This window comes from Vulpes vulpes, chromosome 9 (genome assembly GCF_048418805.1).
Source record: "Vulpes vulpes isolate BD-2025 chromosome 9, VulVul3, whole genome shotgun sequence".
Classification (NCBI taxonomy): domain Eukaryota; kingdom Metazoa; phylum Chordata; class Mammalia; order Carnivora; family Canidae; genus Vulpes; species Vulpes vulpes.
In genome coordinates this window covers 8,801,871-8,869,660 of record NC_132788.1, presented here as the reverse complement: position 1 = coordinate 8,869,660, position 67,790 = coordinate 8,801,871, and the positions used below count along the sequence as shown (strand labels likewise).

At 51.0% G+C, this 67,790-nt stretch overlaps 1 protein-coding gene across 3 annotated transcripts; it reads right to left on the bottom strand.

Moving 5' to 3' along the window:
* Positions 1 to 21,981: 21,981 nt before the first annotated feature.
* On the bottom strand, positions 21,982 to 64,536 carry GPR55 (G protein-coupled receptor 55). Of its 3 annotated transcripts, none has more exons than XM_072719191.1 (2): positions 64,461 to 64,536; positions 21,982 to 25,156 (listed from the first exon to the last, which is right to left on the bottom strand). In XM_072719191.1, exon 2 carries the CDS (start codon positions 25,146 to 25,148, stop codon positions 24,183 to 24,185), a length of 966 nt encoding a protein of 321 aa, XP_072575292.1. In that variant the 5' UTR covers positions 25,149 to 25,156; positions 64,461 to 64,536; the 3' UTR covers positions 21,982 to 24,182. The 3 variants fall into 3 exon arrangements, with proteins under 3 accessions (XP_072575292.1, XP_072575291.1, XP_072575293.1); XM_072719190.1 differs by lacking the exon at positions 64,461 to 64,536 and adding an exon at positions 61,554 to 63,424; XM_072719192.1 differs by lacking the exon at positions 64,461 to 64,536 and adding an exon at positions 37,813 to 37,893.
* Positions 64,537 to 67,790: the final 3,254 nt, after the last annotated feature.

Sequence of the window (67,790 nt, the reverse complement as noted above, 5' to 3'; positions counted from 1 at the left end):
GCCTCCAGTCAATACCCAGGCCTTCCTTAGAGCTTGGCAGCTGAGCTCCAAGCGAGAGGAAGCCAGAGGCCTCTAAAGGCCTGGAATCCAAAGTTCCAGATCATTCCTTCATTGCATTGTTGGTCAAAGCAAGTCACAAAACCAGCCCCAACTTGAATGGAGTCCATTTAAATGGCCCTAGATGGCAGGGAGAAGCATTCACGGTCAGGGATGCAGGCAAGGTTGGCTCACATGTTCAGACACACACACACACACACACACACACACACACACACACACACACCCATCACCCAGCCCCTACTCTGTAATGTCCCTCACCTTCGTATCCTGTGAGGGACATTAAAGACCCCTCCATTCTTAGGTCTAAAGACAACTATGAAAATCTGTCAACTTTTCATATATGAGCCATTCTCTTTATATCGATTAGCCATTCCAGGCTAATCAATAACACCGATCCTGAGTTTCTCTGCTTTGCTTTATAATTCTATCATGTACCTATGAACTTCTAGTATAGTTTTGCTTGGATTTGAACATTATAAAAATCGTCCTAAAATACATGTTTTATTCTCTGACTTGTTTTCTCCCACAACCTTTCAGTTCTAAAACTCATCCATATTAATGCATACATTATTTAATTCATTTTAAAGGCCGTATATCAGTCTATTGTGTGATTATGCAATTTAATTACCTACCCATCCTCCTAACAATGAGTATCTGGATCCTTTCCAACTTTTCACCATTACAACAATGCTTTAACAAACATCTTTCTTACAAGGCGTGTTGTGCACCTGTGCAAGCGTTCCTCTGCTATAGACCCCTGAAAGTGGAATTATTAGGCCACAGGGAAGCAAATGTTCTACTCACAAAATTCTGCCGAGTGAACCAATTTACATTCCCACCTGTGCTGCATAGGCGTGCTCCACGTTCCACATCCTTGCCAACACTTAGTATTAACAAGCTGCGGCTGGGGCACCTGTGTGGTTCAGTGGGTTAAGCATCTGCCTTCAGCTCAAGTCATGGCCCCAGGATCCTGGGATGGGGCCCTATCTCTATCTCTGTTTCCCTCTTAAATAAAACCTAAAGGGGAAAAAAAGACCTTTGGAATTTTTTTTCTTTGCCAATGGACTGAGGGTTAAATGGTATTTCGCGATGGTTTTCATTTTCACTCTCCTGATTACTGGGAAAGTGGGACAAGTTTCATTATGTGTATTGTACCCTCAAGTTTCCTTTTCTATTAAATGCCTGTTTGTGTTCTTGGGGCACCTGAGTAGCTCAGTCAGTAAGCATCTGACTCTTGATTTTGGTTCAGGTCATGATCTCAGGGTCCTGGGATGGAGCCTCTGGCTCAGCAGGGAGTCTGTTTGAGGATCCTCTCCCTCTGTCTCCCCCAACCCATACACTTACTTTCTCTCTCCCTCTCAAATAAATAAATAAATCTTTTAAAAGAAAATAAAATGCTTTTATGTCTTCTTTGGCCTGTTTTTTATTGGATGTTTTGTTTTCTTTTTATTGACTTGCAGGAGTTCTTTATATATTTGTATAATCTTTATGTATTTTGCCATTGGTGGCTGGCAAATATCTTATTCAAGTTTTTGACTTGTCTTTCTCACTTTCTTTGTTATGTCTTTGATGAACAGAAACTATGGGTTTTAATGTCATCACAGTCATCCATGTTTTTCTTCATGATTATGGCTTTTTGCATCTTTTTTTTTAAAGATTTTATTTATTTATTCATGAGAGACACAGAGAGAGAGAGAGAGAGGCAGAGACACAGGCAGAGAGAGAAGCAGGCTCCATGCAGGGAGCCTGACGTGGGACTCAATCCCAGGACTCCAGGATCATGCCCTGGGCTGAAGTCAGTGCTAAACCGCTGAGCCACCCAGGCTGCCCTTATATTTTTCTTCCAATCCTCAAGGATTATTTTTACAATCCTTCTCATGTGTTGTATGTTACATTCAAACATGCCCTGGAAGTTATAAGTTATTCCCTGGTATGGTGTGAGGTAGGGACAACCATATGTTCTTGGGGGTTTTTTTTTGTTTTTGTTTTTTGTTTTTTATTTTTTTGCTTTTCCCACTGAGCAGCAGTGTGGGTCTACAATAATCAAGTTTCCATACATGTAAGGTCTATTCTGGGCTTTCCATTCTGTCCTATTAGGTCTATCCTTTGGATCATAATTTCACTTGTAAAAAGCCCAGATATCTGGTAGTGCAAGTCTCCTACCTTTCCTCCTGCAGTGGTGCCTGCCAATGCCTATTCCTAGCCCTTTGTTTTCATATGCATTTTAGGAACAATGTATCAAGTTCTATGAAATGTTCTGTTGAGGTTTGTTTTTATTTTTAAGATTTTATTTATTTATTCATAGAGACACAGAGAGAGAGAGGCAGAGACACAGGCAGAGGGAGAAGCAGACTCCATGCAGGGAACCCGACGTGGGACTCAATCCAGGGTCTCCAGCATCACACCCCAAGCTGCAAGTGGCACTAAACTGCTACACCACCAGGGCTGCCCTTCTGTTGAGGTTTTAATGGACTTGTGTTGAATCTATATATCCACTGGAGGAGAAGTAAGATAGTTATACTGAGTGTCTTACTCTATGAATATGGTATTTCAAAAACTTATTTGGATCTTCAATCTCTTCCATACAACACAATTTTATACTTTTCTCAGAAGTCTCACAAATCTTTCATTAGGTTGATTCCTGGGTCTCTTATATTTGTTGTTATAGTAATTATACCTCTTTGTCACTTATGTACAGAAATGTAATTTGTGTTTCAGTATTGATTCAGTGAACTTGCCAAGATGTCTTCCTTATTAAGACATTATCTGAGGATTCTTTTGTATTTTCTACCTGGGCCAGTGTATTGATTATGGACAGATTTTGTTTCTTCCATTCAGAGAATTGAAACATTTCTTTTTTTTTTAATATTTTATTTATTTATTCATCAGAGACACACAGAGAGAAGCAGAGACACGGGCAGAGGGAGAAGCAGGCTCCCCACAGGGAGTCCAATGCAGGACTCAAACCCTGGACTCCAGGATCACGCCCTGAGCCAAAGGCAGGCACTAAACCGCTGAGCCATCCAGGGGTCCCTTGTCCTTGTCCTTGATTCTTAAAGGGAATTCACCTTGAATACCATTTTTGCTATCGATATTGGGAGAATACTCTTTTTGAAGTTAATTGAAGAAGTGGTCCTCAATTCCTACTTCGCATTTTTAATCAAGATACATGTTAAATTCTTTTATCAAATGTTTTTTTCCTGTGCTTACCAATATGATCATATATTTTTCCTCTTCTGTTCATGTGCCGTATAACATTAATAACTGATTTAGTCATGATGTACTATCCTCTTTCTACACTATTGGATTCTGTTTGCTAATATTTCATTTAGGAGGTATTGATATATGTTTATCAGTAAGGCTGACGTATAATTTTCCTTTCTCATGCTCTTCTTGTCAGGCTCTAGCGTTGATCATTCACTGGTCTCATAGAATGAGTTTGGTTTTATGGGGAGATTGGTTTTATGATTTTGTGTTGTTTCAGTTTAATAATACCCCATCTTTTTAAGTGTGAACAAGCCCTCTTGTATCAATAATGGAAGTAGAATTTGATAAGAATCAAATTTTAAAATTCCAGAAACTTCACTGCTAGGAATCTACCATATGGATATACTCAAAAAAGTATACAGAAAAAATACATGTGCAGGACACTTATTGCTGTAATAGCAAGAAACTGAAAACAAAAGTCCCTCGATTAGGGACTTATTTTTTTTTTAATGCAGTATTTTTTTTTTTTTTTTTTGCCATTATAAAGAGTGAGGTAGATCTATTTGTGCTGATGTGTAAAGTTCTCCAAGATCTATAATTAGGGTAAAGCAGATGGCAGAGTGAGAATATATATCCCATTAGTGAATTTTCTAAAAGATGGCTCTATGGATGTGCATATCCTATTTCCGGAAGGATATTCAAAGCCAAGTAACACCAGTTACCTCTGGACAGCAGGGAGGTGTAGGACTTTATATCCTTCCATGTCAGGAAGATGTATTCTTTTTATAATTTAAGCATGTGTGAGTGTGTATATATATACACACACCCTACAGCTGGGATGGGGATGGGGATGGGCCCGCTGGTTGAGGAGAGACCCTCATGGTCGGCCAACTGCACACAGTTTCACCCGTCTCCCCTCTGGCTCTCAAGGCCTGTCACCCCTCCTAGAAAGCAATCCCTGTATTAGGCCCAGGTTTGGCCTGAAGAACAGAGTGGCTGGAAATGTTAAGTTGACACATATAGGAAGCTCTGTAACCTCGTGCAAGTGTTACTATGGAAACAGAGCCTGGGCGGTCTCCATGGAAACCCTTCTCAGCCTTCTGCCTGAAGAAGTTACCACCCACTGGTGTTGAAGTCTTACTTAGCAGGGACCTCAGAGCTTCAGCAAATGCTTAGGGAGGAACCGATGGACAGGTCCCTGCCCAGCCCAGGGATGTCTGGTGGGCTCTGGGTACCACTAAGCTGCCTGCCCAAGAAAGACACCGAGGCCATCGCCCAGGGGAGTGCTCTTATGTGGAGGCATAGCACATATGGCACCCCAGGCAGTGTATGCTGTGTCCCCAGATGGAAATGGGGTCTGTGTCTGGAGGGCCAGGGCATCTGGACTCCTCTAGTGGCCACTGGTGGGGCTGGACAGAGGTGGTGGGCTAATACTATCTTGGGGCTCCAACCTACCCCTCTGTAGAATGCAGAGTTTGAACTAAGTCATTCCGAAGGTCTTTTCCAGCTTACAGAACATGCTTTGCATGTGGCCTGGCAGCATGGGTCTCAGAGGACGGCAACCAAGCAATGACCAGTCAGCCTTCCTGGGGATTCCTCTGAGCTTTGAACAGTGAGGAGGGATGGCCAGGTGAGGGAAAAGGCAGCAGGGAAGGGAAGTCCACCCTCCATGGGCCAGAAGACTCAGTGTAGTGGGATACAGCTTTTGGCCCTTCTGGGGCCGGGGGAGGACTGTGACTTTAACCAGCACCCTCGTCCAACACATACTGAGTAAGGGCCCCCTATGTTCAAGGGTACGCATAGGGCTTATTGATTTACTTGGCTCATTTCCTGCATTATCTCTGGGTGAGTATGAATTCCATAGCTCAAAACTCAGGCCTGCAAAAAGGTATTTCTATTTTTCTATAAAAATCTATTTTGTTTTTTAAAAATATTTTATTTGAGGGGATAACTGGGTGGCGCATCGGTTTGGCGCCTGCCTTTGGCCCAGGGTGCGATCCTGGAGACCCGGGATCGAATCCCCACGTCAGGCTCCCGGTGCATGGAGTCTGCTTCTCCCTCTGCCTGTGTCTCTGCCTCTCTCTCTCTCTCTGTATGACTATCATAAATAAAAAAAAAAAAAAAATTAAAAAAAAATAAAATAAAAATATTTTATTTGAGACAGAGACAGCTCCAGTGGTGGGGAGGGGCAGAGGGAGAAGGAGAAGCAGACACCCCGCTGAGCAGGGAGCCCGACGTGGGGCTCATCCCAGGACCCTGAGATCATAAACCAAGCTGAAGGCAGTTGCTTAACTGACTGAGCCACCCAGGCACCCCATAATAAGCTACTTTGTACAACAATCTAGTTTTCAAATCCCCATTCGTCCTGGTGGCAGAAGATGTAATCTTGTAACTTTGGGGGTAAGCTCAGCCATTATTAGTTCACTTTCAATTAAGAGTTCACTCTCTTTGTAAAATATTAATTTTGGCCCCACACCCTACCCGCCCCCCAGGGCCCAGCAATAGAACCATGTTCCTGTATTTGAGGTCTTCCCACCAACACGGTCAGCTGGAGACAGCAGCTCTCTCCTTGTCTAATTGCTAGAGTGGCAACTGTGTGAGATGGGGACAGCGAAGATCATGTCACCCAGCATCGGGGGGCAGAAAGGTGATGGTATCCTCCGCAAGGCCCCGTAGCCTATCTTCGACCCCGGACACCGTGTCACCTCCCAATCACTAATGACTGCAGCAGTTTCTCCAGCCCCCTAGGCATTCTCCGGGCCACCCAGGGCCCTGTCGATAAATCCCTTTCTGGCTCAGTTAGCTAGAGCCCTTCCTGCTGCTTGTGAGCCAGGGTGGTTGAGCTAGAGAGCCTTGTGGGTTATTGTCAGAGAATGACTTCAGGGCGCCTGGGTGGCTCAGGTGGTTAAGTCTGCCTTCATCCTGGGATCCTGGGATCGAGCCCCACCTTGGGGTCCCTGCTCAGGCTGGAGCCTGCTTCTCCCTCTCCCTCTGCTGCTCCCCCTGCTTGTGGTCTCTGGGTCATTCTCTTTCTGCCAAATAAATAAAAATTTTTTTAAAGATTTTGTTTATTTATTCGTGAGAGACACATTGAGAGAGAGAGAGAGGCAGAGACACAGGCAGAGGAAGAAGCAGGCTCCATGCAAGGAGCCTGACATGGGACTCGATCTCTGGACCCCAGGATCACACCCTGGGCCAAAGGCATGTGCTAAACCGCTGAGCCACCCAGGGATCCCCTAAATAAAATCTTTTTTAAAAAGGAAAGAAAACAATTTCATTCTTTCCTCCCCACTTCCTTCTCAAACCTGCTCAGTGGGGTTGGCTCTCCCCCAAACTTGGGTGACATCTAAGGAAGATTTCATGGTTTTTTTGGGTCAATCCAAGATAAGAAAAATTCCTTGGGTCATTTTTACGACAAAAATCCGATTCCGGTAATTACGGTGTCTAGTTCTGAAAAAGAACCCAGATTCCAAAGTTCATTTGAAGCTGAAGCTGCTCCCTCCGCCATCTGGGCAGCCTGCAGCCGGGGAGGAGAGCTTGGCCAGCTCCGGCTCCACCGGCTGCCTGGTGCTCCTACGCTGCCCCTCCCTCGCAGGCCGCCCAGGGGTGAGGGCTTGGGGCAGGGGCACCTGTGGGAGTCTTCGGCCCCACCCCCATCTCACGTCTCACTGCAACTCAGTGCAGGTGAACGCACCGCCAGCTCAGGTCTCCTCAGGCTGGAGCTAAGCAACCCCGACCAGCTACCAGAACTTTCCCACATCCTTTGATGCCACCGGCTCCCACAGTGTGGGCCTTTCCTGGCAGAGCATCCCTGCTGGCTCTGTGCTCCGAGCCCTCAGCTCCAGCCACAGCCTGTCACCGGAGCTCCCTCAGGAGCCTGTCACACACTGGGTCCTCAGGGCAAGCCCCTCCCCCTCCGGCCACCTGCGAATAGCGGGGCACACCTATCAAGCTCTCCAGGAATCTTGTGGAAGCCCTCCCCCGCCCCCACCCAGGCAAAAGACAGAGGCCTAGCTCCAGGACTCTGACCATTCTCTCTCTAGAAGTGTTCTGCTCAATTAGCAAAGCCAGAGTGGGGGACAGGCACAAGGTTTGGGGTCACCTCCTCTGCAAGTCCTTTCTTTTCAGTATGTGTGCCAGTGGGCACAATCCCTCTCTGCTCAGGTCCCCAAGGGCTGCTAACAGGTCTCCGTGGAGCTAACCTCCCATGATGGGGGGGAGGGGGGCCAGAGGACCCAGACCCCCGTGGATGACCTTCCGTTAAGGTTATGTTAACATCCCTCTGACTGTTTCTCCTGCCTTGGCTTATGGGATCTTCGTCTACACTTGGATGGCAGGCGTGGGAGGGGGGAGCTGATAAAACCTCCTTTGTTTACTTAGCCCTCAGACCTTGCAGGCTCCCCTGTGGGCACCCCAGGCAGTGGGCTCTCTAGCTGAGGAGGGCTGGGACAATGGATCTGACCCGAGGCCAGTTCCTTGCACCTCCTGGCTGGGCTGGGGGTTCCGGGAGCAAGTGAGGAGGAACATTCTGATGCCCTGGGCTCCTGCCAACTGAGAACCAAATTGCATCCCAGGTGCGAAAGGAGGTCTGAGCAGCCCCGTCTGAGCCTCAAGCTCAGAGCCCCAGATGACGTCAACATGGGCAGTAATGCAGCCCTGGGGGCTGGCCGTAAGAGAGAGGAGCCTGGGCTACCAGAGCTGGGTTTGAATCCCACTGCTGCCACTTACTGGCTGTGTGATTGCTTTGGTTCTCTGTTGCTGCATAATAAATGCTCCAAAGCCTGTGGCTGAAAATAGCAAGCATTTGCTCAAGTTTTTGCAGTTAGGGCAGGGCTCAGTGGGGACAGCTTGTTTTCGCTTTATGTGTCATCAGCTGAGTGGTCTTTAGGGAGGCAAGAAGATCCACCGCTAAGAGAGCTTCATATCAGTTCAGAGCACGGCAGGGCCAGTCCATTTCCTCCAGATGGGCCTCTCCCCTTGACTGCTTGGGCTTCCCCACATCACAGGGGCTGGGCTCCAACGAGCAGAGGAAGCAAAAGCTGCCAGGCCCTCTTCATGCCTGGGCTTGGAGGCCCCGGCACACCATTTATTCATTCTATTGGTCAAAGTGGTTATGGGCTTAACCCAGATTCAGAAAGAGAGGGCACGAGCTCCACCTCTCGAGGCGAGGGATGGCAAGCACGGACAGGGAGGGGCACAATTGTTTGGGGCCATCTTCAGATACCAGCTACTGTGGTAACAGGGAACTTGAGCAAGTTACTTCATCTCTCCTCGTCTCAGTTTCCCCTTCTGGAAACTGGGGATAATATCTATCCGCACTTGGCTGTCGAAGTTCTAGGCTTAAGAAGTTCTCAGTTGAGCTCATAACGGTTGGAGGAATGTATCAGAAGAGCTGAGAGCTCAAGGGAATTCGGTGTCAGTATGAGACAGTCGGGAGGAGAGAAAGAAGTGGTGACACGTGGCTCTGAGGGGAGAGACCAGCCCCCTCCGCCTGGGCGGCTGAGCAAAGGGAGAAGCTCTTTAGCACAGCCAGGGCAGGTGTGCAGGAGTCCTGGCTGGGGACTTCCTGTGGGAAGCAGCGGGTGCCGCAGTGACCCATCCTGGGGGACCCTCTGGCCTGTCTGGATTGAGGGCATTGGAAGCAGTGGGCAGCAATGGGATGGAAACCGGGGAATTGTAATTTGGAAGCGGGCAGCCGTAACCAGTTACCAGTTCGGGAAGCAAGAGTCCTTTCTTCCCATTTCACAAGAGATGGAAAAAACCTGATTCTCTGGGTGTTCAGAAATGTCCAGGTCATGGGGGGACAGGGCAGGCCTGGGCTGTGGAGACTGGTGGGGTGGGGGGGCCTGTCGTCTGGGGGTTGAGGGGGTGAGATGCAGCCCGTTTCAGGGGCACCCCCTTCTCCCAGGTGTCACAGGGCGTCCTGGCCCCCGGCCCCCCGGGTGCACCCACCTTCCAGGACTGCCATGTGGATGGAGCCCGGTGCCCACCCAGGTCGTTTCTACCCCACGCGAACCCTTCACAAAAGAGCTGCCCCACACAGCCTGCCCAGCTGGCTCCAGAGACCCCCCCCCCCCCCCCCCCGCAGGGCCCGAGCTCCCCATTCTGACCCATGGTTACCCGGGAGACTGCTGTCACCGAGGATCCCCGGGCCAGGCTTTGCTGAACAGAGACTCTGCGCCTCTGAGACCAGGAAAGATTCCAGCTGGATCTTCTCCGACGCTCTAGCCTGTTGCCATTGCTGGTAATAAAACTTGCATTTACCAGAACTGGGCCAAACGAGGTGGAAAGAACAGTATTTGGGTGACTTGCCCCAAGTCCCAGGGCTTCGGTGGCCCCCCTGGGACAGCCCAGAGCCCGAGGGCACTCAGGAGAGCTGTTTTCCACCAGTTTCACAGGGCAGCCACATGGCCACCCCACCTGGGGATGAGGGGGGACAAGGGGACCGCAAGTGAGAACACTCCTGGCTGGCTGTCCTGGAAAGGCCAGAGCCCCGAGGAGCCCCCCGCCCCCGGCCACCTCCACCCCCAGCTCAGCACAGACAGGGTCATCACAGTGTTCCTAGCTGTTAAGAGAAGTTTCTTTGCACGGCATTCAGCTTTCCCCGGCTACAGGCTGGGATGGAACCGAAAAGGAGATGTGAGGAGGTGAGGTCAGGAGGTGAGGTCAGTCCTTCACGCAACAAATGGCTTGGAGGCCAGCTGCGTGCTGGGCCCCGTCCAGGGGATGGGGAGAGACGAGCGGGACCCCGGCCCTGCCCTCTGGGAGCACGCACACCTGACAGCCGGCCTCCGGGCCCGGGAAACGGGGGTGGGAGGCCGTGAACAAGAGCAGGCCTCGCCTCCCAGAGTGCACGTCTAGCGGGAGAGAACAATCGAGAAGTGATGGGACAGTGTGCCGAGCCGTGAGGGGGAAGCCCGGGGTGCCGCGGGGGAGCTATGTGTTGGGCTTATATTCAAAGTCACAGAGCGCCACCAAGGCTCAATGTCTCATTGTGTCGTGACCACCCCTCCCCCCAGTGTCCCTCTTTTCACCTCTCTTTTTCACCTTGGCCAACTTCCCATCAGACTACAGAAGCCTTGACCATCCTGCACAGGGAGATGGTGACCAAGGCCCACAAACAGCCACCAAGAGTCACCCTCTCCTCACCCGGCCTTGAGGCCAAAGGGATGGAACCCAGTACTTGGGCATCACGACTTCTGGCCCCGGCACGGAGAGGAAGGCTGGGGTTTGAGCAGGATGCGGTGGGATGAGCAGAGCACCGGTGAGAACAGTCCTCCCTCCTCCCTCCAGCTGTGGGCTGGGCCTGGGCAGATCCTGGGTCTCTCCAGATGTCCTGGCATCCATCTGCTTCCCAACCCGCAGATCCTTTGGCAAAATTTCAAACCTAGCTGTTTAATCGTCGGACCCCCACCGCCACACCTAAGTGCTCTGTTTTAGGATTTATCTGCTCCAGGCAAGAAAATAAGCATCTGAGATTTCATGCCTTCTTTTAGCTTAACTCCGCATTTGCTGCGCGACCTTCTAAGACCACTCTGGGTTCCACGGAGAGGAGCTCATTCTGCCCTGTGCTTTTGTGGGAGCTAAGGACTTGGTTCTCACTTGTCACAGTGGACCTTCCTCAACCCAGTGACCGCCCCAGCCCCGGTCATCGCTTTGTGCAAATGGTGGTCAGCCCTGGCCTCTGCTTCAGTTGGAGGCTGGAGCCTTGCTGGCCTGGAGAAGGACCCTGGTGGCTCTAGTTGATCCAACCCCACACTCAAGTCCCCTCTGCATCAGACCCATCCGTGTGCCACTTTGGACCTCGCTCACTTATCTTCGGGCCATTGGCCACCAGCTGCAGCCACTGCTGAGACCACACCTGTGTGTGCACTCGGGTGGCCTCACCCACGCACAATTCAGCAGCCTCTGGCTCAGGCCGTGCACCTCCTGCTTCTGGAGTTTCCCTGGACATTAGGGAAGGAGACGTTGCATCCACCCATCTCCTCCGGGAAGTCCAGGCAGTTAACTGCCAGGGAACCAACGTGAGATGGAGGCTGTGAACAAATTCTTCTCCTTTTCTCCTCTGAAGGACTATGCTGAGAATCAGTGATTTGTATGGCTTCTCAGGATGGCCCCATGAGACTGAGCAACCCCTCAGGTTTGTTACCAAGCCACGGCCAGCTCCATGCCGCTCTCTGGAACTGGCTTGTCCTCCTCCCCCACAGCACCCCCTTTCCCTCTCTCCTGCTCCAAGGGGCCACCCTCCCTAACAAAGGAGTGTCACTTGAGCCTTTGTTCCTGCTCTGCTTTCCAAGGCGCCCAAATCAAGTCATCTTGATTTCCTGTCCAGAGTTCCTCTTCCACTCCACAGGCTGCTTGGTGCCACGATGGGCTCCCCACGTGCCCCGTCTGAGGTGGGCACAGGCCCCAGGCTGGCTGATCACCCCTCATCCCCCGCCACCGAAACTGGCTCAGGAATAGCTTTGTGACCGCCTCTGAGTTTTCACCGGTATTGACATTTGGACCCTAGGGACCTCGTACATCAATAAAATCACTGCCTTCCTTCTTCTGTACCGGCGATCGGTTCCTTCTCTATCAGGGCAGACCAGCTGGACTCCGGCTCCCAGGAAGCCTTTCTTCATCAGCCCGAAGAGATCTCCACTGCTCCATTCGATAACATCCAGCAGCCCTACCGCACTGGCCTCTCCAGCCCCCTGGCTACCATCATCGGGCACTGCCTTGCTCTTGTACCCGGTCATCTGAATCTGTCGCTGCTACGTAGGCACTTACACGTGTGAGTGTTTCTGTTGGGTGTGCAGCTCCTCACAGCCACCCATGGTGGATTAATTGGCCAAAATGCAGCAGGCAGTGCTTCTCCTTAGAAAAAGCTGGTCAACATAACGTGAAAGAATTGTCCACCTTTGCCCAAGACTTTCCAGCTTCTGCACTGAGCGTCCCAGGCCCTGGGAAACCACAGGCCTGAGCCTGGCACAGCTGGGCACCCTGCCCAATGGGCAGGACTCTAAGAAGGGTGCTCCTTCTAAAGTGAGGGGCTCCGAGTGTACAGATTCAGCAAAGAGCCATTCATTTATTCATGTAACACTATTTACTGAGCTCCTACTATATGTGGGCACTCGGCTAAGTTTTGGGAATCCAAGTGGGAATGAGACCAAGGTTCTGTTTTCAAGGTTCATAGCTCTGTGCAGAGGTCAGGAAATGTTTTCGGCAAAGGGCCAAATTGGAAATATTGTGGCTTCACAGACCCTACAGGCTCTGTCGTAACTACTCGACTCTGTGGCTGTAGCTCGAAAGCAGCCACAGAGTACAGACAGGAGTGACTGTTCCAATAAGACAGTCAGGCCCCCGCTGGAGGGAGCGGCTCCATAGGGGGCCGTGTCATGCGCTGGGTGGCCCCATGGCACCCCTGCCCTGGTTGACCCTATCAGTGGGGAGTGCCTGAGCCCCAGGCGGCCCATCCTCAGGATGCCAGCCATCAACACACGTGGACTGGCCAGCAGAGACAGTGGCCATTGGGAGGGGCGGTGGTAGCAGGAGACAGAGCTGAAGGTCTGGAAGGAGAGATCAGAGTCAGTAAACTTTCTAGAAACTTCCAACCCTTTCAAGCACTGAGCCCTGTTCCAGGCCCTGTGAGGCCCACCCAGGGAGGCCTTGTGGTACATCTGTCCAGGGCTCTCGGTGGCCTTGCAATGGAGCTGAGAGTCCTGTTGCCTTTATTTCCACACACATCCAGACATGCTTTGCTTTCCTTCCCTCTCACCCTCCTTCCCTCCTTCCTTATTCAACAATGCAATAATTTTTAGTCAATTTATAAAATTGTGTACTTAGCATCATTACCTGCTTTTCTCGAAGGAATCCAAGTGAGTTCCCTGCAGCCAAAGACCCTCATAGGCCTCAGTTCCACGTGAGAAGCTAGAAATTCATGGGGACACATAGGAAGGGGCCTCACAGGAGCTGGGAGGTCAGGTCTGGGTCAGGCACCCAGAGAAATGTGTGTCTAAGCCGAGACCTGAGGACAGTGAGAATCCCTGGGAGACGTGGGGAAGGGGGAGATTCCTGTCACTTCTTTGACCTTCAGGGGGCAGCTGCCAGGTGCCAAATGCGGACCTAGGCCCCCTATGGGGTCATAGCGAAGCCAGAACGCTGCCGATGCTGCTGGCAAGCACCCGGTGAACTCAGCAGCTTCCCTGTTCCTACACTTCTTCCTGTGGAGACCACCCTGGTCTCTGGGGACCGGGCTGTTGGAGGTCTCCTCACCCCCACATCAGGCCTCTGCTTCCCGGACTCCAGAAAGGGAAGAATCTGTGCCTGTCCCTCCGGGGCAATCCATGGCCACTGTGCGGTTTCCACCACTCCAGAGGGTTTTTTGCCCCCCCCCCCAAAAAAAAAAAAAAAGATCCTGATCCAGTGTTTCCCAAGGAAATGGGAATGAAGGTGAGATTATCCCAAAGGGCTCACCCTTGTAGCCCTGAGGCTTATGGGAGGGGTGTGTCCAAAGATACCTCTTTCCCATCCCGCATCAGAGAGGGAACCTCCTAGTCCCACTTGCACCCAGAGCACCCCCATTCCCACTCCCCACCACCAGCCTTTCTTCTTCTGGAGCAGGAAAGCTCATTCCCCTAACAGGAGGGTTCTTCGTTGCCTGCAAGAGAAACCAACGTGAGTTACCCAAGTAAATAGGTGCAGCTGCAAGCTGCAGATGAGTTGCTGAGAGCACCCCTGTGGGTGGCTGTACCCACATGAGGCCTCCCTCTAGCCTCCCTCCAGGGTAGAGAGCTGATGGCAGCTGGGGATGATCCCTAGCAGTGTGACACCGGGCAGTGTGATGCTGGGGATGATCCCTAGCAAGGGATGGGCCCTTGGGGCACTCAGCTGTGGCAGGGAAGCAGGCATTAGCCCAGACATCTGCTTCCACATTCCATTTGCTTCCATATCCCATCAGAAGAATCTGGATTTGCTCCATCTACCCAGACCTGGGTTTCTCCAGGAATTGCAGGCTCACGCCATCTGTGCCCAAACCCAAGGCAACCCTGAGTATGAGGCATCTCCCACTTGGCCATTAAGAAGATGCACATGGGTTGCCTGGGTGATTCATTCAGTTAAGCATCTGGTTTTGGCTCAGGTCTTGATCTTGGGGTCCTGGAGTGAGCCCCGCATCTTTGGGCTCCCCACGCAGCAGAGAGTCTGCTTGCCCTTCTCTCTCTGCTCCTCCTACTGCTCGTGCTCTCTCTCAGATAAATAAATAAAATATTTTTTAAAAATGCACAATAAAAATAAATCATTCTTCCAAATGAGAAGATTCCCTTGAATATCCCAACTCTGAGGGTATGCAGGCAACTATTCAAATGTCTCTTGTAGTGGTTCATGTGTGTTCGTTTTTAAATATCTATTTGGATTCCATGGGAGGAGGTAAGTAATACATTAATTTGGAAATGTTGCTCATTTCTGCTTTCACCTTTTATGGAACTTTTTTTTTAAAGATTTTCTTTATTTATTCATGATAGACACAGAGAGAGAGAGAGGCAGAGACACAGGCAGAGGGAGAAGCAGGCTCCATGCAGGGAGCCCGACGTAGGACTCGATCCCAGGACTCCAGGATCAGGCCCTGGGCTGAAGCCGGCGCTAAGCCACTGAGCCACCCGGGCTGCCCTATGGAACATTTTTATCTCAACTTCTCACCAAGACATCAGGTGTCTTTGTCTTCCTCATCCCGTGGGCCACAGTTTAGGTCACCAGGGATTTCCAGGGCACATGACCTACCCTCAAGTCTCAGTTACTCAAGTTCAGCACTTTTTGAATCCCCGTGTGATGCTCTCACCAGAAATTTTATCCCAAGCCACAAGCGCCCTTTCCCATCGCGTTGGGGGTTTAGAGTTGTTATCTGAACTTTAGGAGAAATGGGACCTTATTTGTCAGTGGTGATATGAGACATACCAGTTGCCCCAGCATTACTATCACCTCCAGCAAGGGCGGCCGAGGCTCCCTCATCCAGCTGGGGAGGAGGGGCTTGGGCAGGACTCCAGCTTTCTGTTGTCTCCAGCAGGTGGCTGCTATAGGGCCCCGGATGCAGGGGGAGCCAAGCTTCCAATTGCCTCTGGGTTGAAGCATGGGCTGGGGCCCTGGTGGTGTCTGCAGCTGTCAATCGCCAGGCATTTACAGGCTCTGCTGTGTGCCCAGCCTGTGCCAGGCACACGAGAGTGGAAAGATGACGTGAGCCCTCGCTGTGAGCCCCGATTAGGAAGGACCTGTTCTATTTAGAGCTCCCCGCCTGGTGCAGAGTGGCCTGGAGGGACCAATGAGGCAGAGGCGGGCAGGTGGGCTTGCGCTAACCTCTGCTGGGGAGAGAGGGGTCACGCTCTGAGGGCACAGGGTCTGTGGAGAGCCCTGGGGGGGCCTCCAGAGGACAGGTTAGGGCACAGAGACCCAGAGCGCTGCTGTGGAAAGAGCACTCACCTGGGAATCAGGAAGCAGGTGCCCCTCAGACCTCGTACCTCTGTTTTACATGTTTCCACACTGTGAGGCAGCTCCCTTTGCAGGCAGGTCCTGGACATACCTATCACTAGTCCCAGGTCCTCAGCATTATGGGGGTGACGTCGCCCTCCCTTTGGTCTCCAAACAGAAGGGCTTGTGACCCTGGCACTCCCCACCACACTCCTAGAAGTCTCCAGGGAAACTGCATGATTCTCCCTCTTAGCCCTGGTCTTACAAGTTCAGTGGGGCTGAGCCCACATGGGAAATTTCCCCGCTTCCTTCCTCCCACAAAGGACGACTGTCACAAGGCTACTGAGTGTGCAGAACTTTATGGGAAGCCAAGGGTAAAGGACACAGATCACAATACACGGAAATTTATTATTTTTTTAAAGATTTAATTTATTTATTCACAAGAGACACACAGAGAGGCAGAGACACAGGCAGAGGGAGGAGCAAGCTTCCTGCAGGGAGCCTGATGTGGGACTCGATCCCAGGACCCCGGGATCATGACCTGAGCCAAAGGCAGATGCTCAACCACTGAGCCACCCAGGCACCCCAATACGCAGAAATTTAAAATGCACCCAAGCCTCGTCCTCTGCCAAGGGATCGCTCATTTGTCCTGTGCAGCCTCCTCTCCAGGTTTGCTGACTCCAGATGCCCCAGAGCCTTGGGAGTCAGCACAGCACCTCACCTGTGTAGGTTCTTGGTTGCAACTTTAGATGCTTGGGGGGTGGGTGGGTGGCTATCTCCAAAAGTGTCTCCCCCCACCCCTGTTTTCTTGTTTGAATTACAGCTTTCTCCCAGTGTCATTGTAAATGTTCCAAGACAGAAAAACCATATGGCCAAGCACTTATACCAGGAGTAATGACTCCCGAGGGCAGATGATGAAGAGCAGAATGAGGACGGATGGCCTGGGTTGGGTGGAGAGTGGAGGGGGGGGGCGGGGCGCTGGAGGGGGGAGTGAGAGGTAGGGAAACAATTCACAATCGTGCCAAAGACTAGATCCGCTGGCGTGATGGGACCTTGGAGGCGCTTTATGGCAGGACAGTAATGTGCCCTCGAGAACTTTTACAGAAGCTTAGGCAAAGTCATTCCCTGAGAGTGGGACTCATTATGTCAACACATTGGAGGAAGGTAATCGTAACAAAATGTCATATACAACAGGAGGACAATGATGTAACTGGTATGACTCGCTTCACCAACTTAGATTACAAATGTGTTTACCTTTCTTTTTTCACCCAAATTCACTGGGCGGGGTAAGGAGGGTCGCCCCGAGTTTCCCAAACCCAAGGGTCCTTCTTAGCCCAAAGAGGAGGTCAGCTTGGCCTCCTGACCCCGGGAGAAGCGGGGTCCCAGGAGTCCACGGCTGCTGTTGCTCCCTGCTGTCACCAGGGGTCACTGTTGAAGCTTGAGGCACAGAGGACGCTGCTGCCCCAAGGCTGGGATGCCCTTCGGGATCTAGGTTCAGGTTTATGGCCCTTTATAGTCCACTTCCCCACATCCTGCCTTCAGTTCCTAAAGCATCACGGTGGGGGGAGGGGGGGGGATTGGCAGCGGGGGCAGGGTGGCAGGATGGGAAGAGACCAAGCATCAGCCACATTCCCTGCCGGCCTCAGCCCTCCCCCTTTGAAATGAGAACAGCCTGTCAGGCTCCCCGCTTTACTCAGGGTGACTCACTTTGAGGGCCTCACCATAGCACACCTGAGCAAGCCAGCCCGACTCTGCATCTCAGAGATCAGGAGTGGGGATGTGGGTGTCTCTGCTTTCAGAACACCCCAGAGAGCCTCACCCTAGAGTGCCGCACCCCAGCCGGGGGCACACCAGCTTCTGCTGAGCCCCGCCACCACCCACAACCCCAAGAGGAAAAGGATGGCACTCTGGTGGCTCCCAGTTTGCAGAACCAAGAGGGCACGCAGATGCTCCTTCTCCAGAGGAAGATCACCTGTTTCCAGGTATCCTTAGGTCTGCCCAAACCTGGGTTCCTAACCTGGAGGTCAGGAGTGGAACTCAGAGGAGTCGTGAACTGGCTGGGGAAAACCATTGCCTATTTATTTTCACTGATCGTTAGTCGAAACTAGCATTTCCTTCTATTGCGTGAGTGGGTATCACACCACAGCAGTGGAGACGGTCCCTGGGACCTGGCCATCAGCAGAAGTCACAGCAAATTTCACATCACACCACAGCTGCTGCAGAAATTTCCAAATATTGTTTCAGCTCAGCTCATCACTAATTCGAAATTATGATAGTTGTTAAGCAAGTAACAGAACCTCTCATGCGAGGCCTGAATACAGAAGCACGCTTGCTGCCGTATCACAATTTTTAAATTTCAGTAACTGTATTTCAATATTTTAGGTTTCCTTTATGATCCTACGTGTTTTACTTTGTGCATTTAAAATTGCTATGTTGGGCAGCCCGGGTGGCTCAGTGGTTTAATGCCGCCTTCAGCCCAGGGCGTGATCCTGGGGTCCCGGGATCGAGTCCCACATCGGGCTCCCTGCATGGAGCCTGCTTCTCCCTCTGCCTGTGTCTCTGCCTCTCTCTCTCTGTCTCTCATGAATAAATAAATAAAATCTTTAAATAAAATAAAATAAAACTGCTATGGTGTGGGGGCTCCTGGGTGGCTCAGTTGGTTGGGTATCAGAGTCTTGATTTTTGCTCCAGTCCTAACCTCAGGCTCCTGGGATCCAGCCCCACATGGGGGGCTCTGAGCTCAGCAGGGAGTTGGCTTGAGATTCTTTCTCACGCCTTGTGCTCCTCCCCCTGTTGGCGTTCTCTCTCTCTCTCTAAAATAAATAAATAAATCTTTGAAAGACAACAAAAAACAAAAAACCCACAAATCTGTTATCCTGGGGGAAGCCCACAAACCTCTCCAGACTGCAGGAGGAACCCATGGCACAAAGTTGATCAGAGACCTATGACCTACATAGACAGCAACTAGCCACGACTTCTTTTTCTTTCTTTCCTTTTTTTCTTTTTTAAAGGAACTCACCACAATTCTAATTTCATTCTAATTCGAAGTAATTTCAATTCTAATTCTAAATTGATTCTACTTATGGAGTCCTTGCCAGTGCCGGACATTTCCCATGGGTTTTTGGGTCCTAGGCACAGCAGGAGCATGGCACACTGTGCGCGGTGACTGGGCCATGGGCCTACAGGGTCAGGGTTGAAGCAAGCAGTCAGCCTTGACCTTTCGACCCAGCTCCTGAGCTTTCCTCCTTCGCCCAGCCTTGGGAGCCTGGGGTTGAGTGTGGCTCAGGGCTGTGGCCAGTTTCAGCCACGGGAAGGAGGTAGTGCTGGGGAGTCCAGCCTTCAGCCCATCGGGGTGGCTGTGGCCTGCTCTGATCCCACAGGCACCAAGCCACCTTCAACCCCCACAGGGTGACCCCTTGGATAAGCCTGACTGGGACCCCAGTGTCACAGCCTTGCAGGGGGAACAGAGCACCCCGCCCCTCCCCGCCGTGATGACCACACGCTCCATGGCTGACAACCTTCTGCCTCTTTCCCAGGTGCTGCTCCAGGCTGCCGGCTGCCAAGCCTCCCGTCCCCCTGTTTGCACATCTGCTCATGCTGGGCCCTGCACGACTCCCCATCACTTCCAGGAAGATTTTCCAGGTCACACATGCCCTCTGCCATCCTTCTAGGTCTTTCCTGCTCCCTGACCCTCTCTGGTCTCCCTTCCTCCTTCCTCCCTTTCTGAAGTAATCGATTCTTTCTTGGAACAGCTTCTCCCACTTTGAGCCCCAGGGACTTTCCCAAATACTTTCCTTTTTGAAGGGGGATTTTGGTAAATAACATTTCCTCAATTTCTCAAACAACTCATTGCTAAATTGGGTCCCGTCTTAGTTCGGGCTGCTATTACATAACACCATAGACAGGGGATTCAACCACAAGCACTTATTTCTCCACAGTTCTGGAGGCTGGAGGTCCGAGATCAGGGTGCCCGCACGGTCGGGTTCTGGGGAGAGCCCTCACTCTGTTCACAGACTGTGATTCCTCGCTGCGTCGTCACGTGGCAGGACGTGCAAGGAGCTCTCTGGGGTGTCTTTATACAAGCCCTGATCCCACTCCCGAGAGCTCCACCTTCATGACCTAATCACCCCCAAAAGGCCCCACTTCCTAATACCATCCTACTGGAGGTGAGGATCTCAACACGTAAATTTGGGGAGGATGCGAACATTGATGGAGTCCATAACAGGCCCCAAGTCCCCTACCTGAGGGAGGTGGGAGCCTGGGAGGCCCTGCGTGCACTCCTTCTTGGAATCAATGTCGCTCATTCACACGTCACTGGCACTGTGGCTTTTTGGCTGGTCCCCTGTACCGTCCAGCTCCCCGAAGCTGTGGACCATGAGTTGAGCGCTGAGAAAGCCCACCACCCAAGCCCACCCCCATCGGCCTGCCCCCTTGAGGTGGGGCTCTGCCCTGAGCACACTCCATGCGCTTGGACGTCTCCAAGACACTTTGAGGCAAAGACACTGGGTCTGGCTTCTCGAGAGGCCCCACACTTAGGGACCACCGTCCCCAGCTGCCTCTGCTCCCAGGGACTTTCTCTACCTGCCCGTTTTGCATTCCTTCCCAGAACAAGGCAACGCCCTCTGCCCTCTGGCTCGCCGCCCTGCCACAGGCTTGGCCTCTCCTTGGGGCCAGCCACATACGCATCCCCAACCTCTCCTCCCAGAGCAGATCCAGCCGAGTGGCTGGTGTGAGCCGCTGACCCAGCGTTATGGCCACTGTCCTCTGGGTGGGCCTCTGGGTGAGGTGCACCCAAGCTCTCTCCGATGGGGACCTACTGCCCGGTGGTTCTGAGGCCCTCAGCGCAGGCCTGGATTCTCCTCCTTCTAGGTTCTCCTCCCCAGGTGTTCCCTGGTCTCCTCCTGCCGAGTTCCCCGCATGCCCCCCATCCTGCCCTCGTGCCACGCTCTGCTCTGCTGCACACACTCCCATCAGGGAGAGCGGAGCTCCAGCTGCCACTTCAAGTCCATGCCTGAGACTTACAAACCCGGGGGGGGGGGGGGGGTGAAGCACAGCAAGGGGGCTCGAACCCGCCTCTGGAGGGGGCCGTTCCCAGAGCCCAGAGCCCAGCACGCCTGGGAGAGGGCGAGGTCTCCCCACTGATCTGGTGCCGCCCTGTAGTTCACAGGGCCTCTCTCTGCTCTCGGGGAAGCCCCACCATCCCCTGATGGGGCTGTGGTTTGACCCTGGACCTCCCACACGATCACGGGGTTCCTGGACACGGTCTGTTCCCCAAAGCAGAGTCATTCCGTCTCAGACTCCCCATCCATGGGAATCGGCTTGGGCCCCGCATCTCTGATCCCTGGACCACCAGCATTCAGCCCAAGCCGAGTCCCGGGTCCCTGTCCTCAGTTCTGCAGGCCGCCAGCCGGCACACACTTATCTGTGCGCCATCACCTGCACGGTTGCCTCGCCCCCAGTGAAGAGGTCTCTTGCAGGGGAACAGGAGACGCACTTTGCAGGGTTTGCGTGACAATAGGCGCCCCCCACCCCCCCCCAACCTCACAGTGGGGTGTCTGGTTGCTGGCTCCAGTGATGGCCCCCAGAACAAAGGCTGGCGGAGGCTCTGGGTGAGCTCAGGGTCCCTCCACCAAGCAGAACCAATGTCAGGCTCTGAAGTGACAGTGCTTCACATCTCACCAGGCTGCAAGGGGCAGCGGGCCACCTGTGCTCCCCAGTAACGTGCCACATGGCCCTCCTGCAGTGGCCTTGTGAGGAGGACACATCTTGCAGGCTCCTGGCCAGGACGGGATGCTCAGGCCCATGCTGGGCAGAGGGGCGTCTGTTTGTCTTCTGCTTCAAGCGCCACAGGTCCTCCTTGCCCTGCCACCCACGTCCCCTCAAACGCCTCTTCGTGGTTGTGCATCCCAGGGAGACAAACAGGGGAGGCCGGCTGCGGGTGGAGAAAAGCGAGAGGGGGCCGCGATGGTAGTTGCAGGGGGTGCTTCCCCCCCAATGTGCCACTCTTATGGGCCTTGAGGTCCCCTGCCCGCCCTCAGCAGCGGGGCTCTCACGGTGGCCTCAGCTGCCTTCCCTTGGCCCTGGGGGCACTGTCCACATCACTAGGGTAGGCGGAGGGCGGCTCCGTGGGGGGTCTCCACCATCTCCACGCCGCCTGCCTGTCCTTACCTGGAGACCGCCCCGCATAGCAGGCTCTCCCCAGGGATCGATTAGCTAAATCCCCTTTAGCCTCTGGTCTCCACAGTTACCTGCCAGCCCTCAGCCACTTCAAGCATCTTTGCAATTAGTGTTTATTTGTGGCAACTTGCGACAAGGCTGTTGTCTTCCTATTGCAAATGTCATCAGAACCCATAGCCAATGTAAAGCATGAATATACTGACTTTCAGCCTCACAGGGTCCCCAGAGAGGGATTCAAGAGAAAGGCGCAGCTCGTGCACTAGTGTTGTCCCCGGGGTTGGGGGTGGGGAGGCGCTGTCCCAAAGTAAGGTCAGTCCTGCCCCTCCGAGGACACAGCTCAGATGGGAGGTGGCTCTTGGGTCAGCAGGAGATGGCTGTCATATTGGTCTTCGTGGGCTGTCGTGACAAATACCATAGACTTTAACAACAGGACTTTCTCACTGTTCTAGGGGCCAGAAGGCTGCTGGCTCCTTGGAGGCCCAGTCTGTGGGGTGGGAGCCTCTGATCCTGGTTGGGATCACTCCTCTGCACCTATTTCCACCCCTGCATCGACACTTGCTTCCTCACCCTCACCTCCACCCGACCGCTGAGTTGGCTGTGACAGAAACAGAGGTAGGGGGGCTCCTGCCCTTGGATGGCTCTGGGTGGAGCTGGGGATTCTCAAGCAGGAAGCAGCTCTGCCCTCCATCCTTCCTCCCCATCCGCCCACCGCTTCACAGGGCCCTGTGGCTGCAAGCCTGGGGTAATCGCCCAATCTCCTCCTCCTCCTCCGTCAGGGTTTTATCTAAACCACCCCGTTCCCCACCATGCAGCCACCCTACCTTCTGTCCATGACATGGGGGTGGAAGCCTCCCTCCCTACAGGTGGACAGTGGTTCTTTTCTTCCCAAAGACCCTCCCCACCCCCCGCTTCTTTTCACATGAAGTCTTATCTCTTACATGTCATCCCACTCACTCCGTCTTGCAAAACCACCCCACAATTGATCCTTGTAATCATTTTACTCTCGGGAGCAGCTTGAGTCATCAGAAGGCTTTTCAGCTGTCACCACAGCTCCTCCTCAAGATCAGCAGAGAAGCCCAGACCAAACCGTGATTCAATTGTTTACAGTCTCCAACCAGGAACTGCCAGGAGCTCTGTGTCATCGAGATGGTTCCTCCAAACCCTGGCTGGCTCATTCTCTCCCTCCCGGCCCCTGGAGAGGGACAGTTCTGTGGCCAGTGTCACCGGGCCAGCGCTCAGACAGGACTCAGGCGGGCAAGACAAGCACATGGTCTTTATCCTCCTCTGGCTGAACCAAATCAAGCCTGATTCTTTCTCATCGTTCTCAGTGAAACAGTCTAATGGACCATCTCCCAGTCTATTCAAGATAGCAAGCTGGTCACGTTCAGGAATTTCCCCCTCTCCTGGCCTTGTCTCCACGGCCTCTCTTCCCCCAAGGCCAGTGCTAGAGCTCCATGTAGTGGACACCACGATGGCAGCGGGGGGTGGCTGTCCACTTCCAGCCCTTGGCCTGTTTCTTTCCTTCCCCAGGTGTGTCCTAGTCCCTCGTGGCCTCAGGTGTCACCAATGCCCTTCCACTCTGTCCCCACTGCTTCCATGAAGCATCTATACCTTTGCCACGGCCTGACTCACACCAGCTTCCCTCATCCTTCTGCAGCCTTCTCGTGGACACAAGAAGGTTTGGCTGGCCTCTGGGCCTTTCTTTCCCATAGGAAACTTGGGGCTCTCTGTATAATCTTGCTCGGCTCCAATCACCCCCACTAGCTATGAGGTTAATGGCCACCAGAGCCAGAGAAGGGACTGGGAGGTGCCAGTCTGCTCTACCCTGGGATTCCCAAACTAAAATAGGAGCTTGATACATCCCTACTGCTCCATCTCTGCCCAAACCTCCACGCACCATGACCAACCCTCTTGGTTCTCTCTCCTCATTCCTCTTTCTTCCTTTCCAGAATCTTTTAGTCTAACTAGAAGGATGAGGGGAGCTGGGAAACAATCTTGCTCAGATGGCCTCACTCTTTTCTTCAATTCTTTTGCCTCATGCTTTTTGAACCTAGTAATAAAGAATTTACCTGGTTCTTGGGTCCTTCAGAGATTCCCAAATACCAAGTGATTTATGTCCAGTTGCCTGGGTGCCGGGGAATGGTCTTGGGAGCAAGATGGTGTTCTGTGAGCACCAAAAGGAAAAGCACACCAGTAGATGTGCCACGTTCATCCACTACATCAGAAACCTCGGAACAGGATATCTGCTACTAGGATTTGGGGCTGGGGTTTCCTTCCTCTGGAGGGTCTTTCTCTCCTTAGGCCCTGCTAGTCATGGTGTCCTGGTGCACCAGCTGGACCCTGGAGGGCCGGTGGGCCATGATGTCCATGCGGAATTCTTTGATGACAAAGTAATAGCAGAAGACATCTAGGCAGCAGTTGACGTTGGAGAAACACATGGACAATTGCAAAAACAAGCTAATGTTCTGCTTAGCTCTGCACTCCACGATGAAGCCATTCCGTACCAGGAACTGCAAGAAGAAACCCAGGTGGACTGGAAGAAAGGAGACCACAAAGACAGCCAGACTGGCCGCAATTGTCCAGATGCAGGCCTTCTGCTGGACCCAGTCCTGGGTGAGGCCCCGGCGACCTACCAGAATGTGAATGCTCCTGGAGGAACAGAAACCCATGACAACCATGGGAAGGAGGAAGCCAAATACCTCAAGGGGAAAGAAGACCTGGGCACTCCAGGTGCCGTCGGACATGTTGTGGAAGCACGTGTATTTTTCCATCTTCCCATGGAAGCTGTAGATAGGGATGCTCCCGGCCCACACCAGGACCCAGATGGTGCAACAGATGCCGAAGATCTTCCTGGGCGACCGGAGGTGGCTGACCAGGAACGGGAACCGGATGGCCAAGAATCTATCCAGACTAATGAAGCAGATGGTGAAGACGCTCCCGTACATGCTGATGAAGTAGAAGCACTCCACCAAGGTACAGAGGGAAGGAAGGGGGGCCCGCACGTTGGCCAGAGCCATCTTGAACGGAAGGGACAGCACCAGGAGCAGGTCAAAGATGGCCAGGTTGATCATGTAGATGGCGGTGGCGGCGTAATCCGGCCACCTCCTCTTCCTCAGGAAGGTGCTGAAGCCTCGGATGGCCAGCAGGTTGAGGAGGAGGCCCAGGAGGAAGGTGGGGATGTGGACAGCCAACTGCACCGTCTTCATCAGCTCGTCCACGTCACTGAAGGAGCAGTTCTGGCTTCTGTTTAGCTGCTGGCTCATGTTGTCTCCTACAACACCAACGACAAGATTAGATAGGCTTCCTCTTGCTCTCTGCAAGTGACAGGCCCAGCTGACTTTATCATACAGTCATTCGTGCCCACTAAGTAACAATTAGAAAATGCAAGAAAGACGATTGCCTCCAATCCTGCTGCCCAGATAGAACCGCTGTGACCTTTTTATGGATATCATTCCAGACTCTCTCTCTCTGACACACGTACTCTTGCACACATGCGCTTGCACGTGCCTTTTTCTTTTACAAAAATGGAATTGTGTGTGAACATCTGTCCCTCTTCTTACAATCAGAACTCCTGTTGAGAGTAGTAACAATGACAAAAGCCCTGACCCAAAATGGCTTAAGCAAAGGACAGAATTTTACACAACTAAAAACACAACTAGGGCAAGGTTGACCCAAGCTACAGCTTGATCAGGAATTCAAATGCTGTTTTGGGGACCCAGACCCTCCTTGCACACTGTCCCTCTGCTCTCCACCACCCACATCCAGGAAGGTGGGTTAGAGTTGCCTCCACCCCTGCCCAAAGGGCTGGTCGCAGTCAGCATGTCACATTCCCTTGGATGCGGTGACTAGTTGTTCATTGATTCAGAGATGGACATCTGACCCAGCTGGAGGCATTGAAGAGTGGTAACTCTTACTTGGGTTTCTAGAAAGGGGACTGGGGCTGTCTCAATGGCATCTGAAGCTGGAAAATCAAAAGGTCTGGAGATGCTGCAGCCTCTTTCTACCCTGGGGAGAAAACCAGACAGAAAATGGAGAAAAGCAAAAGAAAGGACATTCCCAGAGGGAATGAAATGAGGGCTGGAGGCCTCCACAGGGCAGAGAAAGGCCTTGGGGCAGGTAGACAATTAGAACTCATCTCAAGGATAAGAGGGCCGGGGCTGCAGGTGTGGCTGCACAGGGAAGCCGGTTGCAAGCGGACAAGGCGGGGATCATAGGGGATCATAGGTCAGGGCTTTCCATCAGGGTCCAAGGCGGGCCCTGACCAGGTCTCACTTAAGTGCTAGCCAGTCTGGGGGTGTGCAGGGTAGTTGCATGCCCCTCGAGATCTCTATTCTGTCGTGGGTAGCTGTCTTGAGTCAGGCTGCCGTAACAGAATATGTTGGACTGTGTAACTCATAAACAACAGAAATTTGTTTCTCACAGCCCTGGAGGCTGGAGGTCTGAGAGCAGGGTGCCAGCACGGTTGGGGGAGGGCCCTCATCCAGGGTGCAGACTGCCAACTTCTCTTTGCATCCTCACGTGGCAGAAAGAGAACCAGGGGGCTTTCCCATTCACAAGGACTCCCTGCTCATGACTGAATCACCTCCCAAAGGCCTCATCTCATATGGATTTGGATTTCTGCATATTAATTTGGGAAGGTGGATGGGACACAAATATTCAGTTTATAACAGCAGCCCTGGAGCAGATCAAACCCAGAAGACCTTTGACTCAGGCCTCCAGAACCAGTGCTGCTAAACAGAGAATTCAAATGTGACCCAAAATCCATGCCCTCACCCTCCACCACTCACGATGCAGATCTGCTGACTTGGTTGGTCTGCAGCACTGGGTGTGCCGGGTCCATGAGCACGCAGGGTTGCTGCAGAGGAGAGGCCAGTCACGCTGGCCCACGGCCTGCTGGGTGCGCCTCTCCCACCCTCAGTGACTTCCTGCCAGCAGGCACTGGGGCCCAAAACATAGACGTGGCAGGGAGAAGGTGGCAACTTAATAGTCTTTTCCCCCTGAGAATCCTGCACTAGTGACCAACACACTTATCTGCTGAGCTCTGTTATTCTGCTGGTTTATTTGTTTTTAAGATTTTATTTATTTATTCATGAGAGACACAGAAAGAGGCAGATTACATAGGCAGAGGGAGAAGCAGGCTCCCTGCAGGGAACCCCATGTGAGACTCGATCCCAGGACCCCATGGTTCACAACCTGAGCCAACGGCAGATGCTCAACCACTGAGCCACCCAGGTGTCCCTCTGCTAGTTATTGTTATTTTTAATTGAAACAGCATTCAATAGGATATATAGACAGTACAAAAAAAAAAGAAAGAAAGAAAGAAGAAAGAAAGAAAGAAAGAAAGAAAGAAAGAAAGAAAGAAAGAAAGAAAGAAAAGAAAAAGAAAGAAAGAAAGAAAGAAAGAAAGAAAGAAAGAAAGAAAGAAAGAAAGAAAGAAAAGAAAAAGAAGGGGAAAAAAAAAAAAGGACAGAGGCTTCCATTGTACCTCAGGGCCTGGGTTGTCCTTCCCAGAGACAACCACGGTTAACAGTTTTGTGCATACTTTTTCCAGAAATTTCCCAAGGATATGCATATATAGACACATATACATACATACATATATATGTATGATGCCTCTTTAAATTTGGAAAAGATGACACCCACAGCTCTGTCCCTTGCTTTTTCACTTTGTAATATTTCTTGAAAATTGTTCCACATCAGCATCTCTGAATTGGCTTTTTCTTCTTAATGGCACCCTTGCATCCTGTTGTGTGGAGATGCCACAACCCATTTAGCCAACAGCCCTATTGACGAACATTCAGGTTTCGTGGGGTTTTACCAGGGAACACGGCTTCCACAGTGAACACCCTGGTGACTGAGTTCTTTGCTACGCAGATGTCATTAAGAGAATCCCCATTCTGCTTTTGTTTCTCATCAGTAGGCTGGCTCCCTTGAAAGCCTTTGCGGAGGAAAGATTTGGGCATTTCCAAGACCCTATATTTGAGTATTTTTAAGACCCTATAATGCCATTCCCAGCCCTCCCTAACAGCTAGGCAACAACAACAAAAAAGGAATGTATTTTTCTATCCTCCATGGAGAGCTATGTGTTAAACATTCAGCGCACATTACTTGATGTGATGGCTTTCCTCTGTGTTAACTGTTCTCAGTGGTGTGTGTCACAAAAGATCTAGGAAAGTGTATGTCCTCACACTCAAAGCTTTCATCCCCGAGGCTGGGTTTTAAACTCATCATTATTGAAATTTCTCTTGCTGGCTCTGAGTTATTCTAGGTTTTTTTTTTTTTTTTTTTTTTTTTTTTTTTTTTTTTTTTAAGGAGGCCCATCTATAGGATCTTCTGGCATCTTTAGCAGGGAAGACAAAAGCAGCCAAAAACTCCATCCAGTTCTCCCCAGAAAGTCCCGCAACGCCAAACAAGAAGGTTCAGTGGGTTCAGAGAAGCCTGCTTCAGCAGCAGAAACAGCAGTAAACCAGGGGCCACAAACCATCGCTTTGTGTTTAAAAGATTCAACGTGACTGCGATAAAAAGGAGCGCATACTTTTTCCAGAAATAGTATGGACCGATCTACCACATTTCTGGTGGCTCAGAGACTAGAACTAACGTGGCCAACAATTAAAAAAAAAAAAATCAGTGATGCTCAAAACCAAGCCCAGCCCCAACACACAGCTGAGCTGAGCAAACCAAGGGAAAAGGAAGAGAGAAAATGGTCTGACGGATGCTGGGGCTTGTCTGACTCGATGGCACCAGGTGTGTGTGCAGGAAGCACACCTCAGCTCTACCGGCTGTTCTCCAGCAGGACAATCCCAAAGGTCACATTTGAATTACTGACAGACTTCAAACGGGAGCTTTTCAGACAGTGGTCTTTGAAGTGAGAGAAAGCGCTCTATGGGCCGGCAAAAAGAAATTAGCTTGAAGAAAAAAACTACTTCCAGCTAATGGCAGACTGAGCAGAGAATCTGAAAAATTAATCGTCCGAATTCCCTCTGAAAGTTCAAGGAAGGCATCTTTTTGAAAAATCTTCTTTTAAAAAAAGATCAGGAACTTCTCTGGAATAAGATAAAAAGGCTCCAGGCCACAGCAAGAGATAAAACAGTCATTTTTCTCTCAAAGGTGGGCTGCCAGGAAAAGCCAGCCCCCCTGTGGGGGAGCCAGCAACCTCCCCACACCCGACCCGTGGCCGGGGGGACCACCCAGAGCTCCTGTTGCAGCAGACAGGTGGGGGGTCCGCACCCAGCCACCTGTGGCCCGGCAGGTGGGTGGTGGGAGGCTGGGAAGCAGGTGCCAAGCCAGGAGCAGACCCTGGAGAGATTTCTTAGGGCCAATGCCTGTGTAGGAGAGAGGGGAGAGCGGGTCTGACATCTGTGAAGGAGACAGGGAAGGAAAGTTTCAGTGGGGAGAGGGCAGTGCAGCTCTGAGAAGGTGCAGGCCAGGCCTCTGGGGAGGCCCCGAGCACAGGCTGCCGGTAGAGAGACCCAGGTCAAGCAGGAGGCACCCAGGACAAGTACCTCTGCCAGGCTCAGGGGTTGGCTGGAAGCAGCCCAAGGACGGTGTGGCCACAGCGTCCACGTGGCTGCGGAGCCGAAGGGGCAGAGCTGGGCCGTGGGGCAGCAGTGCTCCCAGGAGGCAGCCGGTTCACCTGAAAGGAGGCTGTCCTCATGCTTCCATTTACATCAGAAGCTGCTCATTATGTGACAGGTAGGAGTGGGGACAGTCCCAATTACCATTCCCCACAGGACCATCGATATGTGTTTTCTTTCTTCAGAGGATGGTGAGTCCTATTGCATCACAAGGAGTGTTGGGTTTTTTTGTTTTGTTTTTTTAAAGATTTTATTTATTTATTCATGAGAGACACACACAGAGAGAGAGAGAGAGAGAGAGAGGCAGAGACACAGGCAGAGGGAGAAGCAGGCTCCACGCAGGGAGCCTGACGTTGGACTTGATCCCGGGTCTCCAGGATCACACCCTGGGCCAAAGGCAGGCGCTAAACCACTGAGCTACCCGGGCTGCCTTTTTGTTTTGTTTTTTTAAAGATTTTATGTATTGGGCACCTGGGTGGCTCAGTGGTTGAGCGTCTGCCTAAGGCCCAGGTCGTGATCCTGGGGTCCTGGGATCGAGTCCCACATCGGGCTCCCCGCAGGGAGCCTGCTTCTCCCTCTGCCTGTGTCTCTGCCTCTCTCTGTGTGTCCCTCATGAATAAATGAATAATATCTTTTAAAAAAAAGATGAATATAGTTGCAAATGTGAAATTAAAAGAAAAACACCCCAAAAGAGATCACTTAAAAAAGACAAGAATTAGTACCTTAGATCGATTCTCAAAGAAGGAAGAATATCCTGGGGGTGTAGGGGGTAGGAGTGGTGGTGAGTAATAGGACACAGGCAAAATAAGATATTCCATAAAAGGAAATTAAAGTTCTTCTTCTGGGTTTTTTTTTTTTTCACTTTGATAATTACAGAGAGTGTAAGAATTTTTTTTTAGACCTTGAGTAACTCACCACTGCCTATTAAAAACAGGATGCCTATCTTCAAAATCACCAAAGAAGATTAAAAACAAACAAATCGGACTCTATAGCAAAGGAGTAAATAGATAGGAAAAAAGAACGGGAGCACAGAAATTATAATACACACGAAAAAGTTACACTTTCCTTTATTCACTAACGTTTTTAGTTCAATTATGAAACACAACTCTTTGTTACTTATGTTGAAGGACATAGAGAACGATGGAGAAATGTTCAAAGCAAAAGTCCATGGTAATATATGGCAGATAAGATGAAAAGACAGAGTGACAATATTCATACCCAGGATTATAGAATTTAATAACAAAGCCACACATCAGAGCTAAGGTATTTTACATTAATAAGGAAAAATTATGAAGGCCAATGCAGTTATCTTGTGCACTGAATGACATCCTGTAAAAACACATGAAATATAATTGCTAGAATTTGAGAAGCCGTTGGCAAAGACATCCCTGTAGCAGCCGACTTTCAAATACTGTAAATTTGAATAGATCAAGCAGGCAAATTAGAAATTAAGATGTAGAGTTATTGGAACAATAGAATGAATACAATATTATTAATAGCTCTTGAAGTTGGTTCTTTGGTTTTTTTAAAGATTTTATTTATTTATTCATGAGAGACACACACAGAGAGAGAGAGGGGCAGAGACAGAAGCAGGCTCCATGCAGGGAGCCCGATGCAGGACCCGATCCCAGAACTCCAGGATCACACCCTGGGCCAAAGGCAGGTGCTAAACCACTGAGCCACCCAGGGGTCCCCTTGAAGTTGGTTTTAAACAGAGAGGTAATCCACTTTTTTCTCAAGTATCTAATAAATAGTTACCAAAATGAATGGTCTGCCTACAAAGAACAAAGTCTTCCATTAAAAACAAACAAACAAAAAACAGAAATGATGTTGGTTATATTCCGACCACAATATTTAGAAACCTAGGAAAATGTCTTTGTGTTAAAAAAAATTTTTAATATCAAATAATAGACCACGGAAAGAAAATAAGCAGATACCTCAGATGAATGATGGTCTTTCTTTATGAAGCGTATACAAAATATATAACATCAGGACCCTCAGTAGACAAACAGGCAAAGAACGAGCAGTTCCCAGAAGAGGATTTACAAAGAGATAAAATTTTTGCTCATCATTTCAACAAAGAAGCCGGTAAGTGTTCTGTGAAACAGTCATCGATATGCTTGTGAGTGTATGCAGCTTCTAGATTTGATAACCTAGAGTACAAGTCATAGAAAGCTTTAGCCATCTTTCATCCAGTGATCAAAAAATTTACCTTAAGTAAATCATGAAAAAGAAGGTGAAGTTGTGTACAGAAAATGTGTTTAACATTTTTTTCTGATAGCAAAAAACACACATGCATTTAAATGCCAAGCAGAGCTTAATTTCACGATGGTAAATCTCAATGGAAAATTTTTCTGTCTGATTATGTTATGTTTATGCTGACTATGTTAAGTCAAAAACCCACAAACTACAGATACATTCAGAATGACTTTAATTATGATTTTAAAAAACCCCACGCCTGGGGGAAAAAAAAACCTAGAAAAAAATTTCCATATGCCAAACACTGGTTACGTTCTAACAGTTAGATAATGAGTGCTTATCCAATCTTTTAACTCTCTCTCTCTCTCTCTGTATTTATTTTTCTGCTTAATTAATGATGATATGAAAGCAATTTAAGTTTTTTAAGTTGTAGTAAGTAAATGCTGGGAGAAAAGGAGAAAAATAAGAACAGCTTTTGACTTTCTCTTAAAATAAAAAAATAAAAAGGTCTGGGTGTTGTGTTTGAGGCACAGTGGGGGCAGGAGTGAGGTTCACACAGAATTTAAAGGAATGCATTGAACTAAGCCCTGCTCAGCTGATGAAGCATCAGTCTTGCCGGGTCAAAGATGAACATTTCAACATGCAGCATCCGAGGGGCATGGGGACGATGCATCTGAGAATGGGAAGTGACAGATGAGACAGCAGGTGAGAGAGTTCCTCCTCAGGGAGGAACAATGGGAGCAAGAACCTGATCTGTGACTTAAAAAAAAGAAAAGTTTCATCTGTCCACAGGCCAGCCATCACCTCATAAAAATTGTTTATATCATAAGGTGTGAAGACTGACACAAAAGACCCTCAAAATGCACATTAAATTCTCCCAAAGCATGGACAACTGTTAATAGAAGCAAATGTCAGAGTTAAAGCTTAAATATGTTCTAAATTGGATATTTGGGGTAAATTATCTTGTCTACTGTAAAGGGACACAAGGAAGAGAAAATTGACAATAGGAACTAAACGTGAAAAACCTGCCACGTCTCCATGTAGACAGCAGAGGGGTAACCCCGCAGAGGTTTGCACAAATGTAACAATTATAATAGAATTACAATACTCCCTAACACTGATCATACTGCCTCTCAAAGGGCGCATTCATTAAAAAAGCCCAAGCCCAATCCTCTTTTGTTGATAAGAGACACGGACAAAACTAAAAAGGCATGGACAGAGTAAAATGATAGAACAGTCTCTGGTTTATCAGGCACACGGAACGCTAGGAAAAAAGATATGACGCAGTAATTGTCTTTTCCGTAGAAAGAATTGAGAGGATGACACAGAGACTTTACAGAGAGGTAAAAGTTACAATGAATACTTAAAACAAAAAACACTTAATTTCTGTTCCACTATGCATAGCAAAGAAATACAGAATGGGAACATGCCAGAAATGCAAAAAGAGGTAGAAACAGAAATATAATTGTAGGTAGAGACCTTAATGCTCTCCTCTCGGAGGATCATCGATCAAGTAGACAGAGAAATTTTGAGCTCCGAATAGCCCAATTAAAAAGGCAGATCAGTGAGGGCTATATCATAAATCAAGGGAATACACTTTCTTTGGGAGAAGACAAGGATCTTTCACCAAATTGATCCCATTCCTGGGCCCAGCCAAGCACCCCAAGGTAATGGCAAGTCTACCCTTCTGTCTCAGACCACCAAGAAAGCACAGCTATTGCTGATCACCAGGATATTAACATCATATAGTAGGGACTTTTTAATTTTTTTTTTTATGATAGTCAGACAGAGAGAGAGAGAGAGAGAGAGGCAGAGACACAGGCAGAGGGAGAAGCAGGCTCCATGCACCGGGAGCCCGACGTGGGACTCGATCCCAGGTCTCCAGGATCGCGCCCTGGGCCAAAGGCAGACACTAAACCACGGCGCCACCCAGGGATCCCCTATAATAGGGACTTTTATGCACTCTCTTAAGTGGTCTCTTAAATAATGTGTGAGCCAGGGGTAAAATCAGAACAAAATTACCAAAGTATTGGAAGAGAACAAATATTTGTACACAGCTCATAGGGAAAGGGGAGTTCTTAAATATTTTTATAAATAAGAAATATGGTGAGAAATGAGGGGAACCAGGCTTCGCTTAGGGAATCTAGAAGAGGAACTTGAGGTGACAGTGGCCCTTGCACTGCTCTGGTCACCTGTGCACTGGGGGCTGTCTCTGTGCTCGAGCTGCATAGGGAGAGGCCAGGAAGCCCCAACCCAGGAGAACATGAGGAAAGGACTAGAGTTGCTGATGGTCTATAAAAGAAGAGTCATTTTAGCATTTCCCAATGCTTAAGACATGTTCCACTCTACGACTCCATAGAATGGGCTCCAGGTGCCATAGAAATGGACCTCTAAGTAATGAGCTATCTGTCACCAGAGGTATGTAAGCAGGAGGGCAGGAGATCCATTTATCTGGAATGTTATCAGGGGAATTCTAGCATACGGGAGGGTTTTTTTTTCCCCCAACTCTGAAATGGAATCTACCATCCCTAGGTTAAAGTTTTCTAATGTTTAGGGAAGAGGAGAGAAAACAGCATGTGTGTGAAGAGGAACCGGCCTGGGAGTCCAGAGGCCTCAGCTCTGTGCCTGGTTCTCTCTGGCTGCGGGGCCTCCGTCTGGGTTCCGGGTTCTCTCATCCAAACAGAACACGGAACAGGGAGTGGGGAGCCGGGGCCTCACCGAGTGGCTCTGCACTGTGATTCCTGCGGCTGCCTGGACCCCGGGGCCCACTGGGGGCAGCCCCAGACGTGTGACGCACAGCTGCAGCATCCAAACCCAGCTGTGAGGCTCGAACCAAGCCAGCCCTCCTCCCAACAGCTGACGGGCTTTCCAGAAACACCAGCAACAGTAAGAATGGAACTTTAGGAGGTTTGTGGGCTGAGAAAGGTCCTCACTCCCCCATCATTTTTGCTGTCGAACTCCTCATCTGCACGGAGCACCGCGGTGTGAGCCATCTAAGGGATGGGAGGGCCTGCCCCGTGCCAGCAGAGTTGGTGCAGCCGCAGGGATGTAGGTTGAGGAGGAGCACTCCCCGGAACCAGTGCAATCCCCATCTCCTCCGGGGGTGCAGCGCTGAATCCCACAGTTAGAATACAAATATGTACTTGGATGCAGTCATCTGCCACTGACACCGTAGTGTAAATAAATCCATCTGTCTACACCTGAGCCGGGCTTCTGGGGGACACGATGTGAAAAGGAGCAGGACATAAAGGGCACAGAGTCTCCCTCACTCCAAAATTTAGCTAGAGCTGTACCCTGAGCCTCAGGGGTTGGAATGGGGTTGAGGGAGTTGGGGGCGGGGGTCAGTTCGGGGACTTGAGATGTGGCCGTCCCTGCGCTAAGTGCTTTGTGGTGGGAACTCGGTCCATTTCTGGAACGTTCTTATAAGTGTGTCCATCTTGCAGATGAGGACAGTGAGGCTCAGAGAAGCTAGAGTGGACCCAAGATCAAACAGGTGGTGAGGGGTCTGGCTAGCACTCGCAGGGAGTGTCTCCTTTATCTGGCCCACCCCCATCCCCGCTCCCACCAGCATCACCAGCCGGAGATCCAATATACCCAGGAGCCCCCCAGGTCCCCCTTCCTGGTTCCACTTAACAGCTCTTCTTTCCCCTGAGCCCTGCTATAAACCCCATCCTTTCCTTCAGATGCCCACTTTCCTGATCCACCTGCCCCTCCTGATGTGCTTTCCCTACTGTGGTTGAGAGGGGCCAGTCATCACTGTACCCCAGGGGCCCACTTGGGACTAATCCAGTTACAATATATGGCAGCAGTCAAAGCTTCCCATGTGCGTACTGCGCGATCAAGCACTTCCATCGCTTACTGCTCGCCCGAGCCCCCACGAGGAAGAAAAACCATCCTTGCTCCCATTCTCCGGAGAGCTACACTGAGGCCAGGGACGTTGCCGTGATTGGCAAGTGGCTGGCCTGGGCTCCCAAGCACAGCCGTGGGCTGCCTTGGCACCCTGCTCAGGGGCTGCCGGGACATTCCTGCGAGTGTGTCATCTTGGGCTCTTGGTGCTTTCCAGGCCAGGTTCCGGAGAGCAGGCAGGTGGTGGCACGCAAGCCCGGCTCGCCCGGGGAAGGCTCCGGGGCTACCTTCCGTGAGGCTTCCCCACCCAGCGAGATGCTGCAACCCTGAGTCAAATCAGGAGTGAGCTGAGGTTCGTAGGAAATGTCACTAGTAACAGGAGCAAACGGGCCATCTGCCTGCTGTTACTATTGTCACCGGGAGACTCGTGGGGGCTGCTGGTGCCCCGGCCACCCGGGACACGGAGTCTGGCCAGGCGTGGACGGGATCCAGACCACGGGGCCCCGGGGGCCTCCGGGAAGTTACCTGCTATCCTCGAATGCAAGGTCAGTCTATGGTTCTGTGCCTCGTTTTCTCTAAGTGGCCCCGGGGAGGAGGGGGGTGCTGTTACCTGTTGGGGGTCCCGGGCAGCCGAGTGAGCTGCGGGATGTCATTTGTCCTCCCAGCTTGGTCTCCAGCCTGTTCTGGAGAAAACCACTTCCCTCTCTGGGGTTCCTCACCAGTGAGACGTGGGGGTGGGACGAACACACTGATGACTTGTTGGGCCAAGGGGCTCCCTCTTGGGTCTCCAGAGGGGCCCTGTGGGGGTCCGTCCCCGCCAAGCAGAACCAGGATGGGGCATGGGGAGCATGTTTCCAGGACGAGGGGCTCCTTCTTGCCACCTCTCATGCTCACTCAGCTTCCAAAAGGAGGGCAGGGGTGGTGGGGTACAAGAAGCCTGTGGGGGAGCCTGGCATCACACGGGCACAGCCAGCATCCGAAAAAGGCTGCCCTGACTTCCAGCCCTTCCAGGGTTTAGGGTGCAGGACTGCTGCCCACACAGGAGGGGTGTAGGGACTGGGAGATCCCATTAGAGACCAAAGCACAGGTTATTTTTACAGGCCGGGGCGTGCTGTGACTTTCAGGTGTCTACAGGAATAGAAATTCCCCAAAGCGGGTCGGGGTAACTCTTCCCAGCACATGGTCATCCCTGTGGAAATAACAGCTGTGTGCGACTGTGGGGAGGCCAGCCGGCTGTCCGGGCGGAGTGGGGGAAGGGGCTAGCGGAACCAACCGTGACACCCTTGTAAGTTGTCACTGTACGGCTCCTGTGCTCGGGGCGGAACCAGGTTCGTGCTCTGCTCGGGCCACTGGCCTGCGAGTGAAGACAGGGCCACTGGCCTGCGAGTGAAGACAGGGCTCCGGGCAGTGCATCCCCAAGCAGGGCCCTCATCCTAGGCACCCCCGGCCAACCCAGGCACCGTGAGTGGGCCAGGCCGGGACTCCGGGGCGCAGGAGGCGGGGACCCTGTCGGGAGAGCGACAGGGAGGAGCTGGCCGGTGTCCAGGGCCTGCGGGGTGGGGGCCCCGGGAAGGGGTCGCCGAGGGGCCCGGGGAGCACGGAGCACTCGGCCCCTCCTCAAGGGGAGCCTCGTCCACCTCGGTTCCGGCTAGCTTCTCCTTTTTAATGAACATTTGCTTTATTGCTGTCACTTCTCATCTAAGATTTGCATATATGCACATGATCCCAATGCCTCCGTGAACACATACAGTAGGCTCTCTCTGCCCCCCACCGCACCTCCAGGCCCGCATCCACCTACCCCTCCGGGTACCAGCGACCCCAGCTTCTTTGAGGGTGTCTGTACCAACATACACACTTCTGTGTTCGTATTTTCTTCTTTTAACACAAACGATTGAGTCCTATGTGGGCTGTTCTGCATACAGTCATCTCTCCCCCTCCTGCTCTTGAACACCTTGGCTAGTGACCCTCATCATCGCATCATGTTGGACCCCTGGCAGGAGAAGGTGTGGGCCAGAGAGACTCTCCTAGGGGGCAGGCCAGGCGGGGACTTGTCCAAGGCCCCATCCACAGCCCCGGCCTGTCTAGCTTCTCGGCCTCCCTCCTCGCCGCCCCCCAGCCCCAGCCCTGAGGAGTCACAAATATCAAGGCTTTTTTTCTCAGAGGTTCCTCAAACCTCCTAGAGCCAGCCCCCTTGGTCTTGCCCATCCTCTCATCTTCGAAACCAGAGGCTTTGGGAGCCTGAGGGGGTGGGGGAGAGGGGGTCCTGCCCGCCCGCCAGCTGGGAAGCCCAGAGTACGGGGGCTCGTACCTCCAATTTCTTCAATTTTGCCAGTGTCCTGGGCAGCAACCAAGCTCCACAAGCCACTTCCGTGTAGGGTGAGGAACAAGCCACTCTGTCTGGGTTTGCCTCAGAGCAGCTCCCCAGCACCTGGGGGGGGGGACTCACCACACCCTCTCCTGATGCCATGTACATTTGCCCCTTTAGTGATGAAAGTTCTCTCTGCACGCACCGCACCGAGCATCTCCTCCAGAGGCAAAGCTGGGCCCACTGGGGGCATCACAGAGCCAGAGCCCTGCAGGGTGCCTCCCCTCCCAACTGATCCCACCGGGGGAGGAGGGGCTCAGGTACCAGGGACAAGGGATAAAGTAGGGACAGAAGATGCCAGAAGCACAGAAAGCAGCCCAAGTGCAGACAGGAAGAGAGGGACACTTGATGTTTCAGGAGAGGGCCAGGAGACGGTGCAGCCGAAGCCTGGGGACGTGGGGACTGGAAGGCGCTGAGGCTGGACGGCCGGCCAGACAGGATAAGGACAGGGGTGCTCAGAGGACCCAGGGAACACATGCAAGGGACACGAAGCCGTCCCATGAAAGAGAAAGCTCTGGCACGGGTAACAGCCATCCAATCAGGACCAGCTACGGGAGGGCGGGCAGTCCAGGGACTGGACACAGGACAGACGCCCTCGGGCAGCGGGGCCAGGGTGGGCTCAGGGCAACAGCAGTGACAGGAAGGAATCGGGATGGGAAGGGGGTGTCTGGGAGGAGGCTCCCCGTCATCTGCGGCAGCCTGATTCCAGGGAGAGCCATGCCCTCAGGGAGCTGCTCTGGAAACCTGGCTCATGGTCTGACTTCTGTAAACTGCGGCCATAGAGTCACTCAATTAACAAGCATCTTTTGATCACTAATCTCTACCAGGCCGTGGTGATCAAGAGAGTAGCACCTGTCTCAAAAACTTTTCACCCCCTGAAAACTCTTTTCACCCCTCTTTTCACCGGGGGTGCCCGGGTGGCTCAGTCGATTGAGCATCTGCCTTCAGCTCAGGCCATGATCTCAGGGTCCTGGGATCGAGCCTTGCGTGGGGTTCCCTGCTTGGCGGACAGTCTGCTTCTCCCTCTTCCTCTTCCTCCCGTTCCTCTACTTGTGCTTGTGCTATCTCTGCGTGCCAAAAAAATAGTCTTTTAAAACAGAACAAAACAACTCTTCAGGAGCTGCCAAGACAGGGGGCGTGAAGGCAGCCAGCAAGTGTCTGGTACTGATGACACTGGGTGCCGCAGCCCCCAGGGACGTTATGTCTGCCTCTAGGGTCTTTGAAAAAGAGCAACATAAAGAACAGGCCTTTCCTCATCACCGAGCATCACAGCTCCCAGAAATAAGGGGAGACCTCAACAGAGAAACTGAGCACCGAAAGGCAGGGAGAGTGAGATGGGTCCAGCCCCTGGGTGCCCTCCCACCCCCTCCCACCCTCTGATCCAGACCTCCAGGCTCTTCCCAAGCTTGCCCTATGCATTCAGCCTGCAGGACTCCACTGAAGCAGAAATGAGGCACTTTCCTGGGGTGTGAACCAAGTCTCTGATGACCCTCCCCCCATGCTGCCCCCCAGTTGCTCAAAAAAAGGCAATTGGGCCCTCATAGCTACTTATTGCCCACCCCAGAGACCAAAAATGGTCAGCCTCCTTGAAAGTGGGCATGAGGCAGCTGACAGCCTCCGGGTCACAGCCCTTGACATCAAGGTGAGGTGGAGTGAAGCACACAGGGGGGCCTCAAGCCTTTGGAATTCGTCCCTTCCCTTCCCACACACCCCTCGGCTCTCACTGGAAACGTAGCAGCTAGCAGCCAGGTTAAGGGATAAAGTTCTGGACTCAGGCAGCAGGCTGTGGGCTTTCCTTACGTTCCCGCCACGCCGCGATGACTGTAGTAATTTTTTCAGAGCTCCTCGCTCCCCAGATTGTCCTGCTGCAGTCATTTCTGGCCCTAATTGGGCCCGAGGTCCCCCTGAGCAAAGGTGATCTTAAGCCAGAGGCTGAAATTTCGCAGCATGCAGAGGGGGGCATCACCATGAAGGTTATCAAGACCACAGCGTTCTGGAAAAGACATCGAAAGCTTCTCCTCCTGCTGAATTCAGGGGAGGAGAGGGTCTGTGATTTATGTAGAAAAGCCCTCCCACTTCCAGGGAGCCTCCACGAACAGAACTTCTTAGACGTATAGGTAGATGGGCCCCGGCAAGCCAGGGTTAACATGAGGGCTCCTCTAGTCTAGACTCTCCGATGCCCTGTGAGGGTCGAAGGAGCTTCCAGGACTTTCCTCTGCTCCCGCCTGGCAACCGGGCCCCCCCCTGCCGCCCCTGCCTGGGCCCGGGCTCCTTGGCACCTGTCACAGGCACACCTACCAAGCTGCACTTATCTGTTTCCTGGGGACCTGGGGGGGGCCGGGGGGATGGTGGATCCTTTTGAAATGTTTCTCTCTTCGTGTTTCCTTTTGAACAAAGTGTACTAAGTCCCTAGCCCACGTGTCCACCGGGAGTGTAATATTCTTCACACTGCCGCTGTTAGAGGTCTAGCTGATTTTTTGTGAGCGGTTTCTCCCCACTCCACCCTCCCCCACGTGCACACGTTTTTATATTTGTTTTGCTGCAAGGAAATTGTCGATTTGGGTGTAATAGTGTGTCCTTTTGTTCCCATAAACTGTCTTGGGCACTTTAATACCGTGTGTATCTTCTTCACTCCTCCACAGTTAAAGTATGGTATTCATTTCCTTCCTGGAAATTTTTTTTTAAGATTTTATTTATTTATTCATGAGCGACACAGAGAGAGAGAGAGAGAGGCTGAGACACACAGCAGAGGGAGAAGCAGGCTCCCCGCAGGAAGCCCAATGTGGGACTCGATCCCTGCACCCCGGGATCACGATCTGAGCCAGAAGCAGATGCTCAACCACTGAGCCACCCAGGCACCCCCCCTTCCCGGAAATCTTTGAATTAATTTTTTAAAAACTACATTAAAGGATAAAAAAATCTTCTCCAATACAGAGCACCTGGTAGGTCAGAGCAGCAGGGTGGGGGGGCCCAGGCCCCTCTCCAACTCCTGTCCCAGGAGTGGAGTTGATCCACTTCCCCTTTGCCCCGGAGAACCTCCTGCCCCCAGACAGGGAGTCCTCTACCTCTGCTGACTCATGGGCATGGAATACCTGCCCTTGCCTCCCAGCTGGGCTCAGTCTCCACTGCTACACCGCACCCCTGCAAGGAGGCTTCATTAATGACGGCCACAGCACCCTCCACCGTTTATATGGAGGGTCCTAAGGATCAGTCAGCAGGTGACACACTTTATAAATAAAAATCAGTTCATTCTCCAGATGACCTATGAGGTATAGGCCATCATTAGCCTCATTTACAGATGGGGAAACTGAGGTACAGCATGGCCAAATCATAAGCCTACAGATGTCCCAGGAGCACTGAGCAGAGCTGGGGTTGGAAAGGGTGGCATTCGAAATAGCAGTAGTGGAGCTCCAAGACCCCGTTTCCTGGTAGAAGTTCAGTCCTCCCCCAGGTCCCCACATCCATGACCCCTTTGCCTCCAACTAAACAGAAAATCTGGCCAGTCAGGCCTGAACCTCGGGCTCCCTGGCCTCAAACCAGTGTGGTCCCCACCCCGCCAACAAGCATGAGGCATTTCTGCGGCTTAGGGGACCTCACCCCCACTGGCAGCCCATCCCACCTGTCCCCTCAGGGGGATGTCCTCCCTGCAGTTGTCACTGCTGCTGATGAGGGGCGTCTGCAGGGCACAGAGGACAGTAGCCGCTGTCACGAGAACAGAAATCCATGCCCCACTTTTGATTCTGAAGCTAGACTATTATTCATGAACGGAGTAGGCACTTGTCCTGAAGACCAAAAGTCTTCATTTGTGCATAAATCAGTTTTTAAACTGCAGAGACTTCAGCAAAAGCCCATTAAATTCTGTTACATGAGGCACGTAATGTACGAAGAGAAAGCAACTATGGAAGGGAAGGTGATCAGGATTGATTAAATAATGGGATCTACACCTCTTCTAAATGCAGAGCATGTGAAAATGAATGTACACGACGTGAAAGGTGCCCAGGCCTCAGGTAAACACCCTCAGGGTTCCCGACTCAAGAAGATGGCCCGATGAGGACAGTCCCTACCGAGGGCCGAAGGTCCAGCATCTTCCAGCTGCCCAGAGGTGTCTGCAGCCTGCCCCTCTTGCTGACTCCTGCCCTCCAGCCTGATCCAGGGCTCCACACCCGTTCCCTGATCCCACAAAGCACCCCTGGTTCCAGCCCGAGCGCTGCCTCCCATGGCCTCCCACGGGGCCTCGGCTTCCTCATCCCCACAGTGGGCACAGCTGTGCTGCAGGCACGGCCTCCAGCTCTCCTCTCTCTCCCTCTCTCCCTCTCTCTCTCTCAAGAATCCTCTGCCTGTGAGGTCACAAGGACAAATCCTCAAGGAACAGAGGCAGGCAGACCTTAGGTTCCGGAACCCTGGTTGGACTCTCACCTGTTCCCTGGCAGCGATGAAGAGAAGGCAGCTCTACTACTCTCCTGCTGCCCCCAGCCCTCCCCCTGCCCCTCCCCCTCCCCTGGCCCCCTCCCCGCTCCCTGCTGCCCTCCAGCCCTGCCTCCTGCAGGCCCCCACCCTGGGACCCCGGCCTGGCCCTCCTCCTGCTGGCCCAGCTCACCCAGCCAAGCTCCCGCCTCTCACCAGTTGGCCCCCTCCTCACCTGGAAGCCCACAGGGACCCTGGCCCCACAGCTCCCCTGGGGTCCCCTGCCGCCCCCGCCCTGCCAGGCCCCCTTCCCCGCCCTGCCTGCCCCCTTTCTTCCTGGCCTCCCTGTCTGCTCTTCGCTCTGCCCTTGCCCTGTGCCTCCCTTCTGGCCCTGGGCTGGCCTCCAGCCACCTGGCCAGGCTGCTCAGCTGCCCCTCCTCCCCTCCCACCCAGTCACCTCCTCCCACCCCGGCCCCACCCTCGGGCCATCCTGCAAGCCAGCCCAGGGGCCTGGCACCCCTGCCAGGGGGCACCTGCCTCTCTCGCAGCAGCCTGGTGAGGCGGGCACCTGCCGGGCACGGGGAGCAGCAGGGGCCTGGCAGCTGCAGGGCAGCCCCAGGGGCCCTCGGGTGCTCCAGGGAGGCCCCACCTCCCCAGTGAGTTCTCAGCCCCGTGGGGGGTCCGTCCTGGGTCACCCGGCAGGGGCCCCTCCTCGGGATCGGTCCGCGGGCCCAAGAAAACGTGACAAACTGCTCTGTGTCCACACTCGGGCCCCTCCAGGCTCTCAGAGTGCCCACTGGGAGGGGGTGGCTGGGCTCGGTGGACTCAGGGTACCTTTCCCCACAGGGCTGATCCCCTCCCTGGGGCCAAGGGCGGCCCCCCTCGTTCAGAAGGAACAGCGGTGCCCCGTGCCTGCTGTATGCCCCATTCCCCAGGCCGGCCTCCCCAGGAGACAGCGGTCAGGGCTCCCCTTGGTGGAGGGGGGCTGTGGCAGAGGGAGGAGGGGTGAGGCCCGGCTAGAAGGTGCTGGGGCCTGGAGGCTTGCAGGGACAGGGAGGAAGAAATATCTGGGTACTTCAGGAAAGGCAGTCCCAGGTCTTCCCTAGCCAGGCTTGGCCTCAGAAGTCCCTGACTCAGGCTTCCCAGGTGATGCCCGCAGCCACCTAAAGCATCCCACCCCCCTCAAGAGGCTCTGGTCACCTCGTCCTGCCCCCACCCCCTTATCTGTCCACGTTGCCCCCCCGGGCTCAGACGCTTTCCTTGTGCACCCTATAAACTCCCTTTCAGTGTTAACAGCTCCTTTGCCCTGACGGGGCCTTGGCACTTGTGCTGCCTGTTAGGGGGGACCCTTCACTACCACGGCTGTTGCTCCTCTGAACTTTTTTTGCACAAAAGGCCAATCGCCTTCCTCCCCAGTGACAGAACTTAGTGGCTTTTAACCCAGCCCTGGCTCTGGCATCACAAAACCTCTGTTTTCAAAAGGCCCAGGCCCTCTTTGCACTTCTCACATCAGAAGCCAATCGTGCAACGATCTCAAGTTCAGTGTTTGGTGCCCAACCACTGTCTCAGCACCTCCTCCCCAACCCAACCAACCAAACACCCACACACTCACACACCTGGCCTCCACTGGCTTTTTCTGCCACAGGACCTCGGGGAGGTAGGTCCGGAGACCAATCAGAAGTGATCAACAGCTGTTATCAGCCTGAATCTTCCACGGAAAGCCCCAGCCCCAGCTCCTGGTGGTGGGGAAAGTGGACACAGGCCAGACGCAGCAGGAAAACCTGGGCTTGGCCAGTCTGAGGGGGGTGAGCAAAATCCCCAGACTTGCCCCAATCCTTAGACCCCACACAATGCACCCAGTGAGGATACTTCCTGGGCAAGAGGCTGCTTCCCCTCAGGAGACCCCAATGGTACCTGGGGTGGGGTGAGGGTGACCACCTCTCCTGGATGCCCTGGGCCTACGGTCCCTGACAAACATGACTGAGCTGGCCACCTCAGGCCAGTGAGGAAGCTTCGGGAACTGGCCCTCTATCAGTCTACGGGTTTCTCTGTCTACAGGGTCCCCTCTCCCTGGTCAGGAGGCCCTGATGCTCTTGGGCTCCCAGGATGCACTCGGGTCCCTCCTTTTCTCTGCCTGGACAAATGAGCACAGGCAGGAGGCTTCCCTGTAGAGACTCCTGTGTCTGGGAGCAAACGGCTGGGGTGGGGAGGTACTTTCCCTCCTGCCCTCACAGATGGCTAGCAGGCCCCGGTTTCAACACCCCCGTGAGCCACATTTCTGAGAAAAGGCTCCCAGGGCCATTGGGAGACAAAGGGGCTGCGTGTTACTTGGGCTGCACTTGGTTGTCAGCACGTGGGAATGTCTGGAACCTTCGGACAAGCAGCTTCAGGTTACATGAAACCAGAGTGTGTGGTCCCTGGGCCGGCAGCCGCCCCCAGCCCCAGCCCCAACCCAGGCTCCGGTGCGGATGAGGGCCCAGGAGGTGAGGGATGACGGGACTCCACACGTCTGCTCATTATTTTCTCTGTCACAAAGTCTATCCTCCTTAACCAGCTCCTAGCGGGCCTCACACGGGGAGCACACCACTTTGCATAAAGGGGGCTTTGCCCAGTGAGTTCAGTCCCCGAGTCTAGAATTATCGTGCTGTGTTGTGTGGTTTTCCCTCAGACCTTCAGAGGCTTGCAGCCAGAATTACGCACACCCACCCTGAGATGGACGCACACTCACAGACACACATGCACATGGGCATGTACCCCCACACATGTACACACCCAGAGACATACCCCAACCTAGATACACACACACACACACACACACACACACACACACACAAACTCGTTCAAATACACATGTACGGAGACACAAGGACCAAGCTCCCTCTCACACATCCTCAAGGACACACACACACACACACACGCACGTTTATTCCCTCCTAGACACACATTCAAATATACATATTTGTCAAATCACACAAAATACTCAGACGAATCATGCAAATGTGTAAGGAGATCTAAAGTCAGAAAACTACGCATGCTCACACACACAAGGCTTACACTCTCAGATGGCACAGCCCTGAACCACACGTAGATCCTACGCAGCTCTATCACCACACAGCTGACCCACGGTCTCCTGTCCCTCCCCACGACCACAGTCCTGGTGTCCCAAGCACCTCATGCCCAGAGCCCTTAACAGGAGAAAAGGGGCAGATCATTCAAAAGACAGAGGGGACAGAGCCAGGGGAGTAGCAAATTTGGCCTGAGCCAGTGACAGTGACTTAAAGAGGCGCCTTCCTGCCGTATGGCACAATCCAATCTACTCAAGGCAGCCACAGGCCAGGGGAAAACCCCCAGACCTCCTGACCGCCCCAGGATGCAGTTGGAGAAATTGAAAATATTCCTGCAGGCTCCCTTCCAAAGGTCATTTGGTTTTCAAAGAGTCCCCAACCCAATAAAAACAAAGAATGAATCTTACGGCGAATCATAGATGAGAAATGAGCAACACAGTGCTTATGAAAGTGACACATTTGGTTAATTATGATGTATCTTGCATGAAAAAATTTGATTTGATTTTTAGCTACATGGGATAGTACATAAGCTATACCATAGCGTTAAGAAAATAAACTTGAATGGAATTTTTTAAGAGGATTACAATGATTCGCATAAACAAGCAGTTCACAATTTACGGGAATCAGGAAAGAAAATGCAACCGATGGGAGGAAATTCTCTTTTCCTAGACTTCTGCAAAATGGGCAAATAAAAATTAAATCTAGCTAGCCACAGAGAATAAGGTCACTGTCTCCAGAGCTTAAGATACCTTCTCTGTAAAAGCAAGAGGAATCTGGAGGAATACGGAGGACACACTGTTGCTAATTTACCATTTTTTTAAATTTTAATTTGACAGAAGACACAAGCAAGTGGAGCAGCAGGCAGAGGGAGAGGGATAAGCAGACTCCCCACTCAGGTCCCCACTGAGCAAGGAGCCCCGAGCTGCGCTCCATCCCAGGACCCTGGGACCATGACTTGAGTCAAAGGTCAAGTTTAAGACTGACTGAGCTACCCAGGCACCGCCCTTAATTACCACTTTGGAAAGATCCAGCTTCACGTATGATGTTTCAGTTCATTGGTAAAGCACTGATGGGGGCCTGCCATGTGCATGCCATTGGGGATACATAGATAAATAAAACTTTCTTTATACTCTAAGGCTTCTTGGAGGAGATGGTACCTGAACTGAATCCCACAGACACACATGCACCTGGGCATGTACCCTCACACAACTGAGGGTGGAGCAGAGATGGCATGTGGATTCCAGTAACGGTTCTTGGAGGAGATGGTACCTGAACTGAATCTTCTAGGAGGAGATGGTACCTGAACTGAATCCCACAGACACACATGCACATGGACATGTACCCTCACACAACTGAGGGTGGAGCAGAGATGGCATGTGGATTCCAGTAACGGTTCGGAGACCAGGGGACCAAAACGAAGCAAGGGTGTTTGCAGAGCCAACAATGGCTCTGAGGTTTCTGACACGGGGACTAGGTGACTCATAGAGAACTCAAAAGAAGATGCAGGTTGGGGCATCAGGACAAGGCTGAAAGGAAAGCAGTTCCACTTTGGAGTCAAGGATTTGGGATACCCCCAAATGCCACCCACTCTCCATGGAGATACAGAAGGGGGGAGTGATCAGGGTACGGAGAGTGGAGGAGGCTTGCGGGTTTGTAGGAAATAATTCATAGTGTAAGAAAATAAGCAAGGGGCTGACTCCAGGTAAGAGAACTAGTAACAGGCTTGGTGGAAAAACTGGAACCCATGAAGACAGAAAGAAGCTGGTCAGAGGTAGAACTACAAGTCACAAATCACAAAAAGAAGAATCAAGGCAAAAGGCTAGCCAACATTCGAAAGAGCCTTGAAGGTGAGGGAGGGGCCAGTACTAACTCTTGAGAGGGGAAATTGAGAACATTTATTGGCAGGGATGTCTTTAGAGGTCCTACCCACTCAGATCACCAAGGAAAGCATCAAGAAGTAGGTTTAGTTGATGAAAACCAATTGTCGATAAAAACTTTTGAGTCCGGCATGATCCCTAAAGATAAACTGGCTTTCAAAGCTTGTCATAACAAAAAAAAACAAAAAAAAAACTAATTACTAGAACTTTATCAGCCAAGCTGCCACGGGCTTATTAGGTGGTTTGTACAAAGTGGTAAGTAATCAATATTTATGATGACTCCTCTTATATAAGTAATAACTCTTTAGTCTAAATTGAGCCAGATATCCTATGCCAAAGGAAAATATTTCCCTGATTTTCCTTTTGCCTCCCTAGTCTCCCAAGCTTATTAAATTTTAAAATACATGTTAATAATTAAGCACAAATGTAACAAATTTTAAATTGGTTTCCTTGAATAAGATGGCCCTGATTCTAGGTTGGGCCTTATGTCATTTGCCAGAAACATTAAACGGGAAGGTAGTATATAATAATTTGTCATTTTCTCTGTGTGGTTCCGGGTAAAAATGCGAGTCATTGAAGAGTCTTGTCCTGGCTTGTTCAAAAAAACGCCATGTGGCAAAAGTCCTCATCTAGAACATTAATGTGAATTTCTCAAAATCTATAAACTATGTAACGTAGGTGCTGTCGAAATCAAATAAAATAGAGAAGTGACCAAGGAGAGCAAGATGTTTGAATCCTTTAAAATTTGGTTAGTCATTCTCACATTAATAATTGGGGGGAAGGAGGTTCATGTAACACCTCACATAAAAGCTGGCCAAGCAAGCCAGCCACTTGAACTGCCACTTGAAGAAGTAAAGCTGTCAGGATGGGCTTCATACAGGATCCGTTTCTTTACAATAGACCATGCAATGCTGTTTACTCCTAAAATATATAAGAAACACAATCAACGTTCTCTTTCTATAACCAGATGAAGAAGACAGTTGAGCCAGCCCTGCATACCTTAGCCTTTTGCCCTGATTTTCTATGAAATGGTTTTAACAACTATTTTAAATTGCTTTGGAAAATATTTGCTACTTCCTGAAGGCATCTCATCTGAAGGAAGAAAAGGCTGGGGCAGCTTAGCTGGTGCTGGGAATACTGGAATCAGGAGGGGAGTAAGTGAAGATTCCAGGGACTCTTTTGGCTTAATTCTACCTGCTTTGGTGACTGTCAGAATCCCAAGCAGTAGGCAAAGGGCCGGGCTTGGAGGCGGCTCTGGGCCCTTATACCCAGCCACCCTCCACACCCTGGGGCAGCCATAAGCTCTCCATAGAATCTCATGACCTTGTTTCTTTCCGTTCCCCTTGAGCCATTGAAGGACACCATTCTGGGAGGAAATAAGACCTCCAAGTCCAATCATCTGTTCATGAGAACCCTGATTCCACCTACATCTATCTATTCCAGGTCTCAGTACACAACTCCCAGTTAAAGCAGGAGGGCGTGACCTCTCTTCAGAGCTCATTAAATGTTGCCCCCAAGTAGCACTTGGCAAGGAAAGCCGGCTACAACATGACTCCCATCTCACCACCTGAGGCTGGAAGCATCATGCATCTTGGAAGCTTGTCTTAAGAGGACAAGTGTGCAAGATGGACAGCGATGGATGAGCTAACATTCAGCCCTTCTTAGCAGTGGGGCCTGGCTGAGCGTCTGAGAACCCAGTGCTTGCTACCACCCAGGGCAGGAGGCTGGGGTGCTCTAGGCAACAGGGCTCCTTTCCCATGGATCCAAGGAGTTGTCAGGTCATTGGTTTCCTTACTTGGGAGGACATTGCACAGCTCTGTCCTTGTCAGCCCTGTCTGAGATGCTGGTGCCCAGGGGAGCAGAAGGTATCACGGCCCCAGGGGAGAGTCCTGGGAACAACAAGCACCAAATGTTTCCCAGAGAAGCTTCCAAACCAAAAAGAGCGAGAGAGCTCTGAGGTGATCTTCATAGGAGTCGTTCCACTTCTGTTGTCTTATGAAGACTGTATCCTGAAGGCTACCCAGGTCCCCAGGGCCACAGAAATCTGGGCCTCATGCCCACTGGTTCCCTAGAGTTCATAAGCGTATCTTTATGGCGGCTGAGCAGGAGGCCAGAGGGCCCCTTGACCTCAAAGTAAAGTGTCTGAGGATCCGTTAAGAGGGAAGGACAACAGATCTATGTGTGGTCGGAAGTGAAAGAGAACCCTGCATCTGATTTGGAGGTGTGTGTGTGTGTGTGTGTGTGTGTGTGTGTCTGTGTGTGTGTGTGTGTGTGTGTGTCTGTGTATAAAGACAGAACAGAGGTAAAAAGTCAGGTAGAGTAAGTAAGTATGGAAGTTATACACACTGGGGAGGGCAGGTTCTTATTCTGGAAACAGGGTCACTACCGTGATTCTGGATGCCATCCCCACCCAGCAGCACTCAGAGCTATGTCCAGTGGGCCCAGGGTCAAACTGGCCCTGCTGGGCTCCAGAAAGAGCCAATCCCCCTGACCCTTGATCTGGGTGACACCCCAGATTCCTGCCACACTGGGCCTGGAGGATGCAGATGGAGCAGCTTCTTTGGCCTGTGCCTGGACCAGGGCCCAGCAGAGGTTCCACTCAGGGTGGGACCAACCCCCAGAGAAGACTGTGGGCTCAGGATCTTATGGAGGGGTGCCCTCCTCCAACCATCTCCCCATTGGCCCTTGGCAGTAGAATTTACAGCTCAAGGTTGGGGTTTCCTGGCAGACCGCATTCACTTTATGATTGTCTACAAATTCGAGGTCATCAGTGAGAGGAATCTGGGCTCCACTGGCCCATAAATCCTAGAGAAGAGGCACCAGTCAGAGGACTGATCTTTAGAGCATGAACTTTCACCCTCCCAGGAAGGTCATTATCAAGACTAAGAGGTCTACAGGAAGCAAAATGAAGTATAATTCTGGGCCCTGAGCACCCCAGGCTGCGTCCTGCTTGGGGAGGCCAGGGAGCTTGTGCTCTGCAGGGTCCTGGGAGGTCCTCCCTCCCCATGCTTGGCCAGTACTCACCTTCCTAGCAGGACGTGCTGCTGCTTTTTGACCATCCCCATTCAGGCTGTCTGGCCCATCTGGGCAGACAGATGAGTATAAATATGGGTACCCCCATTTCTGGCTGGTCCAGCATTTTCTTGCTTCTGTCCTGGGGGAAGTGGGGGAAACGGGAGTAGCCCTGATGGCCCTGGGGCCTGCAGGGAAGGGAATTAAGGAGGGTGGAGACCCCGAGGCCCAGGAGGCTCAGAGAAGCCCCTCCAGACAGCCTTCCCCTCTAGCTGGAACTCTCTCCCACGGCACCCAGGAGCCTACAGCTGCCCCCAGGGAGGCTGCAAGAACACGGTCCAGACCCAGCAGGACCCTGACGGGCGAGCTACGACTGCAGAGCTAAGCAGCAGCCCTATGAGTGCCCCGGACTCACAGTGCACAGGTGCTTTGCTCGGTGAAGGGTCCCAGCCCCACCCCGGCCTCCAGGCCCCAGCACCTTCTAGCCGGGCCTCACCCCTCCTCCCTCTGCCACAGCCCCCCTCCACCAAGGGGAGCCCTGACCGCTGTCTCCTGGGGAGGCCGGCCTGGGGAATGGGGCATACAGCAGGCACGGGGCACCGCTGTTCCTTCTGAACAAGGGGGGCCGCCCTTGGCCCCAGGGAGGGGATCAGCCCTGCGGGGAAAGGTACCCTGAGTCCACCGAGCCCAGCCGCCCTCTCCCAGTGGGCACTCTGAGAGCCTGGAGGGGCCCGAGTGTGGACACAGAGCAGTTTGTCACGTTTTCTTGGGCCCGCGGACAAATCCCGAGGAGGGGCCCCTGCCGGGTGACCCAGGATGGATCCCCCACGGGGCTGAGAACTCACTGGGGAGGTGGGGCCTCCCTGGAGCACCCGAGGGCCCCTGGGGCTGCCCTGCAGCTGCCAGGCCCCTGCTGCTCCCCGTGCCCGGCAGGTGCCCGCCTCACCAGGCTGCTGCGAGAGAGGCAGGTGCCCCCTGGCAGGGGTGCCAGGCCCCTGGGCCGGCTTGCAGGATGGCCTGAGGGTGGGGCCGGGGTGGGAGGAGGTGACTGGGTGGGAGGGGAGGAGGGGCAGCTGAGCAGCCTGGCCAGGTGGCTGGAGGCCAGCACAGGGCCAGAAGGGCGGCGCAGGGCAAGGGCAGAGCGAAGAGCAGACAGGGAGGCCAGGAAGAAAGGGGGCAGGCAGGGCGGGGAAGGGGGCCTGGCAGGGCGGGGGTGGCAGGGGACCCCAGGGGAGCTGTGGGGCCAGGGGGTCCTGTGGGCTTCCAGGTGAGGAGGGGGCCAACTGGTGAGAGGAGGGAGCTTGGCTGGGTGAGCTGGGCCAGCAGGAGGAGGGCCAGGCCGGGGGCCCAGGGTGGGGGCCTGCAGGAGGCAGGGCTGGAGGGCAGCAGGGAGCGGGGAGGGGGCCGGGGGAGGGGGAGGGGCAGGGGGAGGGCTGGGGGCAGCAGGAGAGTAGTAGAGCTGCCTTCTCTTCATCGCTGCCAGGGAACAGTTGAGAGTCCAACCAGGGTTCCGGAACCTAAGGTCTGCCTGCCTCTGTTCCTTGAGGATTTGTCCTTGTGACCTCACAGGCAGAGGATTCTTGAGAGAGAGAGAGGGAGAGAGAGGAGAGCCGGAGGCCGTGCCTGCAGCACAGCTGTGCCCACTGTGGGGATGAGGAAGCCGAGGCCCCGTGGGAGGCCAGGGGAGGCAGCGCTCGGGCTGGAACCAGGGTTGCTTGTCCTGGGGCAGAGCTTCTCCATGACCTAGGCCAGCCCATGTTAGGCCCCATCCAGGGGACCAGGGAACAGCATTCTAGCTGGTTCCCCCAGAGACACTGCCTGAGAGCCTGGCCAGCTGGTGCCCTGGTGTGGCCCACCTTCCTGTGCACATCCCCTCCCTCCCCCAGGAGCCCCTCCATGGGGCTGGCCTCCATGGGAGGATCAAGAGCTCGGCCAGTCCCTGAGCTCGGGTGTCTCTAAGATGTCTGGACTCGGGATTTCTCTAGGAGGAACAAGGGACTCATGTTTATCTCTGGGCATCCCTGGACCGGGGAGGTGGGGGTCTGGGCAGCAGAGGTGACAATGGTGCCAAAAAGCAAGAGGCTGGAGAGCTGAGTGCCCCTGGGCCTCTGCACTAGGATGTGCTGAGCCAGGCAGGGGTGCCCCAGGCTTCCTCCGCCAGGCCCAGTAGTCAGAACAACTGAGGAGAGTCAGGAAGGAAACCTCTCCCCTAGGACCCTTCTGTCATTCATCACTCACACAGTGACATCCCTGCGCCACCAGGGTCCCAGGAGGGACCCCGAGAAGCCTTCCCAGGACAGCGAGAGAAATCACCTGAGGCTGGACACCAGGCCACAGCTTACCGATGTGGAAAGGGGGAAATCAACTTCTCTCCCACCTGTGACTGAATGATTTTTCCTAGAACTTCTGTGAGCTTAACAACATCCCTCTGGGATGAGAGAACCTTGCTTGGGGGATCTAGTGGACCCTCCTCACAAGAGCAGCTGGCCCTCAAGCCTCTTCTCTAGGTCCTTCATCATCTCCCAGCAAATGCCCAAGGAATCCTGAACCCCTCTGGCCACCCCCAGGTCACGTGCCGCTCCACCCGCACGGCTCTGAGCTGCCCTCCAACAACTATCAAGGCCCCTGGGCCGCCATCTTTCCTCTGGCAGCTCTTCACTGGCCGCCCTGCCCCTCCTGACCTCACTGACCTCATTACAATGGCCCCTTGCAAACACCCCAAGATGCTGGCGGGTCATTGAGAGGAAGCCCTGTGCCTGCCTCCTCCATGCCCACGGAGGGAGCGGAGCCCCAAGGGGAGGCCAGGACAGGGTCCCCAGGAGGGTGCGAGGACCCCAAAGAGAGGATGGTGGCATCGCTCCTCCTGCCCAGACAGAGACAGGGGCAGCTGTGGAGCCTCCCAGAGATCCCAGCGGCCCAGCCTGGCAGGGGAGCACCTGTCTGACCCCCCGCACACCCAACGAGGTGGGAAACCATGACGAGCCTCATCCTGTCAGCCTGGGGGTTCTAGATCAGGGACTGCAGCTGAACCCTGAGTTCATGAGCTGGGAGGAAGTCACTGAGCATTCAAGCCTAGAAGGAATGGGGACAGGTTGACGTAGCCTGTGGGACCTGATAAGCCAGTCCTCGGGCCAGGGCATCTCTGTGGATGTCACTCAGCACGGGTCAAAAATCCCAAGGACAGGAGGCTGACTGGGCCCACACTCCCTACGCAGCCTCACCCCCACACCCATGCAACCCTGGGGACAGAGGAGAATCCAGAGTTAACCAAGAGTGGGGTCCTCACACCAGAAGTTAAGTCCTAGGAAAAGAGTGAAGACACGAGGGTCCCATCCCCCCCGCCCCGAGTCTATGCACAGGGATGTGTCCGGCCTCCTGAGTGTGAAGATGCGGATCCCCAGGGAAACCCCACAAGTCTGGAGGTGCAGGGGGGAAGCTCGCAGAGGAGATTGGAGGGGACACGGTTCCAGTAACCACTGCGGTTAGTTCAGAGGGAAACATCCACAGCCCACGGCCGAGATGACTGTGCCACGGCACGAGAGCTACTCCTCAGAGCGAGAGTGAGAACGCGGTGCGTGAGAGGGAGCCCCGAGAATGACTCAGCGCCGCCTGATGTCAGCCAAGAGGCTCAGACCATCTCCCGGGAGTAAGGGGAATACACCTGAGCGCTCGCCACAGACTCACGTGGGGCACTATCCACGACTCCTCAGGCACAGGCCAGTGTCTCAAAGATGACACAGAAGGCCCACGGCCTGTGGTCACACGAGGAATCTTCTAGATGCCCTTGAGATGCAGTGCAGCGCTGAATGAAGACTCCATCCCGACCACTGGCGCTACCTAGTGCAGAAGGCAGATACCTGAACAGAGAAGGTGCCCGCAGATCCTCCTCTGTTCTCCCCAGGGAGCCTGCACCGCGCCCTCGGTGACCTCTAAGGGAGGGACGGGGCCTGCTGGCCCAGGCCCGGGTTCTGCTCTGTGGTCGCTGAGCCTGGTCAATGGCAAGCAGAGAGAACACTCTAGAAGAGCCAGACGCTCAGGTGACCTGTGCAAAACACAGCGTGGGTAGAGAGGAAAGCCCTGCAGAACACGTTAGGGGGAGGAGCGATGGGGTGGCTGGGACTTGAGAGGGAGAGGCAAAGAGGGAGAGGGTGCAGGGGGGCAGCCACCTGCGGATGGAGCAGGTTCCGGGGGGCATGGCGGGGAGGGGATTCCGTTATCTGCTGTGCGTGGAACAGGTACCCCCAGACCAATGACTCGGTTTCCTCAACAAACCAAGGGCATGGAAAGAAAGGCGGGGGTGGGGGGGATGGCTGTTAGAGAATGCAACCCATCTCCCCCCAAAGATGCCCTCATTTGAGTCCTGACCTGATTTGAATAAACCAGCTGTAAAAAAAAGACACTTTTGAGACAATCAGCGGGAAATCTGAGTATGAACTGGGTGGTGGATGATGGTAAAGGCTGACCTTCTGATTTTGGTTCCTACAATGATGGCACACAGTTGCATCAAAAAGTGTCTTTAACAGGGGGTCCCTGGATGGCTCAGCGGTTTAGCACCTGCCTTTGGCCCAGGGTGTGACCCTGGAGCCCCGGGATCGAGTCCCACGTCGAGCTCCCTGCATGGAGTCTGCTTCTCCCTCTGCCTGTGTCTCTGCCTCTCTCTCTCTCTCTCTCTCTCTCTCTCTGTCTCTCATGAATAAATAAATAAAATCTTTAAAAAAAAAAAAAGTGTCCTTAACAGGGGGGCCTGGGTGGCTAGAGTCAGTTAAGCACCCAGCGACTCTTGACTTCGGTTCAGGTCACCACCTCAGGGTCCTGAGACTGAGCCCCCAGTCGGGCCACGTGCTCAGCAGGGAGTCTGCCTGAGATTCTCTCTCCCTCTCCCTGCTCCCATGCTCGCTCACTCACTCTCTAAAATAAATCTGGTTTTCAAAAAGTATCCTTAAAAAAAATAAAAAGTGTCCTTGACAGCAGAGACGCATCCTGAAGGATTGGGCTGAGATGTCACGAGGTCAGTGGGAGCGGGCGAAGGGAAGAAATCCATGGAAGAAAGTTGGCGGGAGCTGACTCCTGGCAGCTGGGCACGGTGTCCCAGGCAAGACCAGGCTGCAGCCGGGGGACTGTCTGCCCTGGTGGTGACACAAACAGGACTGGTCCACCCTTGGGGACCTCCTGGGCCAGTCAGGGCCATGGCAGGTGGGTGTTCAGTGTGGTTCTTTAGTAGAACTCTACTCAAGTCCTTTGAGATACGCTCCCAAGCTCAACAGCTGAGTCACCTATTTTAGTGAACCCCACAAGGTGAATTAGAATTGACGTAGGTTGATGCTGAACTGTGGTTGAGCTAATCTACTGCCAACTTTCCCATAGCTGATTTTGGTATATTCACCTTCCCACCAGCCCCATCACCCTTGGCCACAACACAGACCAACACCCTCACCCCTTGCACACCCAATCCACAGAGAGCCATTAGCTGTCCAGGCATCATTCTGAACTGTCACCTGGAGCACCTGCCTGGCAGCCAACAGCTGATAGTACATCGGCCCCTCTGGTCGGTACCACTGTAGTTTTGACCTGGGACGTGAGCCAGGCGTGCTCCGGTGTATAGGACAAGAACACAATCCCAGAGCTTGAGCACAGTCCTGGAAGAGCACATCTAAGTTCCAAGATGTAAATTAGGGATTTTCTTGTATTTTCAGCCCAGGGGGAACAGGATCCATTCCATCTCCCCTCCCCCTTTCCTACTCACACAGAGTCTGTTGCTGGATTGGATGGTCTTCAGTGCTTATTTTTTCTTTTTTTTCTTTTTTTTTTTTTTAGTTCATTGTACTATCTACAATTTATTTGAAGAATCTCATAGAAAGATTAATTCAGACTTTTTTTCCTGCTCTCCCTTTTCTGTACCCCATTCAAGAGAGAAAATTTTTTTCAATTCTGAGTTGTGTCCTATTTAGCTCTTCTTTTCCCAAGTTTATTTCCTCTGCTTCTCCCATGCCTCTTCCTCACTTTTCTCTCGTGTTTCTCTTTTCCCCTCCCCTAGCCAAAACTCTCATAACAAAAGTGGCACAGATAACACCACCTTCCCTTCTTCGTGTGAGTTGAAATTTCGAACTTGACAATTGAAATAGGCTTTTCATTATTACTCATCCCATTCAAAAGAAGAAATGTGTATATTTTAAAAACATATCTTCGTGTGTAATCAAAGAACTGAAAATGAAAATGAGATTTCTTTTTCATATCAAATTAGCAGAGATTTGTTATAAATGGCCATTCTTAGTGCTGGCAGACATCTAGGGAGAAGGACCTTCCTAGGAGGTTTCTAGAAGGCAATTTGGCAACATGTATCAAGAGCCTTAAAAATAGCCTACCCTTTGACCCCCGAGGAACATAAACATCTATCAGTTCCACTTGTGCCAGATGCAGCTTGGAATGGCCTGGAAGCTGAGAGGTGAGGATTAGAACATTTCCCCCTTTCTTTGGGCCCGGAGAAGATTTTTTTTAATAACTTTATTTTTTATTGGTGTTCAATTTGCCAACATACAGAACAACACCCAGTGCTCATCCCGTCAAGTGCCCCCCTCGATGCTTGCCACCCAGTCACCCCCACCCCCCGCCGCCCTGAGAAGATTAAACTGGGGATGGAGGGAGTTACTGGACTTCAGGTAGACACCACATGGTCAAAGGTGAATCCTCTATGAAGCAGTAGGTCTACAGAGAGGGGGAAACCTGGGGGAGAGCACCTTGGGTGCCAGGAGCCTGAAAACCTGCTGGCCACTTTTGGTGTTCATGTTAGAATGTCATCCTGTTATCCCCATGCCTTCAGGAACATGCAATTAATGGGTACAGCCTGGCTTTAGCTGTGAGATCTGAGGGTCAGTTGGACAATCGCCATCCCTTGAGTTCTAGATGAGATTGGCTCTTCCCTAAAGGGTCTAGGGAAGGGACAAAACCCTCCCTGGGAGGTCCTGTTCCATGGACTGGAGATGGCCAAAGTCCTTCCAGCTTTTCTGCAAGCTCCCCGGGCAGGAGTGGCTGACACCTCCATGACCCCTCTCTGGCTACCACACTTGTTAGCCTCTTTCCAGAGTTCCCCCAAGACTCCCTGCCCACAAGCAGTCATCAGGGTCCTAGGTATTTCTGAAGTTTGGGGGCCACATGAAGATGCAGAGGATTTATGTCACAGAAATAAAAATGTTGGCTTCTCAGTCAAGCATTTCCCAAGCTAAAATGGCCATGGCCATTCTGTCCCTAGGGGACGGCCTCAGGCCTGCTTCCACAGGGGTTGCAGCATCTTTCCAGCAGGCTCCTCTCTCACACCACTGCTTTCCTGACCCTTCTCTCTCTCTCAAGCCGCCAGGTTGTGATCCAGGTTCATCCTGACACCTCCAACCTCAGGTTCCACCTTCTCCCCTAACACTTGTCAACAGGTTTCCCTGGCTAAGCGGACTTACAGTGACTTTTTCGACCTGTTTTAACTGAGCCTTGGGGGATCTGGGTGATGCCTTGGGCCCACTCTTGGGTTGCAGGATCTCAGGGAAAATGGACACCCCAGAGAAGCTAGTTCTGTGGTGGCCAGAGGTGAGGAAGGAGAGACACCAGCCAAAATGACCCACAACAACTGGGAAGATTTTGTGGATCATGGAATATTCCTCAGGGATTCTGAGGCAGGCACGATAACGCCCTCCCCACAGAGATATCCTCATACTAATTCCCAGAACCTGTGATGGTGTTAAGTCACATGGCAAGGGGAACCAAGGTTACAGATGAAATTCAAGTTGCTAATCAGCTGCCCTAAAAAATAGGGAGAGTAGCCTGTATTAACCAGGTGGGCCCAATATAATCACAAGAGTCCTTAGAAGCAGAAGAGGCTGGGGTGGCTCAGCGGTTTAGCGCCTGCCTTCAGCCCAGGGCATGATCCTGGGGTCCCGGGATCAAGTCCCACATCAGGCTCCCGGCATGGAGCCTGCTTCTCTACCTGTGTCTCCCATGAATAAATAAAATCTTAAAAAAAAAAGAAGAAGAAGAAGAAGCAGAAGAGGCAGGGACGCCTGGGTGGCTCAGTCAGTTAAGTGTCTACCTTAGGCTCAGGATGATCCCAGGGTCCTAGGATTGAGCTCTAGCATCGGGCTCCCTGCTCACCATGGAGTCTAATTCTCCCTGCCCCCTGCTCACACACTCTCTCTCATGCACTCTCTCAAATAAATAAACAAAATCTTTTTTTAAAAAAGGCAAAAGAAGGAGATAGGGAGAAAGTCAGAAGGGCACAATGCAAGAAGGACCCAACCCTTTGTTGCTGGCTTTGAAGGTGGAGGAAGGGGCCATGAGCCGAGGATGACAGGCATAGCAGCCTCTGGAAGCTGGAAGAGACAAGGAGATAGGTTCTCCCCCTGGAGCTTCCAGAAGGAATGTGGCCCTTCTAACATCTTGATTTCTACCCAATGAGACCGTGTTGAACTCCTAACCTAGAGCTGTAAGATAAGAAATTTGTGGTGGTTTAAGCCACTGAATATGTGGCCATTTGTTAGAGCAGCCAGAGGAAACTGCCACAGCTCACAGAGACTATCAGGAAAGAGAACCTGGTGGAAATCTATGTATCTTGCTTGGGTCTCTGGGATTGTAATGAGGGCACTAAAGGCAGGACCACTCAGGAAGCTACAGAGATGAGGAACATCCAGGTTACATATGCCCATTGTAGACCCCATCAAAGCCCACGAACATGAGTAAGTTTGAATCTACGCAAGACTAGAAGAGAGGGCTGGCGATCTGCAAGGTGTCTCAGAGCTACCTGCTCTCGGAGGATTCCCAAGGCAGGTCCTCAGTCTTGGAGGCTCAGAGATCTGATGAGTGGACCTCATGGAGCTCACATTAGTCAAGCCCATTCTGAGAACCAGGGCTCCCAAGGCTGCAGGCCTGAGGGCTTCTGATGACCAGCCCTTGTCTCGTTTGAGCCAAGATCCCCAGGAAGCAAACTCATAACCAAAAGGCTTCTGAGCAAGTTCTCTGACTTGAGTATTTCACAGCCATTGCCACACAGCCCGACAATCATGATCATAATAGTTGCCCCTAGCACCAGGTCCACCGTGCACACTCTTGGACCTGGTACCACCCCAAGCCCGCCCCCTGCAGAGTGTGTAGAGAAGCTGCCAGTGGCACATCCCTGACAGTCCTTTTGCAGTATTCTGACAATGACAACCAAGCCCTTGTTCTGGCCCAGGAGCCATTCTGTCTCCTGAAGGGGACTTGGCTTAGTGCTCTCATAGACCATTATCTGTGGATTTTAGCTTTCAGACAACAGACTTATTTCCATTCTTTCCATGCCAGTGGCAGAAACCTAGTTTCTGTACAGTAGTTTCTGTACACTGTCAACATCCCCCAATTTATTTGTTCTTGAGACAAAAAAAAAATCTTCAGAGACAGGGGTGTGACTGTGAACAGCCTAGGCAACCACACAGCTCTAGGGGCCCCACCACCCACCACCCACAGAAGCGACCTTTGTCTCCATCCCAGCAGGCTGAGAATACCAGCCTCCCCTCTCTTCAGTAGAAGCCCCACAGTGAGGGCAATCTAGCACCTCATAAACAAGCTGCTCCTGCTTTGTCAGTTTAGAAGCCTCTTTGGCTTGCAGACCAGTCCCTCCCTCTCTATTTTCCTCCCAAAATTTGTAAACCTCAGAGTCTCTGTAGTTTCTGGGACTCTGTCATGTATGGCATCATTTTCAACATCCCAACAGAAAGCCAACCTGAGATTCCCCTTGCCCACTCACGTTCCCCCACTAAGTGGCTGTATAACCTTTGAGGGAAGGTATTTAACTACTTTAAGCTCCTTCCTTCATTTCACCGCTATTTTTTGAGCACAATTAAGTGCCAAGCGGGGACTTAAAAAAGTTGTTAGAGTTAGAGCAGTAAGGGATCCCTGGGTGGCTCAGCGGTTTGGCGCCTGCCTTTGGCCCAGGGTGCGGTCCTGGAGTCCCAGGATCGAGTCTCAAGTCAGGCTCCTGGCATGGAACCTGCTTCTCCCTCTGCCTGTGTCTCTGCCTCTCTCTCTCTCTCTCTATGACTATCATGAATAAATAAATAAAACCTTAAAAAAAAAAAGAGAGAGAGAGAGCAGTAACCAAACAAAACTTTCAGCCTTCTAGGAGCCTACATGCTCCAGTGAGAGGAGACAGATAATAACTGAAAACTAACATACGTACAAGGTCAGGCCATTGACAGGTGCCAAGAAGACAATTAAAGCGGAGGAGAGTGATGGGGATTGAAATTTGAAATACAATAGCCAGAAAAGACTTCCTGAGAAGGTAAGCAAAGACCTGAGGAAGCTGGCTTCAGTCCCTTGTTCATAACATGAGTAGATTAATAATGGCATTTACCTCACCAATCGTCATGAGGATCAATTAAGTCAACACAAACCATTCAGGTTACTGCCTGGCCCATTGTAAGTGCTTCACTAATATTAGCTATTGTTATAATCATTAATGAATGCCTTTTTGAAGACTTTAGTGTTTTTCAAGTGTTCAGTTTGGTTTGTGTTGGGAGTTCAAAGATGGCAACATGACATGCGAGCCAAGACAGTCTTTCAAAAACCTCAACACAGACATCACTAATCAGCTACTGCACTCTGCTCCCTGCGTCAAGAATCCATCTTAATATAGTCCTCCAGAACCAGTCCTCATCGAACAGCTGGAACTGGCAGGCGAAAAGAAACTAACGTGCCATCCCTTGATGCACCAGCTACAGCTAGGGACGGATTCATCATTTGAACTCTCCCCACTATCCTTATCCATTTACTGCGTAACAGTATCTCTGTCACCAAGAGCTGGAATTCATCTCATTCATCCTTCCTGTGAAATGATAATCTCCAACCGCTTTGAGTGGCACAGAAAAGAATAATTCGTGGTCCACTATTGACATTATGTAAGACAACATAAACCAACCTACGCTGTTCGTTGTCTAAATATTATGTTATTTCTTTACAGATCACCCAGTAAGAAGATCTTAACTTCCTACTTTCTATGTTTCCCTGATGTGACAACAGGTCTGAGTCATGGTTATGGGCATATGTGACAGGGGATCGGATGTTCTTGGGAAGGAAAGTGGCTTTCACCCAGACTCCTTGTTCTTCCCACATAATTGTGAAATCACAACATAAACATAGGCTTTTTTTTCAACACACTTTCTTGAGCCTGTTGGAGGCAGTCCTAGTGTCCAAATACAGCAGCACATTAGTCGTATCACTACTCAAGGACCTCGTAAACATTAGCTCAATGGAAATCTTCTGGGAACTGTAAAGCAAAACCAAATATAATTCAAGTGTACAGAATGATTATACTTACCTTTTACAGACCAGATGTCCATAAGGAAGACACACCAGAAACACAGCCAGAAAAGATGATGCCTGTGTCTTCAAGCCAGACACTCTAATTTTCTTTTAAGAGGGAGTCTCAATGCCTAGGCTGGTCAGAAGTCTTGTCCTAGCATTCATCTGGAAGCTGGGTTTTCTTATGAACTTTTTTTAAAATACCAAATTTGCAAAAAAAAGTCAAAATACAAATACTCGTTTATCCTTCACCGCTTTTTTCTAGATACACATCTGTGTATACCCACACCTTTTTTTTTCTTTTGCTGCTGAATGCTTCAAAAGTAATTTGCAGACCTAAGATCACTTTCGCCCCTAAATACCTCACAGGCTTCTACAAAAAGAAGGTGGGCAATTCTCATATATAACCAAAATAGCATCATCACAGGCAAGAAATTTAGCAGGGACACAATAATATTATGTAATAGATAGTCCTTATTCAAATTTCTCCAATTATATCCTAAATGTCCTTTATCTCTTTTTCAAAAAAATTATTCACTTTCATCCAATCAAGGTTCACACACTGTTTAATGTACTTTCACGTAGAGGTGTCCCTGCACCTTTTTTCACGACCCTGACAATCTTTAAGAGTTTCACGGACTATTCTCCCAAACTCAGTTTGCATAATTGCTTCTTCGTGATGTAATTCAGATGAACTATTTTGGACAAGATGCTACTGGAGGTGATGTTGTGTCCTCCTTAATAGATCACATCAGGGAGCACATAATGTTAGTCTGTCTCACTATTTCTGAATCTGATTTTGACCATTTCGTTAAGGTGAGGTCTGACAGGCCTCTCCTGTCATTAATACATAATCTGCCAAAAGAGACTTTGATACTGTGTGAACATCTCACATCCGACAACGCTTTGCTCAATGGCTTTAGCATCTGATGATGTTGACCGAATCCGTTATTATGGGAGTCTGCAGAATGGCGATTATCCAATTCTATTATTATTCCTTCTTTATTTATTAGCTGGCATTCCTCTGTGAAGACAAGCTGAAACCTGGGTCTCTGTCATAAATCCCATTTAAAACAGCAGGAAATCCTCTGCTGGAAGTACAATTAAGCACAATGTACTACGTGGTCTCCAGTTCCTTCTGTCATTGCTTCTTTTCCTCCAACTGTTCCACTCATTGAATGCTTTGCACTCAGCACTGTAGAAAGTGCTTTAGGCACACTGGGTCACTTAATTAATTCCCAACCACCCTGGGGGCTAGGTGGTAGCAGGCTCATCTGGCGGGGGAGGACACTGAAACAGAAGCAACTTGCCCGCGGTCATCTAGTAAGGGACAGATTTGGAACCCAGACACATTTGACCAAAAAGGCTATATTCCTGCCCAGCAGGAATAAACCCTTGTGTTATCCCTTTTTGTAGGCAGGCAATTCAGGCAGTAGCAGTCCTTGGTTTTTGTTGATTCCTAGAGAACTCTTCATCCTTCCTCCTTGAGTTATTAGCAGTACACAGCAAAAAGGCCAGAGGAATAAAAATAGGGACCGTGGGATTATGGATCATTTTTATTTTCCTCTTTATACTTATCTGTATTTCCCAAATTTTCTACAAGGAACATGCATGGATGGTTTGGTCAAATTTCCAGTTGTCAGATTCAGAAAGGCTCTTCCCAGGAGCCATCTGTCCCTGTCGGGGCCTCGTGGATACATGCCTGGGCTGATGTGCTAGTAAGTGGCCTTTTAGTGACATATGTGATTCATTCTACCCCACACCAACTGGGGCAAAGGATCCAATTCAACTGACGGCCCATCTTCCCAGAGTCCTAATCTCAGGCTGGCTTTGTACAAGACTGCAGCAGCCATCAAGGACGGAGAAGACTGAGCCTTGGACCTGGAACTGTTTACAAAGTAACGGCAAGACAAGGAAACACAGCAGATACACTTTTTGGAGGACAAGATAAGAAATACTCGGCAGCTGAATGGCAGGAGCGGCCATCGTCCCCAAAGGTCGGATACAGAAGTTACTGAGGCTTCAACAAACTTCTAGAAGGAAAGTCAGAATCACAGGCCAGAAAGTCATCACTCTTAAGAGCGTTTGTAAGATTCTGGACCCTTATAGCTTTCTCATGTTTCTTATTTTTGTTACTCCATGTCTGTTTCCCTATAGTCCTCAGCAGGTGCAGGGGCGGGGGGGGGGAGGAGTGAGGAGGGGGAGCAAAATGCCTTTAAGGAGGAAAAAAGAAGACTTAGGAGGAAGACAGAATCGTAATACAAAACTGTATCATTCTGAATAACAAAAAGCCACCACAAGACAAGTCTTAGATGTAAAGAGCTTGGAAGTCAGTTACTTCCATCCTCACGAGAGAAAAACCTGAGCAAACTGAAAACTGAGGTCATAGGCCAAACCACCAGGTTGAAATCTGGGATTTTGGGGGGGGGGGGGGGGGGGAAGGGGGCAATACAGAAAAAACCTGCGACTTACCAGGAATGGAAGCAGCCATCGGAGCCAGCAATCCCATACAATCTGATGACTCTCCCGAAGCTGACAGTTAAAGCCCCTGGAGTCCCACACTTCCCTGGGATTTACTTCCAGGAGCCCAACCAGCCTCTCACTGTGAAGGTCCCGGAAAAATCCCCAGGCGTCAAGCAAGGAGAGGGAAAAGTAACCATTTTTAAACACGCTCAGGGACAATGTAACCATTTTGAAAGGCCAGAGCATTTTGTTCTCTTTAATAAAGGGGTGAATCCAGAGAATCTGCTTTACCAGAGCCTTATCTGCCCTGGGGGCAGGACGAGGAGACAACTCCAACTCCTCCAGCCTTCTAGTCTCTGCTTTCACTACCCATCTGTTCTTGCAGGCTGTCAACCCCTCCCTTGACACATCAATCATAGTCATTTTAAACTCCCTGACAGCCCCCAAATCGTTGTCCTACCTGGGTCTGGTTCTGATGCTTGCTTTGTCTCTTCAGACTACGTAGTTGCCTATAGCATGGCTTGTCATTTTTGGTTGAAGGTTGGGTGTGATGCATGTGAAAATAGGACGTGAGCAAATCAGGCTTTAGTGTGAGGTTCTCTGATAATCTGGTGAGGATCGAGGCTGTGTTGAACATTTGCTGTAGTTGTTGGTGCCACAGTCTTCAGTGTACTCTAGAGGCCTGGTTTTATTTTTTTTATTTTTTTCTCTTCTGTTGTTTTGGGTTTCCCTAATAACTCTATCTTAAATAATCTGTGTCTTGTAGGTCTGTCAGTCATAATCCACTTTTATTACACTGGAGTCTGTTGATGTGGTAGTAAGTGTAGTAGGTAGAATGATGTCCCCCAAAAAAGGCATGTTCACCTGGAATCACAGAATGAGACATTAGTTGGAAATAGGATCTTTTGCAGATGTAAGTAGTTACGTTAACATGAGGTCATGCCTGATTAGGGTAGCCCCTAAATCTAATGATTGATGTCTTCATAAGAAGAGAGCACACAGGGATACACACAGAAAGAAAAACAATAAAGATACTGTTGAACTGAATAGCTCCATCAATCAACTGGATCTCATCGGCATTTACAGAAGACTTCACCCAACCACAGCATGATACATATTCTCCTCAAGCTCACATGGGACAGTCACCAAAGAGACCACATTTTGGGCTGTAAAACAGACTTAAACAAGTTTAAAGGAATAGAAATCATATAAATTATGTTCTCAGATCACAATGAAATACTAGTAATCAGTAACAGAAAGATAGCTACCAAATCCCAAAATATTTGGAGATTAAATAACACATTTTTTAAAATTTTTAAAGATTTTATTGACTTATTCATGAGAGACACAGAGAGAGGCAGAGACATAGACAGAGGGAAAAGCAGGGAGCCCGATGTGGGACTCAAACCCAGGACCCCAGGATTACGACCTGAGCCAAAGGTAGATGCTCAACCACTGAGCCACTCAGGTATCCAAAACAACACATTTTTAAGTGACATATGAATCAGAGAAGTCTCAAAAAATTATTTTTAAACTATCATAAATGAAAATGAAACAAAACATCAAAATTTGTGGGATGCAGCAAAAGCAGTACATAGAGAAAAATTTATAGCATTGAATACATATACTAGAAACAGAGAAAGACCTAAAATTAATTATCTAAACTTCTACCTAGACCTCAAACCAGAGAAAGAAGAGTAATAGAAACCCAAAACAAGAGGAAGAAAACAATGGCAAAAAAAAAAAAAAATGAAGTAGAAGTCAATAAAATTGAAAACAGGAAATTTATAGAGAAAATTAATAAAACCAAAAACCTGTTCTCAAGGAAAAAAAAGGCAATAAAATTGATAAACCTCTAGTCAAGCTAACCAAGGAGAGAAGACACAAATTACTAATATCAGAAAAGAAAGAAAGGCAGTCACTACTGATCAGGAGACAAATAGATTTTTTTTTAAAGATTTTATTTATTTATTCCTGAAAGAGAGAAATAGAGGCAGAGACACAGGCAGAGGGAGAGACAGGCTCTCTGCAGGGAGCCTCATGCAGAACTTGATTCCCCACACTCCAGGATCCCCCTGGAGCCAAAGGCAGATACTCAACTACTGAGCCACTCAGGCATCCCAAATAAATAAAATCTTAAAAAAAAAAAGGAAAGATTTCACCAAGGGCCATTGTGCCTTTAAAAAAAATAAGATAATAAATAAAAATAAAAATTTTATTTTTTTAAATAAAAATTTTAAATAAAATAAACAACTTATCCTTTATAGTGCAGCACATAAGGTGGATTTAAATGAGAATATTAAGCAGAATAGCAGAGATTAGATTTTATCACAATTCTAATCTTCATAAAATTGTTTGATGTACTTGCATTTGTAACATTAAACTAAATAACTACAAAGGTGGGCTATCCAATTTTTAGTCATATAATTCAATTATACATTTACACTATGAGTCGTTCAAATAAGAGCCTAGTTTGGGGATTCTTTATATCTCAAAATTTTGGAAGTTTGAAAAGTTCCAAAGCCATGTAAAATAAAATCCATGACATATTTGATAAGGGATTGATACTCAGAATATATACAGACTTCCTAAAACTCAAAAACAAAAAAATAAACAACCTGATTCAAAAATGGGCAAACAACTTGCATAGATATTTCTCAGAAAAAGATATTCAAATGGCCACTAAGCCCATGGAAAGATGTTCTATATCACTCATCACTAAGAAAATGCAATCAAAATCACAGTGAGCTCAGGGGCACCTGGTGGCTCAGTAGGCGGAGCACGTAACTCTTGATCTCAGGGTTGTGAGTTAAAGCCCCATGCTGCATGTAGAGATTGCTTAAAAATAAAATCTTAAACAAACACAGAGTCCAAAGAAGACATACAGATGCCTAGTAGACATGAAAAGATGCTCAACATCACTCATCATCAAGGAAATGCAAATCAAAGCTACAGTGAGATATTACTTCATGCCTGTCAGAATGGCTAAAATCAAAAACACAAAAAACAAATGTTGCTAAGGATGTGGAGCAAAAGGAACTCTCTTGCATTATTGGTGGGAATGCAAACTGGTACAGCCACTGTGGAAAATAGTATAGCGTTTCCTCCAAAAATTAAAATTGGAGGGAATGCAAACTGGTACAGCCACTGTGGAAAATAGTATAGCGTTTCCTTCAAAAATTAAAATTGGAACTACCCTATGATCCAGTAATCACACTACTGGGTATTTACCCAAAGAAGACAAAAACACTAATTCCAAAGGATATATGCATCCCTATGTTTATTGCAGCATTATTTACAATAGGCAAATTATGGCAGCAGCCCAAGTATCCATAGATAGATGAATGGATAGAAAAGATGTGGTATGTATCACAACGGAATATTATCCAGCCACAAAAGAAGAATGAGGGCAGCCTCGGTGGCGCTGCGGTTTAGCGCTGCCTGCAGCCCAGGGTGTGATCCCCACGACGTGTGAGTCCCACGTCAGGCCCCCTGCATGGAGCCTGCTTCTCCCTCTGCCTCTCTCTCTCTCTCTCTCTCTCTCTGTTGCTCATGAATAAATAAATAAAATCTTAAAAAGAAGAAGAAAAAAAAAAGAAGAAGAATGAGATCTCGCCTTTTGCAACAACATGGACAGAGCTAGTGTATTGTGCTTAGTGAAATAAGTCAGTCAGAGAAAGACAAATGCCATATGATTTCACTTATACGTAGAATTTAAGAAACAAACAAATGAGCAAAGGAAAAAGAGAGAGAAAGAGAGAAAGAAACCAAGAAACAGACTCTCAACAAC

Excerpts from the sequence above, each read along its gene's own strand:
- GPR55 (XM_072719190.1), bottom strand. The coding sequence starts at position 61,575 with ATGGACATCTGGTCTGTAAAAG. Across the intron at positions 25,157-61,553 it reads GGACATCTGGTCTGTAAAAG|GAGACAACATGAGCCAGCAG; the intron begins GTAAGTATAATC and ends TTGGTGTTGTAG.